We start from the raw sequence: 70,211 nt of genomic DNA on the forward strand, positions 1-70,211 counted from the left end.
TCTTACTGGAAGCCATATGGTCTATGAAAGTGTTTTGCAAATCATGTCTCATCAACTAAGAGGAGGTTTTCATATTTCATACTATAATTATTTCTCAGAGATTCACAAAGGCCCTGAGAAGTCCTGCAAAGAAACCTCTCTACTTCAGTTAAATCCTGCATTCCAAATTTATTTCATCACAGAACTCCTTTCCAAGCAATACCTTTCAAGCTTCTGAGGAACTGTTGTTTACAAATAGCTCCCTTTAGGAAACGATGGTCTCAGGGAAGAGTTATTGTGAAAATTGGTTAACTCCAGAATTGTCGCAAAGAATCTATTGTCTCTGTCACTACGTTCTGTGGAATTAAGCTGCGTAGAGCAAGGCTCTATTTGGCCTTTTCTGATCCCACTCTTGTGTTTAACAATAGCACCCTATGGGTTAATGCTATCACGATAAAAAGAAAGAAAAATCTGCATTATTAGTCTTCGTGAGCCTACTTATTACCTCTGTTCCCTGGGAAAGGACCACAGCTGGTCACAGTGGGAGAACGTCCTTGAAATTCTCTTGCTATCTTTTGCCTGTTACAGAGATGACATTTTTTTCTGCTGCTATTACTCTTCCTGTTAAACTCCAGGCCATCAGCTCTTCTGTAATGCTTTTTCCTTACATTGTACAGAACCACATCTGTTTACTGAAAGCAGTCCTTTCTGTGTTCTGGATTATGTACAAAGGCTACAGTTTATCAGAGTATAACTAAATAACTGGAAATGGAAATGGCCCACAAGTAGGAACAAACTTTATCAGGGAAAAAGTGTTCTAGTTATTAATATATAAGTTTTCCTTGTATTGCTATTTCTGATCGGTGTTTATTAGAGCATTTGAAAGGATAATGATGAAGTTCTTCCTCATGTACATCAAAATGATTTGTGAGCTCTGAAAAAATATATATAAAAAACTGGTCCCTATCTGGGACTTTCTGAATTGCAATCTCCAGGGAGCAGCTTAAGCATTTGCTTTTTTAAAAGCTCTGCAATTTATTCCCTGGCTTTTATGATGTGTCCTTTATTTTTTAATAAACCACTTTCCCATACAGCTTTGCCTATGTTCTTCTTCTGATTTTGATGTAAAATAATAAAGAATATTTTTAAAGAAAACAAATCAACTTCAAAATCACTTCCAAAATCCTAACACTTTTTTTTTCCCTTGTCTGGCTCTAGTTGCTGTTTATGTAGAGAAATTTTTGAATTCTGAATTTGTCACTTAGCATTTTGTTTAAAAATGTTTCCAGGCTTTCATATTGTGATAATAATTGTCATTTTAGGAATCATAATATTCCAACAAGTACTTATTTGTGTTGTAATTTAGCTAACCACTTCCTCACTACTGGACCTTTAAGCTGTTTATTTTTAGCTACTCTAGAGAAAATGGCAATGAAGAACTTGGCGTGTATGCACTTGGCTTTTCTTTTGAATCAGTTCCCTTGGGATAATTTTCTTGAAATCTGGTTATTGGGTCAAAGGATATGAATGTTTTTATGACTTTTGTTAATGATTACTAAGTTGCTTTCCAAAAGGTTGAAGAAATTCACAAAGTCATGCCCCAACTCCACAGCTTAATTGCTGAGGTTTTCAGGGAGTGGCAAGCAGTCCTCAAAGTCTGTTGGGTGTTCCCACGACAGGTAGAAGAAATTGTTCTGTTACCAGTCCTGTTAACTCACTTCTCCCTTCTCCAGCAGATTTTCTCAACCCAGGAATCAAACTGGGGTCTCCTACACTGAAGGTGGATTCTTTACTAACTGAGCTACCAGGGAGTGGGTAAACATATCTACAATTCTCTGCCTCTTCTCCCGCCCAGAGGTGGAGCCTACTGACACTTCCTTGAACCCTGGAACCTGGGCTGTCATGCTAACTTCTTTTGACCGATAGAATATAGCACAGTGATGCTGCCTAGGTCTGGATGTTGGTCTTAAGATGCCTGGCAGGCTCAGCTTTCATCCTCTCGGAACCCCAAGCCACTATATAGACAGGCTCAGCTTTGTTGCTGGAGAGTACATGGGAGGGAGAGAGAAATCCCTGGCCAGTTCAGCTGTCCCAGCCATAACAGTTGAGGCACCAGACAAATGTGAATCCATCTTGAATTCTCCAACCTCAGTCAAGTCACCCAGCCAACATCTGGAGGAAAAACAAACCTTCCTGATGAGCTGATGATCAAGGGTTGTTTTAAGCCATTTGTTTGGGGGTGAACTGAAGTAATACATTTTATTTTGGTGAATCGTCAAATGCAGAGGCATACCAGTGATACATTCAAGCTTCCTTAACCGTGTTTCAAGCAGAATGAAACTCGCTGACATTCACCACCTCTCATCCCACCTCTGTACTGACCTCTGTCACAGATGACCCCGCTGTGCCATCTTTATGTCTGTTTGCATCTGCTTTCTCTACCACATTGTGGGTATTCACCTTGGTAACCACAACACTTTTCAGTAGGCCTGGCACAAAATAGTTGTTAATGGGGACTTCCCTGGTGGTCTAGTGGTTGAGAATCCACCTTGCAAGATAGGGGGCCCAGGTTCAAGCCCTGGTCGGGGAACTAAAATCCCATATGCCATGGGGCAACTAAGCCTGGGCTCTGCAACCACCAAACCCTGGCACTCTGGACCCTGTGCACCACATCTAGAAAGCCCCCACACCACAACCAAAGCCCCCACATGACACAATGAAGATCATGAGTGCCACAACTGAGACCTGATGTAGCCAGATAAACACATATTAAAAAATAGTTGTTAGTACTTATTTGCTGAGTGAATCTTGATTTGCTCTTGATTGAGTGATAAAAGCACTTGAAATGCAGTAAGTTTTTTTATTCCTGGGCTCAGCACTGTGCCAAGTATTTTATGCTGAATATCTCATTTAGTTGTCACAACAATCCCATGAAGTAGGTCTTATTATTATCTTCATTTTGCAGATGAGGAGAGGCTAGGCAAAGTTACTTGAGGTAACAAGTGTACCTGTGCTGATCAAGGCAATGCTTTAGGCTTCAGCAGCAATAAGATGAACAAAGTCACTTCAGTACGGTCGCCAAAACCTACTGACATCTGGTTAGATGACTGTATCATAGTGGACAGCACTCTCTCTGAGAGGGCTGCCTTCCAACTGCAGGAATGTCACGGACGCTTGTGCAGGGCAAGTTCTGCACAAGGGTATCCAGTCCAAGGTCAGGTAGGGGCTAAAATCCAGGCTGTGCTCACCATGGCACCTGGCACAGAGCTGTCTATCTGGGGGAAGGGACACTTGTTGCTTAATCTGCAGTGTCACTGGATGGGCTAGTGGCAGTCCTGGGTAAAATGTGCTAGTCTACGGGAAACTGGAATGCCTGATCAAACAGAAGATAGAGATGACTAAGAAACTTGCCAGGTTTTAGAATGGATAGAGCAAGGAGACAGTTCCAGAGAAATAGCAGAGTATGCGGAGCCTAGGGGCAATGGAAAATCTGGGTGTGGTATCTGAGCTGCCCTAATATTCTGTGCTGTGCACCAACCTAGAGGCAGGTCATTTTGGCTAAATGTCTCATCCCCCGGGAAGTTCCTATCTCTCTGCCATTGTTTGAGACTTCCAGACCTTGCTGTTTCAGTCCATCCCGGCTGCAATGGTGCACAGTAAGTTATGCAAACTATTGAAAATATTTCATAAAGGTTATAAACCTTGCCAGAGAGGGCTCATTGAAATTTTTCTTAGAGAGTCCAAGCAATTCAATATCCATACAGCACCTAGCATGTGGGTCCTCATGGATCCTGACAGTTAAGCCCAAAGAAGTGCCTCTCATGGAATAAAATGAGATAGGGGACAGTCTCTGATTGCTGCTCTATATGCACAAGCTGAGCTAGAGCTGAAGGGCCGAAACTGGTTCGGAGTAGAACTTCATCCTGTCTGAAGTAGCTTGCAGAGTTCCTCAGGTTCCACTTCAACACTGGAAAAAACTGAGAAGAGTGGAGAGGACTCTGGGAAATGGCTCACCATAGCCCTGTCAGACACCCACCGGATAGGACTAGAATCAAGAGCTTCAAAATGTAGCTGGAAAATTCCCAAGAACGATGCAGCGGTGATGGTGTCTGAGTCTGGCTAGTGCTTATTGGTGGCCCTTTCATCATAGCCACTTGGATGAGGCCTCTGCCTTGTGAAGACCTGGCACATGGGTCCAGACAGGCGGAAGGGGACAACCCCCTTTTATCACCTGCTGAATGATATCACATTCTCTTGCACCACCTGGCATCTGTGGGTTCAAGAAAGAAGGGCACTACATCAGTTTCCTAAGGCTGCTGTAACAAAGCACCACCAACTGGGCAGCTTAAAAGAATGGAAATGTATTGTCTCACAGTCCAGGAGGGATTAAGTCCTAAATCAAGATGGTAGCAGGGCTCTGTTCCCTCTGAAGCCTGCAGGGAAATCCTTCTTTGGCTATTATCTGCTCCTGGTGGTTTGCGGGCAATCTTTGGCATTCGTTGGCTTACAGATGCATAAATCCAATCCACTGTCATCACAGGATATTCTCTGTTTCCCTGTCTTCACAAGGCCATCTTCTTATAAGGACACCAATCACATTGCATTAGGGGTCCAGTCTACTCCAGTACCAGCTCAGCTCAACTGATTACATCTGCAATGGCCCTATTTCCACATAAAGTCACATTTGGAGGTACTGGGGGTTAGGACTTCATCACTGGGGAGGGGAGGGGGTCACACTTCAATTCATAGCAGACACGTTCTTATATAAAACTGCCTTCTGGACTCCTAGATCTCCCTTGAGTATAGTGAACTGGTTAATCCATGGGTTCCGAGTCAGATTTGTCAAGTTAAAAATTCTGTCCTTCATACAGATGGCCAATAAACACATGAAAAAAATGCTCAACATCACTCATTATTAGAGAAATGCAAAGTAAAACTACAATGAGGTATCACCTCACTCTGGTCAGAATGGCCATCATCAAAGATCTACAAACAATAAATGCTGGTGAGGATGTGGAGGAAAGGGGACCCTCTTGCACTGTTGGTGGGAATGTAGATTAATACAGCCACTACATAAGACAGTCTGGAGATTCCTTAAAAAACTAGGAATAAAACTACCATATAACCCAAAATTCCCACTACCAGGCAATCCCACTACTACCCTGAGAAAATCATAATTCAAAAAGACACAGGTACCCTAAAGTTCACTGAAGCACTATTTATAATATCCAGGTCATGGAAGCAACCTAGATGTCCTTCAACAGATGAATGGATAATGAAGTTGTGGTGCATATATACAGTGAAATATCACTTAGCCATAAAAAAGAATGAATTGGAGCCAGTTCTAGTAAGGTAGATGAACCTAGATGCTGTTACATAGAATGAAGAAAGTCAGAAAAAGAAAAACACATATCATATATTAACACACATACATATAGAACCTAGAAAAATGGTACTGATGAGCCTATTTGCGGGACAGGGATATAGATGCAGATATAGAGAAGAGACTTGTGAACTTAACAAGGGAAGGACAGGGTGGGATGAATTGAGTGGGTTGCTCTGAAACAAATATATTACCATATGTAAAACAGATAGCTAGTGGAAAGTTGTTGTATAACACAGGAAGCTGAACCTGGTGCTCTGGGTCAACCTAGAGGAGGGAGAAGGGGTGGGGGGTGGGAGGAAGTTTCCAAGGAGAGAGGACACAGGTATATACTTCTGGTGGATTCACTGTTGTTGTATGGCAGAAACCAATACAACATTGTAAAGAAATGACCCTCCAGTTAAAAACAAAAAAAAAAACAAAAAAAAAACGGTCTCTGCTTCTGTGTGAACGAGGCTGGGGCAGGTTAGAAAAAGGTGCTGGGCATTAAATGCTCACTAAGTATCAGCCATCAGTGTTTTTACCCTCCAAATCTTTTCACTGACTTCTCTGGAAGGAAATAATTTATTTTTTCCTGCAGACACACACAGTCCAGGACAGAATCAAATACTCTGCAGCTACGGGAACAAGGAGCAGAATGGAGAGTCAGAGAGGTTAGTTTCACTTGTTCATTCAGTGAGACTGAAGGAGGAAAGCCACTCCTTCACTGTATTACCTGTAAAGGAGACGGTTCATATTTGTTAGCACTTGAAAAAGTTCTCTCTGTAGACGCTTCCAGTAGGAAAGGCAGGCATTTCTCAAATACATGCCCTTGACGTTGGATAGGCTGCTGGGAGAAAACAACTGACTGATGTTTAAAGAGAGCCTCAAAAGATGATGCTTTTGGTTTTTTGTTGTTTGTTTGGCAAAGCTGAGCTGAATGTGGGATCTTAGGTCCCCAACCAGAGACTGAACCCATGCCCCCTGCACTGGAAGTGCGGAGTCTTACACAAGTCTTAACCACTGGACTGCTTTTGATGAAAGCATGTTTGAGGATGTTTTGATGAAATTCCCCATGGTCAGGTATCAAGCCCTCACTCAGTTTGAGGACAGGCTCAGAAATTTCACAACAAAGACCCAGAACCGAAAGCTGAGTCAAACAAACATTCATAAAAATGTACGAGATGTAGAAAACCAGAGGGCCACTTTTATAATTTACAAAAATTATAAAATTTTGTAACAAAAATATTTTTTTGTGACAAAATATATTTTCGTGACAAAAATCTACCTGTTTGTTGGACCAGAACTTTCCATCAGTCCAACCACAGCTTCTCTGCTTAGACTTAATGGGCCCAAAAGGAAACGAATGATTCTCTGCCCCCATCTCGCTCGGTTGCACCCACGTCACACCCGCAACCCAGGCCAGAGGAAGCCTGGTTCCCTCTTCTTCACCGTCCATACCATGAGCCAGTCTTGTTGCTACTGCTTCTGAAATCTACCTTGAGCCCAAAGCGTCTCACTTCCAGTTGCCGGCCATGGCTCTTGCCTCAGGCCACATCTTTTTTCATCTGAACCTCTGTACCAGCCTCCCAACTGGTCTCACTTTTTCTGTGTCAGTCATCTTCTAGACCAGCAGTCCCCAACTTTTTTTGGCACCCAACGCTGTTTTCATGGAAGAGTGCTTTTCCACAAATCGGTGGGGGCAGGGGGGGCGGTCACGGTTCCAGGATGATTCAAGTGCATTACATTTATTGTTCACTCTTTCTTTTTTTTTATACACATTTTTTCCCATTTATTTTTATTAGTTGGAGGCTAATTACTTTACAACATTGCAGTGGTTTTTGTCATACATTGACATGAATCAGCCATGGATTTACATGTATTCCCCATCCCGGTCCCCCCTCCCACCTCCCTCTCCACCCGATCCCCTCTGGGTCTTCCCAGTGCACCAGGCCCGAGCACTTGTCTCATGCATCCAACCTGGGCTGGTGATCTGTTTCACCCTAGATAATATACATGTTTCGATGCTGTTCTCTCTGAACATCCCACCCTCGCCTTCTCCCACAGAGTCCACAAGTCTGTTCTATACATCTGAGTCTCTTTTTCTGTTTTGCATATAGGGTTATCGTTACCATCTTTCTAAATTCCATATATATGTGTTAGTATACTGTAGTGGTCTTTATCTTTCTGGCTTACTTCGCTCTGTATAATGGGCTCCAGTTTCATCCATCTCATTAGAACTGATTCAAATGAATTCTTTTTAATGGCTGAGTAATATTCCATGGTGTATATGTACCACAGCTTCCTCATCCATTCATCTGCTGATGGGCATCTGGGTTGCTTCCATGTCTCTGTCCTGGCTATTATAAACAGTGCTGCGATGAACATTGGGGATGTGCACTTTATTTCTAATCTAAGGCCACTGCTGATCTGACAGGAGGTACCTCTGTAGCTTGGAGGTTGGGGACCCCCTGCTCTAGGCTGTCCTTTCTGCAGCAGCTACAGCTCCCATTTCAAAGCAGAAATGATAGTGTCACTCTCTACTTCATCCTCTTTATGGCTTCCCATTCATTCACTAAACATTTTTACTGAGTGCCCGCTCTGGGCTCTACCCTCAACAATGCCTCCATTCATGAAAAGAAATAGTACGGAGATTGTGGTAAATGCCATGAAGAAAAATAAAGAAGGTGTGAAGAGACAGGGAATTGTGTGTATGTGTTTACAGCTATTAAACAGGGTCTCCAAGGAAGGTTTCACTGAGACCGAGTAGGAGGTGAAAGAGGTGAGAGTTGAATTCTTTAGAATATTCCAGTGGGAGGGAACAACTAGTACAAAGGCCCTGGGGTACAATAGAAGCATGCCCGGCAGCTGAACAGAGTAAACTAAAATCAAAGCTTTACTATGGTTTATAAACTGACCCAGTTCCCTCACCACCCCCCCCAAAAAAAAACCCTTCCCTTGACAGTCCTCCAAACTTTTCCAGCACTTTCCCCACCTCACTGCAGTCCATTCACACCAATCTAGTTCATCAGACACTGTTTCCTGCAACACAGGCAATGTAGCTGCCTCTGCAGGAATACTTCCCAATCCAACTCTTAAGTACAATTTGCTAGATCAGCTCCTTCTCATCAGGCAGGTTTCAGTTTAAATTTCACCTCAGGCCTTTTTGAACCACAAAAATTAAAATAGGTCTCTTCTTATTACTTCTTTCCTAATTGTTTCCCTCCTGTCCTTAATAACATCATACAATTGGAATTCATATTTACATATATATATGAATTTATACTTAAAACTCAATAGGCAAATGTTATCTCATCATCATTTAAATTTGCACTCGAAAACTAGGGAGGATTAAGCATGTTCATAAGTAATAGTTCTTAACATGAACTTTTTTCACTTCCGGTCCTCACCTCCCTGGCCAGCTGGAACCCGACTCTGTCCACCTGTACCTGGGGTTGCTGCTGCTAAGTCGCTTCAGTCGTGTCCGACTCTGTGCGACCCCATAGACGGCAGCCCACCAGGCTCCGCCGTCCCTGGGATTCTCCAGGCCAGAACACTGGAGTGGGTTGCCATTTCCTTCTCCAATGCATGAAAGCGAAAAGTGAAAGTGAAGTCGCTCAGTCGCGTCCGACTCTTAGCGACCCCAAGGACTGCAGCCTACCGGGGGCGCAACTTATTTTCCTGTTTCCTCTTGGCAAGAATTATTCCAAACCCCAACCGTCTTTAGAGCGAAGTGTGTCATTTCGACATCACGAAGTTGTGAAAACGGGCAAGAGTGACATTTGAGTTGTGACCGGCACTCCCACTATGCAGTTATCGTGCAACTATTAAATATCACCAAATCATGAGTACAATGCAATGATGAATCACACTGAATATATCTATTTAAGTGAAGGCTAGGGAAGCGCTGCCCATCAGCGGCCCCTCATCCTGTTCCAGGGGCCTCCCTATCCCGGAGCAGGCAGACGGTCTCACCAGCCCCGTAGACCGCCCGCGGCCGAGGCGGGCTAACGCGCGCAGAGCTCGGAGCTTCGCCGACGGAAACGCGCGAGAAGCGTCCCAGAGCATCCAGCGCGGCCTGTCTCCCGAGCCCCACCGAGACGACAGCTCATCTCGCGAGAGCACGGGCAGCGCCCGGCGGCGGCGGCGGCAGCGGCGGACGGCGGGCGGCGGCAGAGCGCTCTAGACCGCGCCCCCTCTGGCGCGGCCGGGAGCGGCGCGCACGCGCAGGGGCGGCGGGCTGGCGTGGGGGCACGAGGGCGGGGGGCGGGGCCTGCGTCGCGCCGCGGGCACGTCGCCGCGCGTCCTCGGTATTTAATGTGTCTGTGTTCCCCCGGCCCGGCCGAGCACGTGGGGGAGCGGCCGGAGCGTTCCGCTGAGGGGCCGCGCGCAGAGGCGGGGGCCGGGGGGGCGGCGGCGGCGCGAGGACTCTGCACGCCGACGGGGGCTGAGGGGCGGTAAGTGGGGGCCGCCGGTGAAACGGGCAGCACCTGCGGGGACCCCGGGGGCGGCGCCGTCGGGGCGGTGCTGAGGCGCCCGACGCAGAGCTCGCGCGGAGGCGCCCGGGCCGTCGCCGCCTGTCAGACAGGCCCTCTCCCTCCCGCCGCCCGCGCGTCCCGCCGGGCCCCGCCTGATGCCCCTCTGGTGGCCGGCCGCGGCCGCCCTCTGCAGCCTCGCGGGACCCTCCGCGCGCGTCCCCGTCCCCGGGGGGCGGGAAGCGCGGGCGCGGCGTTCCGTCCACCTCTCCGCGGCTTAACTTTCCCGGAGCTGCGGCTCACACCCTCCCGGGGCGCGGACGCCAGTGCGTCCCACCCAAGGTCGCCCGGCCTCGCGCGCGCTTCCCTTTCAAAGGTCGCGTGCGCCCGGCCTGCGCCCGGAGAGGCGGCTGCGGCGGGCAGGGCCAGGTGCTCACAAGGGCGCGGGAGTGTCCGAAGGCCCGCGGGCGCCCTTCCCCCCGCCCCCTCCGGGGTTGGAGCTGAGCTGGTCCCTAAAGAGAGCTCCCCCAACTTCTGGGCTCCCCCGTCGTGCCCCGGGTTGCGCCGCACCGAGGCCCGGCGGTGGCACACCCGAGCGGGCAGCCCAGCCCCTGGGAGCGGCACGCAGCGAACTCAGGGCTCGGGGGCTCGGTCTGCGGGACCGCGAGGCTGAGCTCGGAGATCGGCTGTGCTTGGAACCTTGCTATGGGAGAAGGGAGGTTTAGGGTCCCGGTATCGAGGGCTTGGTGTCTCTCTCGAAGACAAGCTCTCCCAGGCCCTTTACAGGGTGTCCGGGGAGGCGGAGGCCGTACTGCCCCGGGCGCCCGCTGACCTCGCACCCCGGGGCGCCTGGCTCCCGAACCGCGTGGCGCCCGCGCCCCGCTCGGCCCGGCGGGAGCACGCTGATTTCGGGGTTCCAGGTCCCAGTGTGCGTGGGCAGGCTTTGGTCTGGATGCCTAGGGGGCGAGCTTTCACCAGCTCTCCTGTTTTGTGCCACCGTGGGTACGGTCGCTCCTGTTTCCCTCCCCCGGAGGAGGCCCAGAGAAGGACAGGAGCTGTTGGTGGCAGGTGGTTGGTGCCCTGTCGACTGGTTGGGAAGACCAGGCGTTTCGCCGTCCCCCTTTCCCGCGGAGATGCCGAGGTTGGCGGGCGCCTTCTTGCCCCCTCGTCCTCCGCTAACACCAGCCCGGTGCACAGAACTACAGGTGTCAGAGGAGGCCTCTCAAGTCGTGTCGGGTGTATGGGCAGAGCCGTGGGGTCGAACTAGCTGTCTTTCCCCTGCGGAAGTACAGGCTGTCTGGTGTTTAAATGTATCTCCTGTAGGTTAATCTGGGTGGCTGGACATTCGGTACAGTCATATCTGTTGGTTGGTTTGCTCTCCAATACCCCCACTTCCTTTGTCGAAATGATTGATTAAGAAACCCCATTCACAAAAAGCTATCAATTCTGGGAACTAGTAACCTTACCTTGCTGCCTTATTCTTGGAACTAAGTCCTTCCCAAATAATTTTTTTAAAATTCGAATTAGAAGTTTGAGCTGTTAGCAGTGCCCAGCCCTTTTGCTCTTAAAGGTACAGAGCATCTTTGAAGAGAAGAGAGGGGAGCATGATGTGCCCGTCTGTCAAATTCCTCTGCTCTTGAAGTTCGAGGGATTCACCTGCTGATGATTTAAGACATTCTTAGCACTGGAGACAAGTGAAGTAGTCTCGGGGGAGCTTTTTTTGACTTGTGTTGAACCTTTCCTCTTTAACTTCTGAACTTGTTTCACGGGTTCCGGGTAGTAATTCCTGGGTGTGTGTTTAGATGAAGAATGGCCTTGGGCTGTAGTAGGTTCTCTGGATCCTACAGGTATGCAAATCACTGAAGCCTTGGTGCCTTTCTGAATTAAATAGGCTCTATTGTCCCACGTATTGTCAGGTGATGGCCCCTGAAGTTACAGATAACTGATCCCCTCCCAGCCTGTGAGTGGGACTGGTCTGCTGTCTAGCTCTTTGTTTGACTACCAGTTCTTCCTCCCCGCTGTTTCTAGGAAGTACAGGTACTTGGCCACTGCCGGGTGTCAGTGAGGCTGTCTGTTGGAAGTGGCTGCTCAGGTGCCAAGGAGATATGTCTCCAGTATAAGGTTGCTCAGCGTCAATATTTTAAAGTAATTTGTTCTACCTAGTAATGCAAATTATTCTTGGGCGTTGAGCCCAGGCCAGGTCAAAATCATCGTTTGTGGGTGTAGGCTAGTTTTAAGGTTTTCAGTCTTTCATCCTCAAGACAAATTGAGATATTTGTGGGGTGCAGCGCTGTGCCTGGCACATGTTGGGTACTCACACATTGTTTTTTACCCCCTTCTAAAGAGTCTCTGAGACTGACTTTGTTTCTCTTGAATCTGTTAAGTGACTTGAATATTAATAAAAGGACTCTATTCCCCAACCTCTCACCTGAAAACTTGGTTGGAAGAAGGAAAAATTGGCTTCCTACACATTGCCAGCCAGCTTCCTGGCTCAAGCCACGTGCCTGGTGAGCTGGTGCTTTCCAGCCCATTCTCCCCAAGTGCTTCCTTCCTAATCTCCCCTGCGAGTCTTGAATGAGGGGGCTTCTCTGCAGTGTGGACTGTTGTGCTCTGGTGGGGAAGTTTGGGTGTGAGTTAATACCTTCAGCCTGCCATGTAGGGTTTCTCTCCTCTGGGGAGGAGGCCGGTCCTTATGGGCCTCTTAGCCCATTGAAATCATCTCATGTTATTTGAGTTGCTAATCTGTATGGGATATGTTTTAATCCCAGATCTTCATTTCTAGGGCACATCGTTTCTTCTACATCCCTTTCTGGTGTAATGCCTCACACAGATTTCACCTTCAATTATTAACATCAAGTGCCGATTGTGTGTGGCATTTTCGCTGGCCTGCTGGCCCTCGTACCTAATTTTAAACTTGGGCAGTGCAGAACAAGAACAGTGCTTTGGGTAGGACAGAGTGGCTGAAGAAGTCACTTGTGGAGACAAGCTAAAATTTAGGGGACGCCTTTTCGTTGCTGGTGAGTTACAAGCAGACGCCTCCCTAATCCTTTAATCCTCACACTTCTGAGTATAGTTGAGGAGGGTGAGGGTGATGCTGGAGGTCATTCGGGATTGTTTCAGTGGCAAGTAAAAATACAAATTGAAGGATAGAGAAGCTGACTTAATTTGGGTTTGGACTTGCTCTCAGTCCTCTGGAGGGCTTTTGTGAGAAGAACACGGAGTCGTCAGGTCCATGGTTCTGCTCTTTCTGTTGCTTCCTAAGCAGATTATTGCAGTAAAAGGAGTGCGCGTTATCGTTCAGCATTCTGAGGACTGGCTTTCAGTCTTAAGGACCTTTCAGGGTGTCCTTTTCCTCCTCCTGTGTGGTGCTGCTAAGTGGTCCTTGTTCTGTCCAGTTCTTGCCATCTGAAATGTTTCTACAGCTCAGTTTGATAAGTTTGCAGAAGTTGATGCTACACTTTCTGTCCCCATCTGGCAGTACAGGCTGGCTGCCTCCGCTTAGCTGGTCCTCACTGAGGCCCATGCACTTAGGAACAGAGTAGAGCCCCAGGAAAGTTCTGGAAGTAAAGCTGTGGCATGCTGAGGGGACTTGTTTCATCCCTGAGGGTTTAGCTAACAGAAGTCTTGATTGGGGATGGCAGAGGGGGGTGGAGGTTGAGGTCTCTACAGCTTTCTAGGCTGAAACCTGGCTGGAGTTCCGGGCAGGTCTCAGTTTCTGCAGCTGGGGGAATAAAGTTAGTCAGCATAAATTGCATTCAGATTGTGCTTCTGGGAGCCCTGGAGTTAGTCTGCCCCTTACAACTGCTGGGGGGTGGAGTTGCCTGCAGGGTGGGGTATGTTTGGGCCAGGGATGCCAGGATAGTACAAGCCAAAGGTCAATCCACTGTTTTAAGTGCATTTGAAGTTCACTTAGTTCTCAGGTGCTACTGTATTAAATGTTTTTATTTTTACTATGTCTTTATTTTCCTGAATCCATCCTTAGGGCTGAGGGTGTAGAGCTGCCTTGTCCTATAGATAGCTACTCGTTGTGGGTAGCTAGTTAAATTTAAACTTTTTAAAGCATTAAGGAAATTTTAAGAATTAGGCTCCTTGGTGACATTAGTCACATTTCACATGCTCACATAGCTTCATGTGGCCCAAGGCTGCGGTACTGGACAGTGCAGATCAGGAATGTTTTCATCATCACCGAAAGCTCTGTTGGACAGCACTGGTCTTAGTTCTTTGCCCAACTCTAAAAGCTTCATTGTCTCTCCTTATAAAGCATCACGTGTTTGACCTTAGTCTTCTTTATTGCACAAACCCAACGTCTTTGGTGACAAGTTATGTATCAGCTCTCTCCATGGCATGTCCAGAAGTAAGTTCTGGTCTGCCAGTTTGGAGGGCAGTGATCAATTATGAAACGGTTTGAGAGAGGCGTGTAGCACGGGGTCTGGGGATGGGAGTGAGAAGCGAAGGGCCAGACACTAAGCCTTTGGAAAGCCATCTTGGCTTGAGAGAGTGTTGATCATCGTAAAGGTCCTCGCTGGTTCTCTAAGGCCTGTGCTCATTGGCCTTGGTCGTCGTGTCAGCAGACTTGCTGTTTGGTCCTTCCAGTCGCCGGGTGACTTCTGCAGGACCCCAGCATGGCCTTTCTAAGCCAGGTTGCGCGCACCTACAGACAAGTGTCATTTTCATTCTGTCCTTGCAGGCCGTCTCAGCGGCAGGAAGCCTGTCTTTACCGAAGGCTTTGGGGAGAGTTGGTTCTCAGTGGGCATCCCCAGGTGTTGGTGTGGGTCTGGCTCTGGGGAGCAGGCTTTATATCCATATGCCCCTCATCTAGTCTTGGGTGTGCTTAGTTTGAACCCTGCTAGACTGGCCTTTGGCATATAATATGAACTCTTTTCTTGGAGCCTGACAGTAGAAGATTTCTAAGACATTTATTGAGCATCTGCTGTATACGTGATAACTTAGGAGGGTTTTTGCACATGATATTCCCTTTTTATTCTCTCTCATCCCTATGAGGTTAAGAATTTCTAGTTTGTGTATGAGGAAGCCAAGGCCCTGCGAAAAGGAAGCTGATTCCGGGACACAGGGCTGGGCTGGGTCGGGCCCTTTGAGGTTCTTTCTTATTAACTGCCCTGTTACCCTTCCATCCTCATCCAGAAAGTGAAACCAGGCTTTTGAAACATAAAATTATTTATCCCGCAAACTGAGTCAGACTGTTAGATCATTCCAGCCTCATTCAGCCCTGGGAGGGAGGTATTTGTATCTCATTTCTTTCAGTGTTATTTTACGGGAAACGGGAGTTAAGGATCTTTAACGCCCTTATATTTCCAGTGTTTTTATCGTCGGAATTATGCAACCGTCCAGTGCCTTCGAGCTGCACAATAATGGCAGGGACTAAGAGCAGACAGCCTCCTAAGCGAGGTAGCCCTGCCTTAGGGCCAGGAAAACTGCTCTGAAGACTCTATGGCTTAGTTCAGTCACCTGGCTGAAAAGGCCACTGTGAAGCCACTCAGTCCTTGGCTAATAATAGTGTGGCCTGTCAGACCTCGCACAGGGTCACGGGACAGTCCCCTGGCCCTCAGCAGGCTGCAGCCCAGAGCAGCTTGGTCCCTGTTGGAGGCGGCGGCCCAGGCCGCCCTGCCGCCCCCATCACTTCCCTCCAGCCTTGGCTTGGGGGACAGGTTTCCACCCCCCTCCCCCGCCCTGTGGATTTCCACCCCACTCACCTCCCCCTTCCTGTCCCTCCAAAGAGAAAGGAGTGACTTGCCTGGAGCTGCATGGGCTGGGCCTGAGAATAACCTCCTCGCTTTGTCCTTTGAGTTTGGTGCGGCCTGCCCTGCCAAGCATGTGCTGTCATGCTATTTTTAGCAGGTGGTTCCTTTAGGAGGGCCAAGTGCATGCGGCTTCAGTGTGTGGGGCAGGTCCTAGTGCCAAAGCCGCCGCCTCTCTTAATCAGGGAGGGAGGAGAAGAAAGCCCCCCTGGAGACCGTCGTAGGGGCCGTGGGTGTGGGAGTGTCCACTCATGAGGTCCCCGGGGCTGCCACTCCTGTTGCGACCTGTGGCAGGGACCCAGCCCTGTCTCCTGGGCAGGCAGACATATGACCGAGGCAGCCTTCTGAGCGGATGCTTGTAGGTCAGGACTGCCGTCCTGGGGAAAGACGACCCTGCGGCTGGGTTCTGTTTCCATGGAACTCACCCAGCCTGAGGACCGGCCACTAAAGAACCGCAGCCTGGTAACCGGCGTCCTCTGGCTTAAGCCAAAGGAAAACCACGAGAGAAGGGAAACTCATGCCGTTCACGGGGAATTCTTCCTGGGGAGTCACTGAGGCCCAAAAGAGATGAAAAAGGGGGTTGACAAATACGTTTTGTTCCTCATCGCCCTCCTTTCTCCCCCTGCCCCTCCCGCGTTCCTTCTTTCCTGTAACTCGGAGCTGCCAGCTCCAGCCCCTCTCCCTGTTTCTGATTAAGGAAGCTTCAAGCCATATAAGGTCCTCTGTTGCCTATGGTTTATGTTGGCTGGAGAGCAAGATTGTTTTTGCAAAGTCTGATTGAAAGAAGTGGCCAGGACTTCTGGCTGCGTGTATGTGTGTGTGTGTGTGTCTGTCCGTCACTGCCCTCTGTCCCCAACCCCGCTCGGCGGAGGGGGCCTGGGCCCCCTTATTCTGACAGATTTGTTTGAAGGTGTGAAGGGCTGAGGGTAACAGTTAGCTGCAGTTCCCCAAGGCTAATGAGGGGTGTGCCCCCGGGGCTTCCTGGCAGATGAATTTGCTCAGGGAACCTCTTGTCTCACCCTGCGCGTCCCTGCTGTGCCACCAGCCACAGAGGCGCTCTGTCCTGGAGTGGATTCTGCAGTCAGCTTCTGTTTATTAAGAACCTGCAGTCCCTTGGCTCTTGGGGCACCCTCTCTGAAGGGAGTTGGGTGAGCCTGTTCCCCCAGGTGCTTCGCCTTTAGCTCAGCATTTGCCCAACGGTGCCAGGAACGGCTCCTCGGGCAGCAGCCCGCAGTCCCGTCCTGACCTCCGCCTCTGCCGGCTCTTGAGTCAGCCAGCCTTGTGACTGCCGCAGGACTCTGGCCTGGCTTCTCCCCGCTGGAACTTCTCCACCTCCTTTCCCGTCCTCTCAGGTCTTGGCAGAGCTGCTCCTTGCTGTTCACGCTGCTGCCACCTCTGCAGAGACCTTCACTGACTGTGCTGTCTGGAGCTCAAGCTCCCCCTCTCCCGGGCAGGCTCCATCCGGCTTTCCTCGGCCCAGGCTCCTCGTCTAAACTACACATTTTCTCAGCTCTCCCAGATGGTACCGTTCAGGATGCAGTTCAGTTCATTCGCTCAGTCGTGTCCGACTCTTTGTGATCCTGTGGACTGCAGCACGCCAGGCCTCCCTGTCCATCGCCAGCTCCCTGAGTCCAGCCAAACCCATGTCCATCGAGTCGATGATGCCATCCCGCCATCTCATCCTCTGTCGTCCCCTTCTCCTCCTGCCCCCAATCCCTCCCAGCATCAGGGTCTTTTCCAGTGGGTCAACTCTTCACATGAGGTGGCCAAAGTATTGGAGTTTCAGCTTCAGCATCAGTCCTTCCAGTGAACACCCAGGACTGATCTCCTTTAGGATGTACTGGTTGGACCTCCTTGCAGTCCAAGGGACTCTCAAGAGTCTTCTCCAACACCACAGTTCAAAAGTATCAATTTTTCGGCGTTCAGCTTTTTTTATAATCCAACTCTCACATCCATACATGACCACTGGAAAAACCATAGCTTTGACTAGATGGATCTTTGTTGGCAAAGTAATGTCTCTGTCTAAGTTTGTAATAACTTTCCTTCCAGGGAGTAACCGTCTTTTAATTTCATGGCTGCAGTCACCATCTGCAGTGATTTTGGAGCCCAAAAAAACAAAGTCATCTCTTTGCCATGAAGTGATGGGACCGGATGCCATGATCTTAGTTTCCTGAATGTTGAGCTTTAAGCCAACTTTTCCACTCTCCTCTTTCACTTTCATCAAGAGGCTCTTTAGTTCCTCTTCACTTTCTGCTATAAGGGTGGTGTCATCTGCATATCTGAGGTTATTGATATTTCTCCTGCAATCTTGATTCCAGCTTGTGCTTCCTCCAGCCCAGCGTTTCTCCTGATGTGCTCTGCATATGAGTTACATAAGCAGGGTGACAATCAGGTTGCACAGGAGCATAGTTAATCCACTGCATGAGGGGATGCCCAGGGCTCGGCGCTCTGAACTTGTTGAGAGGCTTCAGGTTTCTTACATGGGTTCCCCATCTCTGCAGTGTTGTCTTGTTACTTGAAATGTGACTCCCTACCCCCCCATCTTTGCTTCCTGAGGGCTCTCCAATCTGCGGTGGAACCTGGCTCCCTGTGGGTATTTAATCTTTATTAAACTGCTGGCTCTGAGGGGTTCTGCTGCCTGAGGCTAGCTTGACCTCAGTAAGCATGTTCTCTTTCTGATTGTTGCTGTGTGTCAGAGGGGTGGTTGGGGGTTTCTTGAAGCAAGATTGCTATCAGTTATTATTTGAAAATAAAGCAGTATAAGTTTGTACATAGATGGATTAGCGCTAATACGTATTAATCATATAGGTAAAAGTTGTTTGGTAATAGAATATCCGTTGTAGTTAATACTTAGGAATGTATTAATTTTTTATCATAGGGTTGCTTGTAGAAAGATTTGACTTGACTCTGCCAAGGCTTGAAAGAATAGCCCTTTGCCCAGAGTGTTTGCCCACCTGTCCTGACCCCTTCTGGAGGGGGCTGGCCTCCCTCCCGAGTACTTCTGGGTCTCCTGGGGGTCGGGTCCAGACCTCCGCATATCCAAACCCTCGCATGTTCACGGCCCTGTAGGCTCTGTCCTCGGGTTCTGCATCCATGGGTAAGGAGGGCGGGCTGTGTTTCTAAGTAGTGGACTACTTTCTTTCTTTTTTCCCGTCCTTCCTTTTAAAAAGTATTGTCTGTTTTGTTTTTCTACTCTGGAAGATAAGGACTTGGCCGATTCCTGCCCATTCCCCCTCCCTCGCCGTCTCAGTAGAGGGGCAGCTCAGCATTTGGTCACGTTACAGGGTTGTGGTATTTATACTGCCACGGTTGCAGAGTTCTTGGTTCTCCGAGTTTCCCCTCTGGTCTTCCCGCTTCCTCCTCCTGCCCTCCTTGGTTTCCTGTGTTTCTTTAGCTTGGTGTTCTCTGACTCTCTCTCCAGCCTCTGGCTCTCCCCAGGCCTTGGCCGCTGCAGTCCGCTGGTGGGAGCCCCTCATGCTCACCGCGTGCTCAGCATCCCGGGGCCCCTGCGTCCTGGAGCCTCCTGCTCCCCTTCGCTTGTGTTGCTTCCTTCCCCTCCTTTCTTCTTTCACTCCCTGGTCTTGCCTTGGACGTGTGCGAAGGTGGGCAGCCAGCCAGAAGCAAGCCACTCTGAGCACAAGGACAGGTCCGTTTGAAGGCATGGGTTGGGGCTGTGTGGCCGAAGGTGAAGGGTTGGTGGAAAGACGGCAGAGAAGGCCAGGCCCTCAGATCCCTTCTATCAGCACCACGCCCGCAAAAGACCGGCTTTACTCTCCGAGTAGTTGAAATGAGAGGGGATCCAGATTTGGGTACCAGGTTGTGGCAAGAGTGAAAGTCTGCGTGCTAAACGCGCACCCCCGCCCCGCCTGACTGTCCCAGTGCTGCCGTTCATGCTCGCGTCTTCTCTTACCCGGGACAGTCAGATCTGGGACATCTGGTGGCCAGATCCCTCCCCCCCAATCAGGACACTTGATTGACTCTTGGGCTGAACTTGTCAGCTGGTCAGTGGCAGGACCAGGCCAACTGAGGAAGACGTCACTGGGGGCTTTTCCCCCAGAGAAATGGAAGGGCTTGAAAGAGGGCCATGTTTCTGTCTGGTTCATGTCTGTGCCCCGATGAACTGTGTGCCTTGTTGGCACCAATGAATTTTGTGTTGAGTAGAAACTACCTTATGCGTTTATGTCATTTCTGAGTTAGTCCTGTTGCACTGTCTGCCATTTGGGAAGTCAGTGTCTAACTACCCCTTCGTGCCTTCTGCCTCTCCTCAGCGTCTTTTCTGATTCCTCTTGAAGGCATGTGCCGTCCTTAATAGCTTTCAGCTGAGCTTGCTGTTCAGGCGCACCTTCGTGTCTTTGGGGCAGTCTTGTGTTCTGTGGTCATGGGTGGGAACTCCATGTGCCTGGGAGCACTTCCCTGGCACCTGATCTGTCACCGTCCTCAGAGACCTGTCAGAATTCACTGGTAAAGCAAGAAGGTTGCCAGGAGCCGGGGATGAGGGGCAAGATGGATGTGATATTGTCGTTCAGGGGATGCAGTGGGAAGGTTTTTGTTGGAGATGTTGTTTTTATCACCTGAAGCTGAACGAGGCTAGATGTTTGTGGGTTTAGTCAGAGGAGTGGGGGTATTTGGGGCATTCCTTGTCTCCTTGTGTGAGTTTCTGGTTTCTGATGTTTTCCAAACTGGAAGTTTAATTTTGACCTGAGCTGGAGGAGGAGGAGGTCTTGATTTGAGACCATGTCCAGATGGGATATTTTGCTTCTGGCTTCTTACCTGGAGCTCTGGTACCAGACCCCAAGTTTCTGCTTCAGCAGGAGAAGGCTTCCCTGAGCCGATCGCCTCACCCAGACATTACTGGGAGAAGCCTCCAGTCTCCTGGAGGGCAGCCGGGAAGGCCGCAGGTCCCGCCAGGGTGGGCAGCGTGGCAGGGCTGGCCGTGCTGGCTGCCCTGCTGCTGCGCTGGGCCATCACAATGGAGGGTGTGGAGACAGCCCTCTCTGTGAGCTAGTGTGGAATCTCTAGGGTGCTTACATGAGTCACAGCCCAGCCAGGCCCCCTAAGGATGAAGGTAACAACCCTGTGAGCACGGGCTGGGCGAGACCAACCGCCTGAGGATGGCCGCGGCACTCTGATCCCGGGGCCTCAGTCATGCTGCTGAGGGTCTGCGGCCCAGCGCACCACCGTCCCGCACCCTCAGGGCAGCGCCACACTCTGCCCGGCGAGGTAGGCTCTGGCCGTCGTGCCGTTTGTCCACTCTCATGTCTCCTCCAGGTCTCTGAGGACGCCCTCTGGCTCTGCGTTTGTGCTCCGTGTGCTAGGTAGCCACTCACTGCACGTACCTTTAAGTTAACATTAAATTTAAGGTTCCATTCCTCTGTTACCCTGGTCCTGTTGCCAGTGCCCAGGAGCCCCTTGTGACTAAGTGGCCTCTAGTCCTAGCCTGCGGTCGCCCCTCGGGGATGGCCCAGGCCTTTGCGTCTGGCGACCTGCTCTGCTTTGGCTGAGTCTCAGCTGCCACAGCTTCTTTCTGCCCTCATCACGGCAGAGGTCACACTCCTTTGTCCTCCCCCACCAGCCTTTGACTCCAGCTCCCAACTCTCTCCTCCTCTCTGCTGCCCCCTCCACCCCCCAGGGCATCTTGGTTTAGAAGCTCAGTTTCTGTCTTCAGCCCCATTACAACCTAAGGAGACCCTGGCCTTCTTCGAGACAGCCTCCTGGGGTCAGTTCTCTTTGCCACTTCTGAAGGTGGGCTCAGCTTGGTGCAGTTCTGTGTGTGAGAGACACCCAGAGTCTTCCATTGGCATTGTCAGCTTCTGGTGACAGGAAGCTTTTATTTGCATGGTTTAAATGTATGTGCATAACCTCAGCCTGATGGGGAATTGGGTAAATGCATCCTGTACAAATCCAGAGACACCCTGGTAGTCCTATGCAAAGACCTTTGTGTGTGTGACCTTCCTCCGGGTTGGAGGGTGGTGAGGGGGGCGGGCCGGTGGGGGTGATGTTGGCCTAGCCAGCAGCCTGCTGTTTTCTGAAGGCGGTGGCAGCAAGTGCTGGGCTCTAGGTTCTGGGTCACGTAGCCATTTCCTGTCCTTGGAAGGCCCCTCTTAAGAGGAGAAGCTCCTTAGCAAGAGTTTGATGTGCTGGACACTCTAGAGATGGGGTGTCTTGCACCCCTTGTTGGTGAACACCCCAGGATCATCTTCAGCAAAAGTGAACACATCATGCTCGAGCATTGGAAGAAACGTTCTGATTTCCACTTGGAGAGTGTATGCAAGTCCATTCAGAACACAGGAGTGGACCCAGGCCCAAGCCCACACTGGCCTTGTGAGTCTCTTGGTGTTCCCTTGGCTCTTGAGTTACGATCAGTTCCCCCACCCCACCCCATCATGAGTCACATGCCACTCTTTTTCTAACAGTAACTGCAGCCAAACTGACTTAGTTACTGGGACCAACACTTGTTTTCTTGTTTAACAAAGCTCCTGGAAATTTGCCTTCTTATTTAGCAGAAGGCTCTAGACTGCAGTGACTGGACTGGTCGTCAGGCTTGGGGGTGAGACTAGTATTTCCCTAGGGGTAAGCTCTTCTGTGGAGAAGGAAATGGCAAACCACTCCAATATCCTTGCCTAGAGAATCCTGTGGACGGAGGAGCCTGGTGGGCTGCTGTCCATAGGGTCACACAGGGTCAGACACGACTTAACACGCATGCATGCATTGGAGAGGGAAATGGCAACCCACTCCGGTATTCTTGCCTGGAGAATCCCAGGGACAGAGGAGCCTGGTGGGCTGCTGTCTGTGGAGTCGCGCGGGGTCGGCCACAACTGAAGCAACTTAGCAGCAGCAGCAAGCTCTTCTGAGAAGCTGCAGGTGCCTCTGGGAGAAGGAAGAACTCTCTTTAGGTCCTGGGGAGTCCAGGTGAATGCTGCAGCCTTGGAGGGCTGTGGCACGTGCCAGCCTTGGGCTCTGTGTGACCACTGGGAAGCCAGCCAGCCTGCATCTATTCCCCAGCAAATGGACCTGCTAAAAATAAACAGGCAGCTATTCAGTTCCTCCAGATTCAAAATAGCCAGGCCGTCCTCCCCACCAGTGCTAAGGTCCTTGCTGCATTTTTCTGCCAGGCTGTTCCCAGCAGGAGGCCGTGTCCTTGGCCTCCCAGTAGGAGGCCCTCGGGGAGGAACCTGCCTTCCCCGTGAGTGTGAGGCCGTCAGACCTGTGGTGCTAAATGCCACTCGCATCTTCAGAGGTTCAGGTTAGAACACAAGTCACACATGCACAGGACCAGGGTCAAGAGAAGAGCCGAGGAAGTGAGGGGGCAGTTGCTGACTGGTGGGAAGCGGGGCTACCTGTGAGGTGCCCTGAGTGCCCGCGTGCCTTTGGGTGGGTGGCTGCTCCTCCCAGGGGCTCCTGGCCCTGGTCCTGGTGCCCTTGCTGCTCTGCGCTCCCCTCCTGCCTGGGGGTCTGCCCACTCTTAGTTCAGGAGCAGGGCAGTTCTGTGGGAGGCGGGCAGCGCAGGGCCAGCCGCTGCTGCTCCTCTGCTGAGTGCCCGGGTGAGTGGTGGGCGCTGGGGGTCTACTGGGATGTCCTGGGTCCTGTGGGGTGGGTGACATTGCTTCACGGCAGCAGCGTTACCCGCCTTCTCTGAGGCCCTTTTGGGTATTTGTCCAGCTTGGCAATGTAGAAAGTGTCTCCTGAGCTGTCATTAACTGAGTGGCCTGTTGGGCGGGGTGGGACTCTGGTGGTGACTCTCGCTGGGAGCTTGAGCCTCAGCGTGGACCCAGCTGGGCTGAGGGGTGAGGTGGGCAGGTGGCATGTGTCGTGGCCCCAGTCTGCACTGGGATGGGAGCAGATCGGGGAGGCAGCAGGGGAGGCCTGGCACGGGCTGGGTTGCGGTGTGCGTGTCCTGGGTGCAGGACCAAAGCTCGGCGGGGCTCTGTGTCTGTGACCCCGCCTTTTGGTGGCACAGATCTGATCTGGGAGTGGGGCGGGGCCTGCGGGAGAGCAGACCCCTGCCATCAGCTTTAGTTCCAGAGGGTGGGGGCAGGTTCTCCCAGCTGTTTGTGTCTGGGATAGCAGCTCCCCACTTAGACCCTAATTTTTAAGACTGTAGAAATTGGGCCCCTGGAATGTTGAGTGAGGAGACCGCCCGCTCTGGGTTGTTAAGACATGGGCTTCTTTCTCTCCCTCCCTGTCCCATCCCATTTTGTCCCTCACCTGAGAGTAGGGGTGACTAGAGTGCGACGGGACTCAGCTGTCAACTCTGGGGTTGCCGCATTAATGAAGTAGTGGAGTATGAATTTGCTGATGAGGAGAAAACCTGGTTCATGCCCCAGCTCCAGAACCCCACTGCCTGTGGCATGTGATCTGATAACAGGCCAGGGACGTGCCGCCTTATCTTGAGTGCCCCCTTCCCCCCAACCTCTTTTCTTTCTCAAATTTCATTTTTTAAATTTTTTATGTGAAAGACATTGAACACAAAGCAAGTCTCCTTAATCTCTCACCTTTTTTGGGGTTTGCGCAGGTTGTTACGGAACAGTGATTCCCCAACTTGACTGCACATTGAAATCACCTGGGTTGATTAAAAAACAAAAAACCTGACGCCCAGGTCTCACCCTGAGATTCTGATTGAATTGATCTGGGTGCCACCTTGGGGTTTTAAAGCTTCCCAGACGATACTAACAGGCAGCCAAGTTGGAGAATCCCTGTTAAAGAAGTTTAAAATTCTCTTCCTGAAAGAAAGAAGACTTTCTCTATTTACAGATAAGGATAAATAAATAGGCAAGTCTGGGAAGATTTGCAGGATGCAAGATCAGTGTGCAAACCTCCCCCTCTTCCACAACTGAGAGGCCTGATGTGGATCTTTCCCAGTTTTTCCTTGGGATTATGCGAACGTAATCACAAATGCACAGTGGTCTACACCTAATGTTTTCTGTATCACGGCAATTTTCCCATGTCAATACATGAGATCAGCTTCCTTCTCCAAAACTGGTATGTCCATAGGTTCTGCAATATATTTAGCAGTCATTCCTCTGAGTTATGCTTCAAATGATACCCCAGTGAACATTCTTTTTTTAAAAAACTTTTATATTGGAGTATAGCTGATGAACAAGCAATGTTGTGATAGTTTCAGTTGAACAACTGTGAAGAGTCTCTGCCATTCATATACATGTATCCATTCTCTCCCAAATGTGCCTCCCATCCAGGCTGCCATATAACATTGAGCAGAATTCCATGTACTATACAGTAGGTCCTTGTTGGTTATCCATTTAAAATAGAGCAGTGTGTGTATGTCTGTCCCAAACTCCCTAACTATCCCTTCCTCCCACCCTTCCCTCCCAACAACCCTGAGTTCCCAGTGAACATTCTTAATACATATAGACGTCTGCCTGATGTTTTTTTAAAGGAAAAGATTCTGGGTGTGGGACTCGAGCATCATAGGATAGGATCATTAAGTTTTAAGAGAACAAACTTCTTTCCTTGTTCTGTACAATGCCTTGTTTGCACACACCCTTGGGTTTTGGATTTAATGTAGAGTAGACCCAAGTTCAGCCCCTTGAGTTATTTTAACCTTTAGGATGGTAATATGTATTCCAAACTAGGTAGTTGAGGATTAAGCAATGCAAGGGAAAGCATCTCATAAGGTTGTGTTTGAATCTGAAGCTCCAAGGTAGCATCGTTGAAGCTTTCTGCCTGAAGGGATTAATACAGTCTTCTGAGCCCCGGCCATTGCTTAGCTTTGCTTTTGTATTTTCCAGTACCATTGCTTCATCTTTGAATATTAGCAAGAAGGTTTCTCTTTACAGAGAAGGGAGTTTCTGGAAATGACCCCTCCCCAACCCCTTCACTTTGGAGAACACTCTACTGGAGCCCTTCACCAGCTGCCATGTGCTGGCAAATCCTTTGCTGGTTCTGTTAAATGGCAGCATGTGATTCAGTGGGCCTGGGGTGGGTAGCAGTTCTCAGATGATGCTCAGTGCTTCTGATCCATAGACTACACTTTGAGAAGCAAAGTTTCCAGGACTTTTTTGCAGTGGTTGAACTTTCTTTTGCCTTGGCTGAGCATTAAAGCCACCTAGGGAACAAGAGTATGCTCTAGTATTTCCAGAGTGCAGTGATGTGAGTAAATTCAACTAGTTGTTTAGTCACTGAGTTGTGTCTGTCTCTTTGTAACCCCATGGACTGTAGCCCGCCAGGCTCCTTTGTCCTTGGGATTTCCCACTCGAGAATACTGGAGTGGGTTGCCATTTCCTTCTCTAGGTGATCTTCCTGTCCCAAGGATTGTGAACCCACGTCTCCTGCATTTCAGGTGGATTCTTAACTGCTGAGTCACAGGGGAAGCCCAAATTAAACTTGTCCAAATTTAACAATTAAAGAATTGTTAAAGCATTCATTTATATCCACAACAAAGCACAAACCACATTAAGGAATAATTCACCATAATAATGGAGGATTTTTCGTTTTGAGGATTCTTGTCATTTTTGCAGACAAAAGAAATTTTGCTGGTAGGGAGGCAATGCATGCACGTGTGTATTCTAGAATACGTTCATCACATACCTCTCATGAGAGCTAACCCTGCTTTACCAGCACTTCATGTATGTGTCATCTGATCTTATACCAGCCATTCCTTACAAAGTGTGTCCCCATCTTACAGGTGGAGAAAGCTGTTTCCTGTCTCTTGTCTACTGCCTTCTCCTGGGCTCTTATTCCTCTTTGCCTGGATCTGACGGACTAGGTATTCAGCTTCCTTTCATTCAGCATGCTCCTGTAATAAGCTGGAAGCACAGTTTGGGAGTGTGTGTTCCTTGCAAACCAAACCTGGTTCTCTGTTGACTGCAGAACAAAGCGCAGCCTCTGCAGTGGGTGCAGGAGCCTCACTGAACCTGGTCAACAGCCTGACTCTCAAAGACCCTCCACAACCCTGTGTGTGTTGCTGGTCCCTCCCCTTGGGGCCCCCATCCCTTGGAAGATCTCACTCATCCTTTGTTCTGAGTTAATTGTGGTGTAACTACTGTCTCCTTGACTGATGATTTGGGGGATGCTTGCTAGGGATGTGTCCACATGGATTTCCATGGGTATTTAAAAGTGCTCCAGTACCACCTGAATGGATAAGTGTTCTGGGAGTTTAGAGAATGAAGACACTAAACACAGCTAGTCCCTTGCGGGGGAACCTAGGGAGAACTGGGCATCAAAAAGTGATGGAGGAAGGGATTTGGTTTCAGGAGCCGGTTCAGTGTGTTTCAGGGGAGTGTGCCTGAATGAGGGAGCAGAAGGCCGGGGGCACTGCCCCCCCCCCCCCCCCCCCCCCCGTGAGTCACCGGCCGGGGTGTGCCCAGAGGGCAGGCCGCGCCTTCCAGGGCCAGGGGGCGCGCGGCCGGCCTTACTGGACGGTGAGTCCCATTAGGAGCCCTCGCCAGCTCTCACGGCTGCCCCTCGCTCTCCTCTTCCCGCAGGTGTAATTACTCCACGCCTCCAGGATGACGATCCAGTTCCGTTCACTCTTCCCCCTGGCCCTGCCTGGAGTGCTGGCGCTCCTCGGCTGGTGGTGGTTTTTCGCCCGTAAAAAAGAGCCCCTCGACAGCCACGAGAGAGCGGCGGAGGCGGGCGCGGTGGTGCTGCGAGCCGGCCCTGCCGTCCAGGAGGCGCTACCCGCGGAAGACGCTCGGCCCGGAGCAGCCAGCCCGCCGCCGGAGAGGGAGCTGTGCGGCGGCGGCAGGCCCTCGCTGGAGCCGCCGGCCCTGCTGCGAGCACACCCAGTCTGCCGGAGGTCCGAGTCCTCGGGCAGCCTTCCCAACCCCACCGACACAAGACTACGCCCGGGAGTGCGCAAGGAGGTGGAGCTCGCCCTCGCGGGCGACGAAGCCAAGGCTGTCCCTCTGGAGTGTCCCCTGCCAGCCCCCAAGGGCCTTCCCTTCCCCCACGAGGCGGTCGAGGTGTGTAAGCTAGAGGCCGTGCTGGGCCGGCCGGTGGGACGGGTCCACCAGGGCCAGCCTGCAGCCCCCGCCGAGAAGCCCGGCCCCGGAGAGAAGGCCCGGGAGACGGGGGGCGCCGAAGGCACCGGGGATGCGCTGCTGGGAGATAACGTGCTGGAGGAAGGGCTGGTGGCCTGGGAGCCGGGCCCCGAGTTAGAGTTACAGAGTGGCCGGGCGGCCGGAGCGGGAGAGAAGGGCCCGGGCCGCCCGCTGGACGAGGACGTGGCGGAGGTGGCGCCCGAGGAGACGCTGGCGCCCGGAGGCCGGGCGACCGGAGCCTGGGATGGAGTCTTTCCCCGGGAGCAGGGCTGGGAGGAGACCTGGGACAGAAGCGAGAAGATCGAGCAGGCTGCCTTCCAGATCATCTCCAAAGTGATCCTGGAGGCCACCGAGGAGGTGCTGGCCACCACCGTGGGCAGGATCGCGGGCCGGGTGTATCAGGCCTCAGCCGCCCATCCCCAAGGGCCGAAGGAGGAGAGCTGTGCCCCCACCAGCCAGAAAGCCCCCCTGGGCCTGGAGGCCTCGGAGCCCATCCTGGCTGCCGCGGAGGTGGCCGCGGCTCTGGGGGACACGGCCCTCTCCTCCGCAGAGCCACCAATGGCAGACCAGCCAGCACCAAAGACCTACGTGAGCTGCCTGAGCAGCCCTCTGTCCAGCCCCACCAAGGACAGGAAGCCAAAGAACTCTGCACACCACATCTCCCTGGCCCCCTGCCCGCAGCCGGCCACCCCCCTGGGCGAGTTGCTGGACGAGGCAGGTGGCCCCGGGGAAGAGGCCACCCGTGTCCCCTGCATGTCTGACAGCTGCCAGTCTGTCCCCTCCGGGGCCGCCTCCAGGCAGCGCTCAGATTCTGCCAGCACCTCGGGGCTTGAAGACTGTTGTACGGAGACCTCCTCCAGCCCCAGGGGCGAGGCTGCCACCCCACCGCTGCCCGAAAGTACTGTGCCTGTCAGCAACGGGGTGCTGAAGGGGGAGCTGTCGGACTTGGGGCCTGAGGACGGATGGACCGTGGATGCGGAAGCCGACCATTCGGGAGGTAGGCGGGCCTGGGGTGTCTCCGAGAGGAGCGGGGTGTCTCCCCTCATTCAGCCGGGAAAGGCGGCTGGTCTGCTCTGCTGCTTCTGTAGTCAGATGCTCTTCTACACTGTGTCCCAGCGGCTTGCAGAAGAGAGCTGGTGGGCAACTGAGAAGTGAATGCTGCCCTGAACCCCAAAGCCATGGGAGCTGTAACTTGGTTCCGCAGCCAGGGACCCTCCCCAGCCCTTCTGAAGGAACCAGCTCAAAGTTGGGTTCACCCAGTAACTTAAGTGTACTGATCTGTCTTTACATACTAGCTTCCTAATAGCTTTTTTAAAGACGGAGAGGCCCCTTTAGCTTTAATCCCCTTGAGTACCAAGAATGGGTGAGCTTTTTCAGTGGTTTATTTACTTTTAATAATGTGCTTGTTCCCATGTCTTCACCTGCTTTCCTTCTCCAGAAGCTCTTTCGGGGTAAGTGCCCAGAGAGTGGCCACAGCCTCGAACCTTGCGGGAGGCTCGCGCCTTCCGCCTGTTGCTGTCACCTATTCCTTCAAGAGAGCCTCAGCCATTTCTTTCTGTGCAGCTGCAGTTCCGCCCCCGGGAAAGGGGCACTTTGGTAATGAAGTGTCCAATGGGTTTTTCGAGTGCTGACCCCAGCGTAGACAGTTCAGGCCGCTAACTTACAGGTCAGCAGCTCCTGACCCTGGTTTTGCAGCTTCCCTGGGGTATTCCCACTTATCTCATGGAAGGAGGCCGCGGGTTCCTCTGTGGGTCTCCAGCTTGCTTGTCCTGGAGGTGTTCCCTGTCATTTCAGCCCCAGGAAGGTTGGGGCTCTTGCTGGGGAATTTTACTGCTCTCAGCAGCATCTGGTGTGCACCACGTGTTGTCACCTGTAAGATGCTATTATCGATTAAGACACTGCTGTTTTGTGTGTACCTGTGATAGAAAAAAAGTGCTACCAATCATGAGTATAGAAAAGTCAGAGGCCATAAGATGCACCCAACTTCAGGGATGTTAAATTATTTTTTATCATTTTAAAGCATCTTAAAATGGACGGAAATCCTTTGGAAATAAAGGAGCCCCTCAGCCTCAGCATGCAGACCCCAGTTTGGCAGTGGTGGCTGCTGGGATGAGCCCAGGCCGCAAAGGAGGGGTGGTGGGCGGGGGGCTGGGGGATGGCAGCTGGGGGCTGGTGGGAGCCGCACACAGCATCCTCTGAGGAAGTCAGGGCTCCGATTGGCCCAGGGACCCCTGGCTGAGGGGAGCCTGTGGAGTCGCGGTGTGGTCTGAGCCCCCTGTAAGTGTCAGGGTGGAGGCCCATCCTGCTTGGTCCTGGGGGCAGCTGGGGGCCGGGTACGAGCCGAGCCCACATGGGCCAGGTCCGCCAAGCAGACTTCTTTCCAGAAGGGCGGTTTTCCCCGCGTGAAACCCGTCTGAGTCCCTAGCGTCGAGGGAGGCGCCTCATCGTAGCTGGGAGGAGGCCCTGCCTCCTCTGTCCAGGCAGGGCCGGGTTCGTTCGGTAGGAGATTACGTCCAGGGCTTAGAGAAACCATGTGGAAAATAACCTAGTTAGTAGCATCTCAGGAGTGATCTATTTTTGGCAGTCGAGCCTTCCATATTTCAGCCAGAGCCACTTCTCTGAAGCCGTCTGACCCCTGTGTCTTGGTTGTGGGCCCCCTGGCAGACCCTGAGTGGGGGTGTCCTCTCGGGACTGAAGACCCACCAGGAGCCCTGAGAGTCTTCAGCGGTGCGCGAGTCAGGCCTCAGCAGAGGGAAGGAGGGGGCCTCCTCCCGGCGCCCCCTCTTCCCAGGCTCAGCTGAAGGCCTGAGCGCCCCAGCCTGGGGCCTTGGGGACCAGGGCCCTTCGTGGGAGGGGCCGCTTAGCTGAGTGTGGCCCAGCTGCGACCAGTTGGGCTCCGCCGAGACCCACACCAGGCACAGGCTGCTTAGGCCTTGGGGGCCAGCTGGCCTGCCCCTCCCCGCCCGTGGACTCCGCTTGCGGAGCCGACGTGTTTCTTCCCAGTCTACCCCTTGTCTCTGCTCCAGCAGCTGTGCTAGGCGCGGCTGCCAGTTCAGCAAGTGGGACTGTAAGTGACAGGCTAAAATTAGGTGTATCTACACCCCCAGTCCGCCTTTCATTGGGGCTGTTCCGAGCCTTCCAGACTGCGAGCTGACAGTCACCTGCCAAGCCTGAGGAGGGGGCGAGGGGCGGGGGCCTCCCGGGAGTGCGAGTTTGGAAGTTGTCCGTTATTAACTGCTCTGGGCCCGTGTCTGTGCGCGCTGCTTCCTCCCCTGCAGGTTCAGACGGGAACAGCATGGACTCGGTGGACAGCTGCTGTGGGCTCAGGAAGACTGACAGTTTCCAGAATGCGCAGGCAGGCTCCAACCCCAAGAAGGTCGACCTGATCATCTGGGAGATCGAGGTGCCAAAGGTAAGGGCTGCGAGCACTAAGTGACCCCGGGCCCAGGGTCAACGGGCTTGGGAGAGGGGGCCAAGCGGGGGGACCTAAAGGAGGAGAAGCCCCTAGGGCGCTAGAGGCTGAAGGGGTGGGAAGTCTGGAGAGCTCCCGTAGAGCGGAATCCCTCCAGCTGACCTCGGGGGCAGCGTCCTCACACTCCCCGGCCCCTGCCCTCCTCAAGGCTCTTCTTGGCCTGCAGGGCTCAGATCCGCTTGGAGATGCTAGCAAAGCAGGCTGAGGGCAGGGGCTGGCTAGGAGTCCCCTCAGCATGCTCTCCTCCCGCTCTCCAACGCAGACTGTATCTTATAATTCAGCACAGCATAAATCCGTGTTTTAGAGAGCTTGAGGAATATAGCAGTGTAGGAAGAAAATAAAAATCAGCTTAATCCTACCCCTGAGAGTGACTAGGAAGACTTTTATTTCCTTCTCATCTTACACCCTGTGGTTTTTAAACAAAACTAAGATTATGTTGCTTTAATTAATGCTTTTAAATATTTAACAACTTAATTTTCCTGTGTTATTCTTTGAAAACGGAATTTTAACTGCATGATTCATTGTGTGAATGTCAGTTTACTTCACCAGTTCCCCAATTCCAGGGTGCTTAAGTGATTTCTAGCTTCTTGCTTTTCTAACTTACATCTTATTAGCTTGATCTTGATGTTTGTCTCAGGGACTCAGAAATAATTGGCCAAATGCATTCTCCTGGGCTCTTAGCCTCCTGTTGAGGTGGAGGCTTGGCCTGGTGTGACCTCAAGGTCAGGCGGGCCGCTCTGACCTGCGTGGCTGGCTCCCTTGGTTATGTCTTCCCCCAGTGACCTTGAGGGCAGAGCTGCCCTTTTCTCTCTGCTTCAGAGGTTGCAAAGGGCACACCCAGGCAGCTCTGGGTGCAGAGTGACCGTGTCCCTGGCAGCTCCACTATTGGGGATTGCTTCAGGGTTTGTCTTATATTGGGCTGAGTTTGGCTCCTCTGGCCCGCAGGGGACGTGTGCTCTGGAGTTGGCAGCAGGAGCCCAAGGGTTCTTTCTTAGACCTTTGTTTTCTTTTCTTTTTTTTTTTCCCATTTATTTTTATTAGTTGGAGGCTAATTACTTTACAATATTGTAGTGGTTTTTCAAACTGAGCCCATTCTTTGGACCTGAGCAGACTTGGAGAGGCAGAGGACTCAAAAATCCAACCTTGTGCTTAGACACATCCCAGTGGTTAGGAGGAGAAAATGTTGCCTTTGCAGCCTCTGAATGTGAGCCCCATTGTTGGGGAGGAAATGGAAACGGCCACGTCCTGGAGCCGTTGCCTGGTGCAGCTGCTTAGCAGCTGTGTGCAAGGAAAAGGCGCTCAACTGAGTCCGACTCTGTGCGACCTCATGGACTGTATCTCCATGGACTATACAGTCCATGGGATTCTCCAGGCCAGAATACTGGAGTGGGTAGCCTTTCCCGTCTCCGGGGGATCTTCCCAACCCAGGGATTGAACCCAGGGCTCCCACTTTGCAGGCGGATTCTTTACCAGCTGAGCCGCAAGGAAAGCCCAAGAATACTGGAGTGGGTAGACTATCCCTTCTCCAAGGGATCTTCCCAACCCAGGAATCAAACCAAGGCCTCCTGCATGGCAGGCAGATTCTTTACCAGCTGAGCTATCAGGGAAGCCAGTAGCTGTGAGAGCCTGGCCAAATTAACTTAACCTCTCTGGGTTTGTCCTGTCAACTGTAAAATGGTGATAAACAGATGCTGTTTGTTTCCTGCATTTACGGAGTAACAGTAAGTGCTCAGAACAGTGCCTGGTGAGTGAGTGCCGAGAATACGTGTGAGCCTGACCTGGTGTGAAGCAGAGGTGGGTCTTGGGGATGCTCGGGTTTGGCTTGTTAACCCTCTCACCCCCCTCTCTCTCCCGAAGCACCTGGTTGGTCGGCTGATTGGCAAGCAGGGACGCTACGTGAGTTTTCTCAAGCAGACATCTGGTGCCAAGATCTACATCTCCACCCTGCCTTACACCCAGAACATCCAGGTCTGCCACATCGAAGGTCAGTGGCAGCCGCTGCCTGGGTTTTATGATAGTTTTCTTACCTGGAACGTAAGTGACTTGAAGCATTTGAGTCCCACTTGCTCCCTTTTGGAATCTTAAGTCTCTGAATAGGAAGCCCTGCTTCTCACCTGGGGTGAAGGGAGTGGGCGAGTCTTCCGGTACTTGAAGGAGACTCGGGATCCCCCAGGTCTTCTGGCAGGAAAGGGGTGGGCACGCGGGGACTGGCCCGGGGTCCTGGGCTGGTGGTGGACGAAGGCCGGGCCTCCCCGTCTGAGCTCCTGCTGCATTAGTGCAGTCATAGACAGTAGAGGCCCAGTGTGAAAGGGCCACGGGCTGCAGCTTCAGACGCCGCTCACCTTAAGTGAGGCTTGCGCCTGAGCTCTGGGGAGAGTGCGGTGCGGGTGGGCGTGAGTTCAGCTTGCTCTGTCTCAGCCCGTGACTGTGGTCTGCCCTACATGCAGGCTCTCAGCAGCACGTGGACAAGGCACTGAGCTTGATCGGCAAGAAGTTCAAAGAACTGAACCTCACCAACATTTATGCCCCCCCGCTGCCTTCGCTGGCGCTGCCTTCTCTTCCAATGACTTCCTGGGTGAGCATGCCCCTTCCTCCCGGCCAGCCCCAGAAGGAAGCTCCCGAGGCCGTGGGCAAGGAAGGCCCGGGGCACACTGAGGCCTTTGCCTGTCACCTCCGGCCAGCGGTCAGCTCTGCTTTTAGTTCTCTGGGTTGGGCTGGGGGCCAGGGTGCTGTAGGAAGCCAGAGGCCTCTCAGTCCTTGCTTGGAAGGACCACTCTCCCTGCCTCTGCCACCTGGGCAGTCTGTTCTCAAGGCAGTTGCCTAGAAAGGACTGCTCTCTGCTGACTGGCTGTGTGCAGGCTGACTCGGGACGCCTTAGAGCTGTGCCTTGTCCTGATCAACTCCGGACCTGGTTCGGGGACCCCGCCCCCTCCCCCCCCTGCTATGGAGTCAGGTCTAGCGGTGGCCCTGGTGAAGGAGGCTCTTCCCCTTCCACCCTCACAAGGGACACCTGGGTCATAAAGGGAAAGAACCCCCACTCCACCTCCGCCCCTGGGAGCCCTAGCAGAGGAGGAGCTGGCATTTTGGGGCCTGTGTGCTGGGGCTGTGGGGTCTCTGGGGCCTGTCACCCCATCCTGCTGTGTGCCTTCAGCTCTATGAGCCTCGTCTCACTGGGAGCAGAACTGTAGGTTTCTAAAGGCTGAGAACACTGCATTTCACACGTAGGGTGGGTGTGCGCTCCAAGAAAATGTTTAGGATGCTGGCCTTTTCATTCTGTGTCTTCCTCCCTCCCCGTACCCTTGTGCTTTGAGGGAAGGGGTAGATGTCCTCTGCCTTCTTGTGGATATCCGGGAGTGGGCTGACCGCCATCCACGCTTCACTTCTGAATCATCGGGATTTCCCGTGAGGCGTGGCCCCAGACCCACTCTCTCTTTTTCAAGTGGTTGAGCAGTTGGTGAGGCCTCCTCTCCTTGTGCTGTGAGTGGCTGGTGGGGCTGGAGCCATGGCTATCAGCCTGCAGGGCCGGGGGGTCGGCGTGGAGCTCTCACCCGAAGCTCTTTCTGTGGCCGCCTGGCTGGGAGGTGGAATGGATGCCCTTCTGTGTCCACAGCGCCCCGTTGTTGCCTTAGCTTAGAGAGACGCCAGCGGTCACGCTGGCGCTCCTGGGGTCAGCTGCCATTGCAGGGAGCTGGCAGGGTGGCCCTCAGGCTGGACTGTCCCTTCCTCTTGTTCTCAGTGGCCGCCCCGTTCCTGTTTGTCTTCCCTGGGTCTTACAGAGTCTTGAGACGAGGTGGCCTGGGCAGAAGCTGTGCCCAGGCCCGTGGGCGGCCAGATACTCCATCCACCGCGGATGCCTGGGAGCCTCCTTGCCCAGCTGAACCGAGGCCACCTCTCGTGGTTACTTGGGGCATTGCAGGGCCAGGGCCACAGGGGAGCCAAACACTTCGAACAGCTTGAGAGTTTTCCTTGGACCTGTGCTGTCTAGGAGCCGTGTTGCTTTGGTTTGCTGTGCCTTTTTCGAAGATGTGCCATTTGGGGTCTTGCCCTGGGGCCTCAGAGTTTATCCCAAGTGTGGGAAGGGTTGCTGAATGCACATGCCCCCCCCCCTCTGCAGCTCATGCTCCCGGATGGCATCACTGTGGAGGTAATCGTGGTCAACCAGGTCAACGCCGGGCACCTCTTTGTGCAGCAGCACACACACCCTACCTTCCATGCGCTGCGTAGCCTGGACCAGCAGATGTACCTCTGCTACTCTCAGCCTGGGATCCCCACCTTGCCCACCCCGGTGGAGAGTAAGTGCTGCCCTCGAGGTCCGAGGGGCGCCGGGCTCTGGCCAGGCTCGGGGAGAAGTTTTGAGGGTCTCCTCTTGTTCTGCCCATGGTTTTAACCAGCAGGAGGCTGTTGGCATGGGGTGCGCTGGGCTCCCATTTCCTAGCTAGCTCAAGCTGGTGTTTCCGTAGGCTGACGGAAAGAAGGGGTCAGAATACAGAGTTGGCACGGCGGTTCAGATCCCAGCTCTGCTGCCCGCCTGTTGAGGGTGGGGGATGCCCATGTGGTCTGGGAATTGGGGTGGCTACCGTGTGTGTCAGACAGGCACAGTGCCTGCTGCAGATGCCAGGCCCGAAGATGGTCCCAGTTTCCGGTGACGGTGGGTTGGGGCATCTCCAGTTAACAAGTGAGGAAACGAAGACTCTGAAGTCAGTGACTTGCCCAGGTGGCCCCTGCTCCGGAGCTCTTTTACCTTCGTCACCCTCGTTAGCAGAGATCTGATGTCTCTAACCTACCATGTCAGGGAGTCCTAACCTGAAGCCCCCAGTGGGCTTTAAGACATAAGGAAAACTTTTGAAATTTGGGGGGCATTTTATATTAAGGTTTTCATTTTGGAGGAATATTGTCAGGTTCTCTGGTGTTGCTTCAACCCAGAAGTGAAGACAGAACTGGAGGCCAGGAGGTGACTGGACTGTACTGGGGCCTGCCCTTAAGGGTCAGGACACAGTGTGGCCAGCCGTGTCACGGGCCCCCGCCCCTGCTGCCCCAGGCTGGGGTTAGTGGCACTCAGGGCCACTTGCTTTGGCCTGGTTGGCGGCCCCAAGTGTTACTGCTCTCAGCACCATCCTGAAGCAAAGGCCAGAAGAAGTGGGGTTTGGGCTTGGGAGCCCTCGGTCTGGTTTGCAGTGGGCCACAGCAGGCCCCGGCAGCCAGCCAGAGGTCTGCTGCACTTGAGGCTCTGGATTCTTTCTGGGACATTCCCTTTAGAGTATAAGGCAGATGCTGGTCCATTCCCTGAATTCTGGAATTTACCTGGCTTATTTCAGGTATTCTGTGTCCACCTCTGGCCTCATTAAGTCTCAGAGAAAGGTGTGGGTGGGTGCTTTCTGGTCTGGGGGGTCTTGGGGGCAGCAGAGATGCACGGCTGGCAGGCCCTACCCTTGGTCCATGCTGGGCCCGGGGAGGGTCTGTGGCCGCCCCGCCCCGACTCTGGGCACACGCTTTCGTCTGCCCGCAGTAACGGTCATCTGCGCTGCCCCCGGCGCGGATGGGGCCTGGTGGCGAGCCCAGGTGGTGGCCGCCTACGAGGACACCAATGAGGTCGAGATTCGCTACGTCGACTACGGCGGCTACAAGAGGGTGAAAGTCGACGTGCTGCGCCAGATCCGGTGAGTCAAGTCGGCCGTGATGTCTGCAGAGCCGGCACCTGGGGCGTGGGTGGGTTCTTCCTGCTGCTGCCCACTCTGTTTGGGAGAGGATGATGCAAATGAACCCCATGCCCGCCTCGGCCAGACAGAGTGGAGAGCCCCGTCTGGTGGAAGAAGCCCGGGTGTCATTCGGCACAAGGGGGCAGCTTCGCTTCTGGTGCGCGATGCAAGCAGCGCCTCGGAGGCCGGGCCTGTGCAGGGGACCTGGGAGCGGTGTGGTGCCTGGCGTGTGTGCCGCTGTGTGGCCTCCCTGGGTTTCGGGGTCACGGCGCTGAGCAGGAGAGGCACATCGGCCTGGGGTGAGCAGCGTGGCGTCCAGGCTGAGCTCGGGCCTGGCCTGTCTTTCAGGTCTGACTTTGTGACCCTGCCGTTCCAGGGGGCAGAGGTGCTTCTGGACAGCGTGATGCCTCTGTCAGGTAACAGGTGGGGCCTGGGCCTGGGCTGGAGCGAGCCGGTCTTCTCTGTGGGACCCTATCCTCACCTTTCAGGCTTAAGCAGCACAGCTCGTGGCCACTTTGTTTCCAATGGACTGGTCTGGTGGAGGCCCGAGAACGTGCATTTCTAACAAGTTCTCCCGTGGTGCTGGTCCCTGGACCAACCCCCAGACCCCCACTTTCAGGCCCACTGCTCTAGCCTCCACCCAGGCCTGCATCTTTGAGAGGCTTCCTAGAGACACGTCTCTGTTCTTAGATACTCCCAGACCTTAGCCCTGTCCTCCCTGCCTCTCACCCTGGGTGTGTCCTTGTTCCGGACGTGTATGATCTAACAATGCTGTCTGCGCGCCCCGCCCACTTGGAATCACTGCCCAAAGTGGACTGTGTGGCCAACTTCCTGGGTCTGAATGGCACCTGCCTCACTGTGGCAGCGGGTTGACCTTCAAACTGACCCGTGTTTCGCATGTTCTCACCTGTAACGTGTTCCTGATTCCATGAGATAGCAGTCCGTTCAGCCCCCAAATCAGTGTTGGTGGTGGCAGTGCTTCCACTGGAGGCAAAGTCTCTGTCCCTGTGCCCTTCCGGCCCCCGGGGGTGGCATGCAGCAGGCACCCCAAACGTTCCCAGGGAGGCCTGGGGCTCTGCACCCAGCTCAGGTGTGGCTCTGTCCTGTGAGGTCTGTAAGTCCGTGGCAGTGTGTGAAGTCTGCTAGAAAACACCCGCGAGTTTTGTCATGCGTGCCCCGCCTCGATGAGAGCCGAACGCTGCTCTTCCCTCTCCTCAGACGATGACCACTTCTCGCCTGAGGCGGACGCGGCTATGAGCGAGATGACGGGGAACACAGCGCTGCTGGCTCAGGTGTGTGGGGCGGGCGGGCCTGTCCCGGGAGCCCCCGCCCGGCGCCTCCATTCTCTCTCAGCTCCCGGCTGCATGGGAGCGGACCTTGCGCGCCTGCTGCCCGTGGCCCACGCCCTGGGTTGGCCAGCAGTCTTGGAGAGGCGCTCGGGGTAGCTTACAAACACTATGGGGGGCTTTGTTCTCTCAGGTGACGAGTTACAGCCCGACTGGCCTGCCTTTGATTCAGCTGTGGAGCGTGGTTGGAGATGAAGTAAGTTCTGGCCTCCTCTCCCCCGTCACACGCAGAGACGCTCGGCGGCCACAGTCGGGGTGGGGATGCTGCTGTCATCCAGGGGTGGCGGCCAGAGGTGCAGCTGGCGACCCCCACAGAGCTGTGGCGGCCCCGGTAGCAGGACGTCCCTGGGCTCTCTCGGACTTGTCCCTTGGGTTTTCCCCTTCGGCTCCTGGTACTGGAGCGTGGAGAGCCTGCTCACCTGCTGGCAGAGCCTGTCCGTGAAGCCCTGGCGGGCCCCGCCCAGTCACTCAGGCACCAGTGGTGGGGCCGGGGCTGGGGGGGGCGGGGAAACTGCGCTGGCCCGGTGCCACGGCCGCGCTCTCCAGGGCCTCTCTCTCCTAGGTGGTGTTGATAAACCGGTCGCTGGTGGAGCGAGGACTTGCTCAGTGGGTGGACAGCTACTACTCGAGCCTCTGACCCACCCCACACCGCCTCTGGAGTCTGTTTTGCACTGTTGAAATTGGGCTTGGCACTCAAGGCAGAGACTTTACAGCAGAATTACAAAGATTTGTCCTCCCCAGAGAGTCCTTTTGTTCCGTACTGTGGTCATGTTGAGCTGTTTCCGTCTCTGAGACGAGAGAATTGTGGGTTCTTTTCAAAGCCATCAGATGGCGAGTAACCAACCTGTCGGCTTAAGCTGGTTCCAAGCTGTTTATGAAACAAAAAAAAAAAATGAAAACTGTCTCAACTAGGTTGTCCGGCCCTCCCTTCCCCATTCCTTTCCTCCCTTCTTCCTGCCTCCATCCTATTTCCTCCCAAACCCAAACCCCTGTAAGCAGACAGGCCAAGGGATGTGTTGCTTGCTTTTGGGGAAGGGATTCTTTTACCTTCGAGTCTTTCTTCAGAGAGCAAGACATGAACTGACTGATGGGCATCAATCACTTATAGCTTACGAATGAATTTATGATTTAACCATTTTTTATGAACTCCATCTAGGTCTCTAAGAAGACAGACTTTTTAATGCATCTGTAAATACAAAGCAATCGTACCTCTGGCCTCAGTCAGTGATAGAGGAGGGGGGATCTTATCTTGCCAAGCCTGGTTGTAATTTGTAACCATTTTCTATTTGTGCAAACTCTGTAAATATGTTTAAAAAAATGTAATTATTTTGTACAAGATACACTGGAGAACAAAGGGAACTCGCAGTGTTTCCACATCCCAAACATCATCTGTGGCGGCTGCTTGTCCCAGCTCCCATCGCCTCCTTCATAGCCGGACAGGGTGAGCGTATGGTATAGGGTGTGACCCGGGGATTTTTTTTTTTTTTTTTCTGTACAAATTTGTTTAAAAAAAAAAAAAAAAAAAAAAAAAAAAACTCATTGGATTACCTTGCAGTGGTGTGTGTTGATTCTTTTTTAGACTTGACTTCATGCAGCATTGTGCAATTTGAGTAACTTAAACATACAAACATATAAATCTCAAATTTTATACACTGTAGCTTCTGTCTTTTCCCATGGTGAACACAGTTGGGGAGTCGTGGGGTGGTTGTGAGTGTGACGGGCTCTAGGGTACCACTTAAACTAGGAGACTCATGGCTCTTTGAAGACAATTTAGTCAACAATTTCCATCTGGCTTTTTCCTCCCCTTTGCTCCACAAGGTGGCGGCCAGCCTTCCCCTGGCTTCCTCCTGTGATAGTCTCAGACAGCCAGGCTTGAGGAGAGAGCACTGGTTGCCCAAATTCTTTGTGCATTGTTAATAAACCTGTGAAGTGATTTAAGAGCAGAACCAGGCCTTCATCTAAAGGCCTCTCAAAGGTCAGCTCAGGGCCATGAGCCCCGGCCTCTGGGCCTGCCCACCCCTCCAGGGTTTCTGGAGAGCTAAGAGAGCCCCAGGGCCCTTCACACAGAAGGTCTTCTCCCCAGAGCTGCAGCCTCTCTCCCTGGCTTTGGGCACCGAGTGGATAAAATGCAGGCTTCAGTTTCCACGATCAGATAATGGTTGTGGTACTGGTGGTGTCCGGCTCATTGTGACCCCATGGACTGCAGCATACCAGGCTTCCCTGTCTTCACTCTTTGCTGGAGTTTGCTCAGACTTGTGTCCGTTGAGTTGGTGATACCATCCAACCATCTCATCAGCCCTGTTGGCCCCTTCTCCTGCCCTCAGTCTTTCCCAGCATCAGGGTTTTCCCCGTGAGTCAGCTTTTTGCATCAGATGGCCAAGGTATTGGAGCTTCAGCATCAGTCCTTCCAGTGAATATTCAGGGTTGATTTCCTTTAGGATGGACTGGTTCGATATCCTTGCCATCCAAGGGACTCTCAAGAGTCTTCTCCAGCACCACAGTTCAGAAACATCAATTCTTTGGCAGTCAGCCTTCTTTATGGTCCAGCACTTGTGTCTGTACACAACTACTGGAAAAACCATAGCTTTGACGATATGCACACTTGTTGGCAAAGTGATGTCTCTGCTTTTTAATACTCTGTCTAGGTTTGTTATAGCTTTTCTTCCAAGCAGCAAGCGTCTTCTAATTTCAAGGCTGCAGTCACCATCCTCAGTGATTTTGGAGCCCAAGAAAAATTCTGCCACTGTTTGGTATCAGCCTCATAAGGCAATGAAATGGAAATATCCCTGCTGGAATGGAGCTTGGCCCTCAGCAAGCTCAGTCCGCCAACAGCCCTCAGTCCCAGCCATAAGTGGGTTGTGACTTTGGTCAAGTTGGGTTATAGCTTTTTCTCTACAGCTTGCATTGCTGGAGCGGGAAGTGGTGTGTGGCAGCCTTTAGGCTGATCTGAAGAGGGCTCTCCCTGCTGGGGGTGCAGGCGTGGCTTCTCTCTGGGGAGCAGTGTAGGGTTTGTGACGGCCGGAGCCCTTGATTCTGTGCAGAGCAGGGGCCAGGGGAGGTGACGGAGCAGAGGCCAAACTGGAGTGGCCCAGCCAAGACGGCTTCCTTGGGGAAGGCTCTGGGGCTGAGAAGTGATGGGATCAGGACCGAGGGCCCAGGTTCACAGGGGAGGCTGTGCCTGGTGTCTCAGGGCTGGAGTATTGGAGAAACGTAAGTTACCGAGGAGCCTGTACGCTTTGGATAAACGCTGTTCAGATTGCCATGGGCCTTGGATTAATTTCCAGAGTTCTGAAAAAGTTAATTTTGACCATTTTGCTGGTACTCGTGTTGCCTTTACCGAGGAGTGGATTTCCAGGTTTCGGGGAGGTCCTTACTCTTCCAGGCCAGATGGCGTCCCTCTGGTTGGTGGTGTGTGCTTGGAATTACCCGGGGCCAGCTTAAGTGTAAACTTGAACTCTTAAATGGGAGAAGCTGGGGCTGGAGAGGACAGGGATGATCTCTTCGGGTGTGGGGGAGAGTGGATGGCTGAGCACAGGAGCCGGAGAGCTAGCCTGTTCTCACTGCAGCTGCTTGTGTGGGCTATAGCCCCTCTGGTCCTCGAGGCACTGCTGTGGAGAAAGGAGTGGGCCTCGTAGGCTGTCGGTGTCAGAGTTCTGGGGTTACTGCTGCACCACTGTAGCTTCAGGTCAGGGTTGAGCTGGAGTTATGAACTTACTGTTAGATGCCATGCTACTTTACAGTGATCCTTGGTCCTCAAAAGGCTCAGTGGTAAAAAATCTGCCTGCCAGTGCAGGAGACACAGGTTCCATCCCTGTCTTGGAAAGATTCCCTGGAGAGAAAAAATGGCAACCCACTCCTGTATTCTTACCTGGAGAATCCCATGGACAGAGGAGCCTGGTGGGCTATAATCCATGGGGTTGCAAAAAAGCTGGACATGACTTTGCGACTAAACAACACTTGGTCCTCTTGACAACCTCTGGGGTGAGCCAGGGCCTGACCACAGAGATAGATGGTGGGGACTGCGCTTTGCGGGTGGAGCGGATTGAGGCTGAAAGCCAGGTTCTCAACCCCAACTCCTCTGTGGCAGTATGAGAAGGATCGTTTGTCCCCCTGTGTCCCCAGACACCACAGTGGCTCACTGACCAGCCTCTAGGAGAGAGAACTGAGAATTGGAAAAACACAGACGGGAGAGATCCATCATTTTACCACTTAGAAAAATTAAAATTTATGTAAACAAACCCAGGAGAAACTCATGGCACCTAGGCCAGACAGGAAACATTTAAAGTCTGATCTAAAAGGAAAACAGTCTCCATGGGCGTCGAAGAATGTGGACAGAAAATTGAAAACCCAGACCCGTCTCTAGACCGGCTCTGTCCAGCGACATGGAGTGTGAGACACGTGTATAGTTTGAAAGTTCCTAGGAGTCTCAGTTGAAAGAGCAAATGAAATCAGTAAGTTATTTAACCTATTTCCACGTGTAGTGGGTGTTAGAAACGCTGAGGTATTTAGGTGTTTTTGTATTAGGCCTTTGGGATCCCATGTGTGTGTGCGCTCACAGCAGCTCAGATGCTCCGCAGTCACGGGGGCTGGAGGCTGCTGGTCTGGGCCGCTCGGGGCTGGGCTGTTGCCTTCATTACTCTCACTCCAGTACTGGCGGCCTCATGGGTAAACTCTTACTCAGAAATTCTGGGTTCTTTGGCGCATTTATGTCTGCAGATAAACTCTAGAATGATTTTTCTGGGGGGGAGAGGATTGTGGAAAATGTTCTGCCACACCTGAAAATAATGCATTATTGTTGATTTGGTATAACTTTATGTAATTATTAAATTCAGCTTGTAAATTAAACCTGTTTTCCTTTTTTGCTGTCTGCCCCACCCCCCCAGTTTCTTTCTTTTTCGCCTGTACTACCCATTTCTAAGAGAAGTACATTAAAGGATTTTTTATGTATTGGCATTGTGTTTTCCTGTCTTTCCTCGACTGCTTTCCTTTTTGGTGAAATCTGGAAAGTCAGCAGGTGAATTTCACTTGTTGATTGTGATCCCTGTTGTAATATTATTTGGTGTTTAGTTCATTTTCCTGTTGCTTTCTAATTGGCTCTTTTTTTTTGCTTTCATCATTATTTGCTTGGTCAAAAATCTTCCCTGTAGTAAATTGAGTATTCAACTTCTTGATTCTGTGCTATCAGTGAGTTTAAGTTACCCACTTTTCTCCCTGAACAGGGAGAAACTCAGCAGAATGTCAGACTTCTGCCCTTCCTACAAGTATGTGCATGCACGCGTGCACACACACACACACACACGTTCTGTGTCCCCTGAGTTGTGTTGAAATCATCTAGAATACAGTTCAGAATTATAAACTTCTCACATATGCCTCTATCTCAAGAATGTTTTAATGGTGACATTGAACTTCAGCCATGGTAGCAAAGATTTTTGCCCAACTCACTGTTCTGAGCTTTATTGCTCATCTGTTTCTTTTTTAAAAATTTTATTACCAAAAGTTAAAAATTTGTTACCAGTTGAAGGATGATTACAACATTGTGTTGTTCTGCCCCATGCCAGCACGGATCAGCCACGAGTGTACACGTGTCCCCTCCCTCTTGAGTGTCCCCTTCAGCCCTCTAGGTTGTCGCAGCCCCCGTTTCAGTTCCCTGAGTCACAGAGCAAGTTCCCACTGCTGTCGTACACATTAGTGTGTGTTTCCAGCTGCGCGTTCCGCTCGTCCCACGTTTTACCCTCCCCCCGCATCGCAGCCCTGCAAGTAGGTCATCAGTACTGTCTTTCTAGATTCCATATATATGGGTTAATGTACAGTATTTGGTTTTCACTTTCTGACTTCACTGTATAATAGGCTGTAGGTTCATCCACCTCATTAGTACAGACACATGGGCACCTTATCTTTGACAAAGGAGGCAAGAATATGCAATGGGGAGGAGGCGAGGGTGGGATGTTTCAAGAGAACAGCATCGAAACATGTATATTATCTAGGGTGAAACAGATCACCAGCCCAGGTTGGATGCATGAGACAAGTGCTCGGGCCTGGTGCACTGGGAAGACCCAGAGGGATCGGGTGGAGAGGGAGGTGGGAGGGGGGACCGGGATGGGGAATACATGTAAATCCATGGCTAATTCATTTCAATTTATGACAAAAACCACTGCAATGATGTAAAGTAATTAGCCTCCAACTAATAAAAATAAATGGAAAAAAAAAATAAAAAAAGAATATGCAATGGGGCAAAGATAGTCTCTTCATTAAGTGGTCCTGGGAAAACTGGACAGATACCTGTAAAAGACTGAAATCAGAACACTTCCTAACACCACACACAAAGAGAAAAGGGATTGAAGACCTAAATGTAGGATCAGAAATAATCAAACTTAGAGGAAAACATAGGCAGAACGCTATTTCTTACATACCTGTTCCTGAGTTATTTTGGTTCAGTTTTGAAGTTATTTTGGGTTGTGCTGGCGCTTCGCTGGGGTGACTGAGCTCTCCAGTTACAGAGTGGGGCTCGCCTGTTTTGCAATAACGCCCAGGCTCCCGGGTGCGCGGGCCTCAGCAGTTGCACCACAGCTGCTGGTGCCCAGGCTCGTGGGGTCCTCCCAGACCAGGGATGGAACATGTGTGCCCTGCGCTGGGCCGCCGGGGAAGTGCTTTTGATTCACCTCGTTTTGTTGTATTTCTTCTGACTTTTCTGTGTTTTCAGAACACGTATGAACCGTTGGTCATCTAGAACCTGGTCTTTTTGACCTGAGGTCAGGCTTAGCATGTCTGCTGGAGCAGACACCTGCCAAAAAACTGCCCTCCCTCCCCCTCCGCGCAGTAGGATCACACATTCTAACACCAGGCACCGTTAGTGAAGGGCCCTTGGTCCCAAGGCTGAAGCTTCAGGAGGCAGCGTGTGCCCTGCTGGCCCAGCATCCGCTGAGTTCCGGGTGGAGACTAGACTGTGTGCCCAGGTCCCCACTGGAAGACGGTGCGGAATGGAGCTGCAGTCACCCAGAGAGGGGGTGTGGGGTATCCCAAGCAGGCCTGTCGTGAGTCATGAGGTCTGGGGGCTACATGTGGCTTATCCTGATCAATGGTGTCGTTCTGGGCCCCCGACTTTCCTCTGAGGACCCCGAGTTCTGGCCATGGCCTTGGGGACAAGTTCCTTATTCCCCAGCCCCCATCTGTGGACCACTGAATTAGGTGAGTACAGAGGTGTCTGCCAGGTTTGACTTTATGCTGATCTCTGAGGGCCTTCCTGGCGATTCCTCTTAGGAGGCTAACTTATTTTGTATTTTTACAAAGCACATTATCTAGGACAGATCTTGGCTGTTTGTTGCTAGCAATAGGCCCAGCTAACAGGGTGGGGACAGATGGCCCCCTCCTATCTCGACCTGGGACGGCTGTCTCGTCTTGACCGGCCCCTGGCTCGGTGATGGACAAAAGCTCTGCCTGCCTGCTCCCACTGACCTCTCCTCTCCATTGAGCACCTGCTGTATACCAAGCATCCTGCTCTGCTGTGCTGTGCTTTGTCTCAGTTGTGTCTGACTCTTTGCGAGCCTTCCAGGCTCCTCTGCCCTTGGGGATTCTCTAGGCAAGAATACTAGAGTGGGTTGCCATGCCCTCCTCCGGGGGTTCTTCCCACCCAGGGATTGAAGCCAGGTCTCCCACATTGTGGGCAGGTTCTTTACCTACTGAATCACCAGGGAAGCCCAAGAATACTGGAGTGGGTAGCCTATCCCTTCTCCAGGGGATCTTCCCCACCCAGGAATCAAACTGGGGTCTCCTGAGTTGCAGGCGGATTCTTTACCAGCTGAGCTGCCAGATAAGCCCAAGCATCCTGCAGGGAGGCTGCGAAGATGGGAAACATCCTGGCCCTTTGGAGGCATCTCTACCTGGGGAGGTGGGCTTGGTGAGTCCGCTCAGCTGGTGCTTCGCCTGGAGCCGCCCTCCTGCATTTCCTGTGGGATCCTGGCAACTGCTGGTGAGGTGGGCACTGGGGGCTGAGAATCAGCAGAGCTGGACTGGATCCCAGGCCTTCCGGACTCCAGGCTGAGCTTTTCTCTGCATGTGGTGCCTCAGCTTCCCTTTATGAGGCCAACTTGCCTGTCCCCAGCAGGAGGCAGCCTCCAGCGGGCTCCACTGAAGGAAGAGGAGGCTGAGGGAGGTGGGGAGCGGGCGGGTGGGGGAGAAGCCAGGCATTCTGCTGAGATGGGGCTTGGCCTGCGGGACTGGCTCCCTGGCACGTGGAACAGAGCTGGTAGAAGTGAGAGCGGATGAGGGCTCACGATAGGCAGTCTGCAAGTACGTCCTGTGTGCACGTCTTGTCTCTTTGTATTTTGTTCTTTAATAGGTGATGAACATAACACAACACGTGATCCCAAAGAAAAACGAAGAGAAGAGGGCATGGCCACCTCCTCTTCTGTCCCCCAGACGCACGTTTCCTCTTCTGGGGGACTGTTACGAGGTTCCCCTGTTCCTGCTAGGCACACGTGGGTGATAGTGTGATGCAAACCACGGCCACGAAGCAGGCCTGAGTCTGTAAGCGGTGTTATTTGCACACAGCAGCAGCTGTGTGTATATACTGTCTGGGGTTGAGTGTTGCTGCAGCCATGCAGTTGAGCACCTTGGATAGAGGCCACCCTGCAAAGCCCCAAATACCCAGTCCTTTATAGAAAAAGTTGGCTGACCACCCCCCACTGTAAACATTTGTGCGCTGTTCCCCTCCTCCCCCAAATTTAAAGTCAGTATGTCCTGCTTCTTTCAACCAGAAATTCCTTTGTTGGGAATTCCAGAACTTCAGGTTCCTTGGGCTGGTGTCTTGGCGGCGGCCCCTTGCTGGAGGTCTTATTCCTGAGCAGGTGCGCAGGCCGGAGCCTGGGGTGGAGCAGGAAAGCCCTTGTGGGGGCAGCAAAGAGTGGGCCCCAAGCCCAGTGGGCTGGCAGCAGCTGAAGGGACTCCCAGGCCCCCCACTGACCCACGTCTTCATCTTAGCAAGACTCCTGGTGATTTGTGTGTATCGCAGGGTCTGAGAAACACTGATCCAGGGGTTGTCAGTCATGTCCAACCTTGGCTGTGTACTTGGAATCGCCTCAAAAACCACCGATGCCTGGGACCCATTCTCAGAGGTGCAGATTTTTTGAAATTATTTATCTGGCTTCACTGGTTCTTAGTTGCGTCACGTGGAATCTTTCCATGCAGCGCACGGAGACTCTCCCGTTGCGGCTTGCGGGTTAGTTGCTCTGCAACGTATGAGATCTTTGTTCCCCGACCAGGGATCGAACCCTCATGCCCTGCATTGCAAGGTGGATTCTCAACCACTGGACCACCAGGGCAGTCCCCAGAGATGCAGATCTAACTGAGCTCAACCCTGGGCATCAATTTTATATATGTATATGTAAAATCTTTTCTGGTGGCTCAGCTGGTAAAGAATCTGCCTGCAATGCAGGAGACACACGTTTGATCCCTGCGTCAGCAAGATTCCCTGGAAACGGGAATGGCAACCCACTCCAGTATTCTTGCCTGGGACATCCCTTGGACAAAAGAGCCTGGCGGGCCACAGTCCATGGGGTCGCAAAGAGCTGGACATGACTGAGTGACTAACACTTTCACTACTTTCACTTGTCATATAAATATATGTAATATACAAACACACATGTATAAATGATTACCTTTGGAGTATTTGTGTGTAGCGTGCACAGATCTTGAGTAGAGAACGTACACACCTAGGGTGGCCATCATCCAGTGAAGGAAGAGGAACGTTTCCGGGTTCCTCTCATGACGTTTTCTAGTCGGGACCCCCCTGCCAAGTAATCCCCACTCCTGTGTCACCCTTGTTCCACCTGTTGTGGGGGCTTCACATGGACGGGATCACCCAGGAGGTGCGTGAGCTCACGGTGCTGTGTGACAGTGATGTGTCTCGGTGGTGTCTTGCTGAGCGAACTCCTCCTCGTGAACCTGCCACAGCTCTCTGATCCAGCCTCTGGCCGATTGGCATTTCAGTTTTCATGTTCAGGCTGTAATGAATTAAAGTGCTGTGATTCCTTCTTGTGTTTTTAGTCACTACCTGTATCCATTTCTCTTGAGCCCGCACCTGGGAGGGGGCTTGCTGGGCCGTGGGGAGGACAAGGTTTAACTTCAGTAGTTACTTGTGTGCTGGGACTTTAAAATGCTCAGCGGGTGACTCTGATGTCCTGCTGTTGATTTCTTCCAGCTGCTGTTCTGTCAGTTTCCCTAGTCACCTTTCAATAAATTCCACATCCATCTCTGTTTCTTGCCACCAGGAAGCCCTGTCTACCAGACACTGGACTGTTCCCACCCCACCCCTGAATCCCCTTCAAGGTTTAAATCTCTCCCCATCCCTATTGACGGGATTCTATCCAGCCTCACTCGGGTATCTCCCCTGCCAGCAGCTTAGCTCAGACTCTTGACCCAGTTCTTCCTCCTGGGCCCCCTAGGCATGGACACAGTAGCAATCGACCACAGGGACGTGGTATCTGTCGATTCCCAGCACCCTCCCTGTCTTGAGAGCCCTAACACTGTGTTGACAAGAGGGTGAGCAGGCATAAAGCCTATAAAGCACTTGGGACAGGCCCTGGTGGACAATAAATGATGCCCAAATGCAGATAACAGAACATTTCCATCCTCACTCCAAGTTTTGATGGACAGTATGGGGTCGAGAGCCTCACTGTCCAATGGGGCAGCCTCTGACCACAGGCAAAGAGCTCTTGAAAAGTGACTTGTCCAAACTGAGTGGTGTGTTGTAAAATATATACTTTATGAGAAAAATGATTACCTCTTGAAATAATATTCTGGATATAGTGGGTTAAAGAAAATACACACCCTGGATGTTTTTTTCTTAAAGAAATAACTTTTTTTTTTTTTGGTTTTTCTGTTTAAGTTGGATAATTGTTTGATTTATTCTTTCTAAACATTTTTCGTTTCTTTATTTTTGGCTGCACTGGGTCTTTGCTGCTGCGTGCGGGCTCTCTCTCGTCTTGGCGAGAGGGGCCTTCTTGCGGTGGCTTCTGTTGTGATGGACCACCGGCTCCAGGGTGCGCAGGCTTGGTAGTCGTGGCGACTGGGTTTCGTTGCACTGCAGCGTGTACAATCTTCCCAGACCAGGGATCGAACCTGCATTCCCTGCACCTCAAGGCAGCTTCTTAACCACTGGACCACCAGGGAAGGCCTGGTGTTTTTAATTTTTTAATTAATTGCTTTTTCTTTTTGTCTTTTCTTTCTTCCTTTTTTTCTTTGTGTTATTAAATGGCTGATGGGCACGTGAAGATGGCTCACGTGGATCACAGGTTCCTGTTGGACCGCGCTGGGGAGAAGCATGTTGTTACAGGAGGTCACTTTTTCATACAGTGTTTCTCAAATCAGGGGCTCATGTCTTTTGCTTCAGTGTTTTTCTGGAGTGACTCTTAAAAATGCAATGTGTGGGGCCTTAACCAGAAACTCTTGTTAAGAGTAAGACTGCGAATCTGCATTTTCAGCAACCTCCTCAGCTAACTCCTACACTCTTAAATATGAGATCTACTTCTCCCAGAACTTGGGGTATTCAATATTCCTCTTTAACAGGTATGCTCCCATCCTTCAGATTGTGAAAAGATGGAACTCTTATTTCCTACTTTGACTTGGCTGCCAGGAAGTGCTGAGGACTGTTTTGGGTTAAATTAAATCAGTAATTAATTCCTGTGTAACCTGGGTGGCTGTTTAGCTGTCTGCCAGTATGTTAAAATTGTCATGCTTTAGGTTGGAAGCATCTGGGGGACAAGCACCAAAGTTTGTATTGTTGAGCTTCCGGCTTCAAAAGACTTGTCTTCCCGTTGTATCTCTGCCTGTGGTTGTTCAGAGGATGGAAAGAATCATTTAACTTCAATAAGAAGTTTACCTTTTAAAAAAAGGGAAGAAAGAAAGAAAGAAGAGTTAACCAGGGAAATAAACTCCACGGAAGTCATGAATTTCTGGAGTCATTTACAAGGGTCTGCAATTCACCCGGCACAGATTGCGGCCACTGTGGTCGTAGACCACTAGATGGCACCATAGCACAAGTTTCTGGAAGGGTTAGTTCCTTCCTACTTGCTCTACCAACTGATTGTCTCTGAACAGTGCTTCTTCAAGTAAAGTCTCAATCTCAGAATTTACTAGAAATGCAGATTCTCAGGCTCTACCCCAGATCCACTGAGTCATAATCTACTTTAACGTACCATCCAGGGAGCTCTGCTGCGAGCTAAAGATTGAGAATCACTGTCCTAAGAATCTACCCTGGGGTTCAGTCAATTCAGTTGCTCGGTCGTGTCCGACTCTTTGTCACCCCATGAATCGCAGCACGCCGGGCCTCCCTGTCCATCACAAACTCCCAGAGTTTACTCAAACTCAGGTCCATTGAGTCGGTGATGCCATCCAGCCATCTCATCCTCTGTTGTCCCCTTCTCCTCCTGCCCTCAATCTTTCCCAGCATCAGGGTCTTTTCAAATGAGTCAGTTCTCTGCATCAGGTGGCCAAAGTATTGGAGGTTCAACTTCAGCATCAGTCCTTACAATGAATATTCAGGACTGATTTCCTTTAGGATGGACTGGTTGGACCTCCTTGCAGTCCAAGGGACTCTCAAGAGTCTTCTCCAACACCACAGTTCCAAAGCATCAATTCTTCGATGCTCAGCTTTCTTTATGGTCCAACTCTCACATCCATACGTGACTACTGAAAAAACCATAGCTTTGACTAGATGGACCTTTGTTGGCAAAATAACGTCTCTGTTTTTTAATATGCTGTCTAGGTTGGTCATAACTTTTCTTCCAAGGAGCAAGTGTCTTTTAATTTCACGGCTGCAGTCACCATCTGCAGTACTTTTGGACCCCCCCCCCCCCCCCCGCAATAAAGTCTGTCACTGTTTCCACTATTTCCCCATCTATTTGCCATGAAGTGATTGGACCAGATGCCATGATCTTAGTTTTCTGAATGTTGAGTTTTAAGCAAAATTTTTCACTCTCCTCTTTCACTTTCATCAAGAGGCTCTTTAGTTCTTCTTCACTTTCTGCCATAAGGGTGGTGTCATCTGCGTATCTAGGGTTATTGATATTTCTCCCAGCAATCTTGATTCCAGCTTGTGCTTCATCCAGCCTGGCATTTTGCATGATGTACTCTTCATATAAGTTAAATAAGCAGGTTGTATATTGATACAGCCTTGATGTACTCCTTCCCTGATTTGGAACCAGTCTGTTGTTCCATGTCCAGTTCTAACTGTTGCTTCTTGACCTGCATACAGATTTCTCAGGAGACAGGTCAGGTGGTCTGGTATTCCCATCTCTTTAAGAATTTTCCACACTTTGTTGTGATCCACATAAAGGCTTTGGCATAGTCGATAAAGCAGAAATTTTTCTGGAATTTTCTTGCTTTTTCAATGATCCAGTGGATGTTGGCAATTTGATCTCTGGTTCCTCTGCCTTTACTAAATCCAGCTTGAACGTCTGGAAGTTCACAGTTCAGGTGCTGTTGAAGCCTAGCTTGAATTTTGAGCATTACTTTGCTAGCATGTGAGATGACTGCAATTGTGCAGTAGTTTGAGCATTCTTTGGCATTGCTTTTCTTTGGGATTGGAATGAAAACAGATCTTTTTCAGTCCTATGGCCGCTGCTGAGTTTTCCAAATTTGCTGGCATATTGAGTGCAGCACTTTCACAGCATCATCTTTCAGGATTTGAAATAGTTCAACTAATTCCATTCCCTCCACTAGCTTTGTTCGTAGTGATGCTTCCTAAGGCTCACTTGACTTCACATTCCAGGATGTCTGGCTTTAGGTAGGTCGTCGTTATCTGGGACATGAAGATCTTTTTTGTATAGTTCTGTGTATTCTTGCCACCTCTTCTTAATATTTTCTGCTTCTGTTAGGTCCATATATTTTCTGTCCATTATTATGCCCATCTTTGCATGAAATGTTCCCTTGGTATCTCTAATTTTATTGAAGAGATCTCTAGTCTTTCCCATTTTATTGTTTTTCTCTATTTCTTTGCATTGATCACTGAGGAAGGCTTTCTTATCTCTCCTTGCTATTCTTTGGAACTCTGCATTCAAATGGGTATATCTTTCCTCTCTCCTTTGCCTTTTGCATCTTTTCTTTTCTCAGCTATTTGTAAGGCCTCATCAGACAACCATTTTGCCTTTTTGCGTTTCTTTTTCTTGGGGATGGTCCTGATCACTGCCTCCTGTAGTGTCACAAACCTCCGTCCATAGTTTTTATTAGGCACTCTGTCTATCAGATCTAATCCCTTGAATCTATTTGTCGCTTCTGTTGTATATTTGCAAGGGATTTGACTTAGGTCATACATGAATGGTCTAGTGGTTTTCCCTACTTTCTTCAATTTAAGTCTGAATTTGGCAATAAGGAGTTCATGATCTGAGTGACAGTCAGCTCCCAGTCATGCTGAAGAAGCTGAAGTTGAATGATTCTATGAAGACCTACAAGACCTTCTAGAACTAACACCCAAACAAGATGTCCTTTTCATCATAGGGGACTGGAATGCAAAAGTAGGAAGTCAAGAGACACCTGGAATAACAGGCATATTTGGCCTTGGAGTACAAAATGAAGCAGGTCAGAGGCTAACAGAGTTTTGCCAAGAGAATGCACTGGTCATAGCAAACACTCTCTTCCAACAACACAAGAGAAGACTACACACTAGCGAAGTTATGCTCAAAATTCTCCAAGCCAGGCTTCAACAGTACGTGACCTTTGGGGTAGCTTGGGTGAATGAAGGTGAGTGGAAGTGGATAGAGGCCTTGCTGGAGAAGGGTGAGGTGGGATGGGAGAGAGGGGAGGCTGGGGAGGGAGACAGTGAAGGTCGCTGGTGCAGGGACAAGTCCACACTGTCCATATTTGGACAGGGCTGGTCCAAATAGGGGAACAGTTAAGGAAAAGGGAGTGGGGGGTGATTTTATATCTTCTCTTTAGGTTAGGCATGTCAAATGGTGTCAGCTGGATGGGGGTAGAAAGGGAGAGTCACTAGGGAACCCCCACCTTATCTGAAGGGTCCTGAATCAGGAAAAGAAACACAGAGGCTGGTCAGCCCCGGTCTCCACTATGGATGGCTATTTGTTCCTGCCCATTCTGAAATTTCACCAAAGCAACCACTGTTAATGAACAGATTTTAATCTTGGAACCCTCCCGAGATGATCCACGAAGATAGATGCTCAGAAATCAAAAAGAACCTTGAGACTGGGGGGAAATATCACTAGTGTATTAAAATCATGTTTCTATCAAGCCTATCTGTATCCTAAGGGGAGGCCAGTGCCAGAATTAATTCATATCTTCTTTTATTTTTCGAACACAGACAAAAATTCCTCTTGCAGGTGGTTCCTGCTCTTTCAAAGGAGCAATGCATCGTGCAAATAATTTTTTTTCAGCTGTGACGTGTACAGTTTAGTTTGATTTATTTTTGATGTCAGAAACAAAATGGAAAGTTGGTGCTTTAAAAACGAGCGTGGCTGGCTGAATAAATAAATAATATGCTCTTGGCCAGAACCTGCCAGTGCCTCCTTAATTGCCCATTGATTCTTTAATTCTCTGCACTTTAACATCTGCGGAAATTAAGAGGCCACAGAGCATGGAGATGTCTTTTGTTAAACAAATGAAGGAAGCTGGGTTTTAGAAGGTGTAGTTCTTCCTGGGCTCTGACCTGGCATTTAAAGGCGGGAGGAGGGAAGCCAGGAGCCCTCGGCAGTTTCTCCCGGAGCAGGCGGGCCTTGCTCGTGTTTCCAGCCATGAATATTTATGGTCTGTTCTCAGTCCTGAGAACATATAGAACACGGAACAACTTAGCCCCGGGACATCGTGGGTCCTTCCTGGGGTTTCCTGGGTGTCGGGAGGAGGCCTGGCGAGGTCTCCCTCTGCAAGGTCAGGGACTGATATTCAGACCCTCGTCCACTAACCTGAGTGGACGGGCCACACGTCCTGGGGAGCCCCTCCCTTTCTCGCAGGAAGGGAAACCTCCCCGGAAGATTTCTTTATCCTCATTTCCAGGCTGGATGGGGGCACCAACCATTCTCACCAGCCTCGGGAGAGACCCCTGGTGTGTCCCCAAAAGACTTCCAGAACCCCGTGGCCTCCGGAGCATCTGAGCCCACCACCACCCTTAACCTGCATCGGTCGTTCCAAGCTTTGGAAAGTTCGCGCGTTCCCTCTCCTCCGTGCCTCTGCTAAGACCGTCTCCACTGCTCGTTGTCTCTAATACGTGAGGTGAGGTTCTCACTTCCAGGAAAGTGCTTCTGAGTTCTTACCACCCCCGGACTCCCAGCCTCCTACCCAGATGTGGAATGGTGGCCTTCCCACCCCCGCTGGGCCATCCAGGCACTTGGAACACCCTTCTGCTGAGACATTGCCTGCTACTATTTGTGAGCCCCTAGGAAGCAGGGCCAGAGAAGGCAATGGCACCCCACTCCAGTATAAGTCTTGCCTGGGAAATCCCATGAACGGAGGAGCCTGGTAGGCTGCAGTCCATGGGGTCTCGAAGAGTCGGACACGACTGAGCGACTTCACTTTCACTTTTCACTTTCACGCATTGGAGAAGGAAATGGCAACCCGCTCCAGTGTTCTTGCCTGGAGAATCCCGGGGACGGGGGAGCCTGGTGGGCTGCCGTCTATGGGGTCGTACAGAGTCGGACACGACTGAAGCGACTCGGCGGCAATAGCAACAGCAGGGAGCAGGGCATGTCTTCTATTTCTGCAACTGGCCTATGAAACAGGCCCCAGAACGTCATTGGCACTCAAAAATGTTTGGTTGAATGAATAAATGATGAAGTGCATCAGCCCTCAAGTGGATACTATAGAAACTCAGTTAACAGAGGATGGAACCCTCAAAAGGGAATTCCATGACTGTATCCTTGTTTTTTTGGCTGAGACTGGCTAAAAGCTGTGTGATCTTGGGGAAGTTACTCAACCTCCCTGGGCCTCAGTTTGCTCATTGTTGAATTAGGGTCAATAATAGCAGCGCCTTCTCAAATTTTGGGAGTTTAACGTAAAGTTTCTGGCATCTAGGGTGCACTTGATATTTGTTTATTATTTATACCCTTCAGCTGCTAAATGGTGAACAGGCAGCATCAGCTGAGTGATTCTCTGGAGAAGTCTCTCGGAAGACAACACCATTGTCATCTGCTTCTGTGGGTTCTTCCAGGGTGGGGTCCACCCCCTTTCCCTGGATCCAGGGGACCCATCGTTTCCTCCGCACTAAAGACCCAGCTCCAAGTCCCCTCGCCACTCTCCCCTTGGACCACTGTGGGGTGCCTCCTGGGCCATAATTATGGCTCCAGGGGGACCCCGCTGTCAAAAAGCCTGCTGCCCAGGCCCCTGCTTCCAGATGCACTTTCCTTCTCAGCTGGGAACCCACCCCCCCATCCGGGCACAGGTCCTCAGCTGGCTTCCTGCAGAAGCCTCCCCTTTCTCAGTCCCAATTCCCCTTTCCATCAGCATCTCCATTACATTCGAATTCTCGCCCTTCCACTTATCAAGTCAGCATCGCACCTGCCTGTCTCCACCACTGTCAACATCGCTGCCTGTGCGCCGCCTGCAGCCCCGGCCCGCCACTCCCCCCTCTCCGGCAATTACGATTCCCTCCCCAGCTCACGTCGGAAGTCTTTGTTCTTCTCCCTGAACGTTCAAGTTAATTTCTACCGACTGTTTATTCAGCCTTTGTACTGGCGGGCTCGCTACTTACTCAGGAAGCGAAACCCCTGGAGGGAGAGAGTGGGGACGCCGCACGGCACTTTAGGACAGGAAGGAAAGACACTTCAGAGAGAGGGGGTGAGGCAGGCGCTCAGGGCCCCTGGACGCGGGTGAGGGGCGGGAGATGGGCCCAGGCTCTGCTTTTCGGGTTAGCATCCCGGTGGCTGGTGAGGGTGTAAGCATGTGTGCGTATGCATATGGATGCACACGCACGTGCGGTTACAAACCTGTGTATATGTGTAGGAGGCTGCAAAGCATAGCTGTCCATGGCCACAAGTGCCTCTGGGTTGGTCTTTTGTTCCGCCCAGCATTTGGGGAGTTTGGAAAGGGGTTCTGGGCAGGCAGCCTCGCCCTGCTCTGGAGCAGAGATGAGGTGGTCCAACGGGGAGGGGCACAGAGGCGAGTGGGGAGGGCTGGGCAGGGTGGCCCAAGGAAGAGGAGGCCCTTTTAAGCTGCCTGCTGGGAGGTGCTACTGAGACGCCGCAGCCTTCATGGAAGACCGGGGAGCAGCAGCTTTGTATCTGAGGTTTCTTGGAGGGTATCCGTGTGCGCAGAGAAGACGTGTCTCATTTATGAGCTGGTCGTGTCTCATTTATGAGCTGGTGCGGGGGTGCGGATTCAGCCACTGCCAGGGCTGGAAGCCTAGAACTTCCAACAGCTGGGAATTTTGAGAAATCTTGGTGAGAGCTTTGGCCTGTGCGATGAGGTTGAATCAATGTCACCCCTTAGGGAGCCTGGGATGCTCTATATAAACACATGTGTATACATCAGAATACGTTCATAATATAGAAAAGGAATAAATGCAGAATTTTATATAACACGTGTGCATGCATGCATGCTAAGTCACTCGGTTGTGTCCGACTCTGCTGCCCCATGGACTGTAGCCCTCCAGGCTCCTCTGTCCATGGAATTCTCCAGGCATGCCCTCCTCCAGGGGATCTTCCCAACCCGGGGATCGAACCCACATCTCTCATGTCTCCTGCATTGGCAGGTGGGTTCTTGGTACACTAGCGCCATCCGGGAGGCCCTATATAACATACGGTATGTATAAATTAAGACTTCCCTGGTGGCTAAGTTGGCAAAGAATCTGTCTGCAATTCAGGAGACCTGGGTTCAATCCCTGGGTCAGTAAGAGTCCCCTGGAGCAGGGAATGGCAACCCACTCCAGTATCCTTGCCTGGGAAATCCCACCAACAGAAGATACTGGCAGGCTACAGTCCATGAGGCTGCAAAGATTCGGACATGACTTAGTGACTAAACCACCACTGCCATGTATAAATTATAGACAATATGTTAAATATAAATGTATAGACTCATATATGATAAAATATAAAATACATAAAAATCAAATATATTTGTATAATACAAATACATCAAAGTATATATATTGTAGTATATAATCATGTATATAATTATACATGAGATACAGAATGTGTAATCATGTTTTAAATATGTATAAATGTACGTATATACATAAAATATAGATAAAACCTTGGACCATAAAATAAAGTCACACCTTTTGTTTTTCCCCTTCTATTTCTAACTTTTATTTGGAATATTTACTCTGTTTACATTTTCCAACTTTGAGTATAATTGATGCATAATTGGTATACAATAAGTTGCACATATTTAAAGCACACAACCGGATAAATGTTGACACGTACACACCTGTGAAGCCATTGCCAGCCAAGATAATGAACAAACCCATCACTCCCCAAATTTGCTCCAGTCCCTGTGTGTTCCCTCGGCTCATTCCCCACCTCCCTCCCATCCCCAGGCAATCAGCAGCCTGCTTTATGTCACAGCAGATCAGCTTGGGTTTCCTGGGGCTTTGTATAAACAGAATCCTACAGTGTGTGCTCATTTCTGCCTGGCTTCTTTCACTCGGCCTCCTTTGTAGAGACCGTGTTGGTGCCAGCGTCAGGGACTCCTTCCTTTTTATCGCTGAGATCCACTGAACGGACAGACCACGCTTTGTTTATTCAGTCATGGGCAGAAGGACACTTGGGTTTAATATTCACGTGAAAATATCTCTACCTGCCCCCCCCCACCCCGCCATGCAATAAATTGTAGGAAGTTCCTCTTGTTTCCCAAGTTTCTCTTTATTTCTCAAAAGCCTGAAGAGGTGCAGAGTTCATCTCTCCAAGGTAAGTTCAGGGCCTGCCGCCAGCACCAGGACACCTGCTCTTGGGAGGTGCCCCGCGTCACCCCACGCCCATCAGCTCCTCCCGGGGGCAGGCTGGCCGTGGGAGGCTGCCTAACACCACTCCTTGTGTCTGCGGCGCCTCAGGCTCAGGGAGCTGGGTCAGGAGAGGTGCCAGCAGCTGCCCTGGCATGGTACCCAGGTCAGTTCTACTCTCCCTGTTCTCTTCATGCAGGGACACATCTGAGACTCCCCACTGAGTGTCGGGGTGTATTCTGGGCTGTACGTGGGAGTCACACATGGTTACACTCATACTCAGCCCCTGCTGAGTGTGGCCCTAGAGCCTAGAGCCTCAGTCTGGCCCAAGAGTCTCTGACTGTTGTTTCTGGAAGGCTCCAGGCAGCCCTTCACGTTCCATCCAGTCTCCTAAGTGGTTCTCCGCCCCCACCCTCCCTGCAGCCTCACCAGCTCTGTTGTCGTTCCTCAAGCACACGGGCATGTTCCTGCCTCAGGGCCTTTGCACTTGCTGTTCCCTCTGCTAGAACATTCTCCTCCTGCCATCTGCTCCTCCTTTACCTAAACTTTCACCCCCATAGCTTTTCATATCCCCTTTCCCACCTTTTTTCCCTCTAGGCATCACCATCTAACACTTCATATAGTTGACTTCTCTCTCTTGTTTATCATTGTCTCCTCCACTAGATTTTAAGCTCTGTGAGGGCAATAATTTGTCTACCTGATCTGTCAGTAGCCCTATTTCTTAGACTGCCAGGCACATAACAGGTGTTTAAATATTTGTCAGAAGAATGAACAAATAGGTGGACGCCTGGCTCATGTCCATTCTATTGGAGAAGAGTATCCCAGTCCCTTCAGGACGAATAGCCTGAAGAGGCAATTTCAACCTAAAAAGAGTATGAAGCTTCCACACTGAGAGCTGAGGACTTGGCTCTTTTTAGCAAGTCCTGGTAGAGACAACACTGCCAGAACTGTGCCCCCTGGGGCTGTCAGGGTTGAATCAACTCCATGGGTCAGCTCCTCCAGGTGTCTGCAAACTGTTTAAAACAACAGTGAAATCTGAATAAAATCCAGCATTCACTTAATAGTAACCCACCCAGGTTGGTTTCTTATTTCTGACAAATATGCGCTGAAATGCATGATGGCAAATATTAGGAGAAAATGAAATTAATTGGATGCACATATTCAGGAACTCTTGGGACTATAAGTCCTCTGTGAATATAAAATTAGCAAAAGAAAAAGGTTATTTTAAAATTTTTTATTGCATTAGTAAATGTGAGTGAGTGTTAGTTGCTCAGTCGTGTCCAACTCTTTGCAACCCCATGGACTGTATTCTGCCAAACTCCTCTGTCCACAGGATTATTCAGGCAAGAATACTGGAGTGGGTTGCCATGCCTTTCTCCAGGGGATCTTCCTGACCCAGGGATTAAAACTGGGTCTCCTGCATTGCAGGCAGATTCTTTACCATCTGAACCACCAGGGAAGCATTAGTAAATTAAATTCATCAAAAAATACAAATTTGAAATTATGGGCGACCATTATCTTCTACAAAGGGAACTTAATGCTATGTGTTGCTTTGGTTACACAGCATTGGGAAAAAACCTTGAAATCAACTGTGGAGCAGTTGAAAATGGCAACAGATTTAACAGCTGCTGCCCTGCGGTCTCGGGATGTGCTGGGCTGAAAGAAGGAAGGTGGGGAGCTCACTCTGAGGTCTGTGGAACCAACGGTCTGCGAGGGGTTAATATTTTTTACAAAGCACATTGGGGTGTGCGTGTTGTTTCTACAGTTTCAAAAGAGTTTAAAATCTCTTTGAAAGGTGACATTTGCATCTAAATTTGCAGAGCCCTCCTGAAGCCTCTCCAGGGCTTTGCCAAGCACACTTTGAAAACCGCAGGTCTAATCTCAAGTTCCCATTTTACAGAAGAAACTGCAGCCTGGAGAGAAAGGATGAAGGTCTCACAAGTCCAGGGCCAGTCCAGGCTTTCCTTTTTCCAGCCATGAGGTTTACTTCTGTGGATGGATGTAACCGGATTATTCTTTCTAACTGCTGGATGGAAAGTCTTTGAATGCTTCAACTTACTTTTTCCTCTTGATGTCACTGACTCTATTTCCATTTTTTCAAAGCTGCAGTGAAACGTCTTCAGCATATTTCCTTATTCACATGTCTAGAGCTCCTTGGTATATGTTAGTTGCTCAGCTGTGTCCGACTCTTTGCAATCCCATGGACTGTAGCCCGCCAGGTTCCTCTGTCCAGGGAATTCTCTAGGCAAGAATACCAGAATGGGTTGCTATTTCCTCCTCCAGGGGATCTTCCCAACCCAGGGATGAAACCCGAGTCTCCTGCATTGCAGGCAGATTCTTCACTAGCTGAGCCACCAGAGATAGAGCTTCTTTCTGTAGGACACAGTTTCTAAATTGCAGGATATGCATACCCTCAACTTCACCAGAAAACGCCAGATCATTCTCTAAGTGTTAATAAGAATCACACCTCGGGACTTCCCTGGCCGTCCAGTGGCTGAGACTCTATGCTTCCAGTGTAGAGGGTGTGGGTTCAGTCCCTGATCAGAGAACTAGGATCCCATATGCTATAGAACCAAAAACAAAACAAAACAAAGCAAAACAAAACAAAACAAAACTCTATGCTTGTTGTGATAGTTGCACAAGTTTGTAAATACACCCAAAATCATAGAATTGTGCAAATAAAGCAAGTGAACTGTATGGCATGCAAATTATAACTCAATACAAATTTAAGAAGAAAAGAATCACATGCCTCCAGAGCAGAGCACACCCACTGTGACTCCCCACCCCACCTGTATTGGAGTTTTCGGGAAAGAAGGGAGCGGAACCCCCCACCCCTCTAGTGTGATACTCTTCCCTCTGGAAACCTTGATGGTCCTGGGACTGAGTTCTTGCCCTAAGATGGGTGGCCTTGGGTGAGTCACTTCCCAGCCCCCCAAACCAAGCCTGACTCTCATCTGTGATGTGGGGACGAAGGCCAAGCTCAGAGGCTCCTAATCTGTTTTCATTCAAAATTAACAGTTCACCACCTTCCCCATAAAAACAGACATACTTACGGATTTCCATGATTGAGAAAATACATCATCCTAGGCTACTCTGAGCTCATGAATGATTTACAATGAATTTGTATTTCATTAAACACTGCAACGTGCATTATATTTTGAAATGGTCATAAATGTATCTGTGATTAACTTATTTCTTCATCACTGTGTTTTATACGCATCTGCACCCCTGCACCAGCGTCCTCAGCCACCTCTCCATCCGTGGTTGGAAACTACTGGACTAGAGACGTCAGTGACGGGGAAGGTGGCCTCGTTTCTTCAGAAAGGACCTGAATCCTGCGTTTGCTGTCTACCACGTCGCCTAGCTTCCTGGGGCCCTAGTTTATTCTCACGTGTGCGTGCATGCACAGGGCACTATTCTGAGCACACGTTCTGTACTAAATTACACGCTGAAAGCAGTCCCTGACCCCCTGCTCTCTAAATGCTAGTTCTTATTATTATTGCAATTAATCCTCCCAACAACCCTACAAGGGAGTTACCATTCATTCATTTATTTGGAGATTTATATCTCATGTATTTGTTTAGATATTTATTGAACGTGTCCGTGATCCAGGCTTCGATTAGGCACTGGAGATACATCAGGGAACAAAAACAGTCGCCAATCTCTGCCTTGATGGCGCATACCATTATTCCAATTTTACACTTAAGGAGGCTGGAGCTCAAGGAGGTTAAATGCCTTTTCTGAGTAAGAAAGAAGGTAAAATCCCTTCACTTTCACCCAGGAACTGCTTCTTCTCACACCGAGTCCATCCGTGTGATGCCTGCAGTAGCTGTTCTGGTCTCTCATGGCCCTGCTTATGGCCCTTGGACGAGGCAGAGGACAGGAGCTCAGGTCCGTGGGGTTTTGGACCTGGGGTCAGAGAAACACAGAGTCAGCCCCTGAGGCAATGAGAGGAGAACTTGGGGGTGTTTTCTTGCATGTGGAGCATGTCACTCTGGAGGGATCCGGAAGCATGTCATGGAGAGGAGCAGGAGAGACAGACAGACAGACACGCTGGTGTCATCTCTCCAGACTCAGCCACTCCTGAGATCTGGCCACATTCCTCTCTGGATTCCTGGAGACCCTAGTAGTTTTAGACCAAAATCTCCCTTTTGGCTTCAATTTGCACCCAAAGCGCTCCTAGTTAGCAGAATGGGAGCGGCCAGGGCTTGGTGAGCAGGTGCTCCAAGCCTCTGTGAGCACCTGCCACACCCCAGCCTTGCCTTTGGCATCTGGAGCTGAGAGTGTCCTGTTCTTAGATAACTTTGCAATAGATTCTCTACCTCCGGAGCATGTGGCTGCCACCTAACCCTTAATAAATCAGACGAGCGCTTTCTGCATGGACAAGAGCCTCAGCCATACATCATTTTTGTTTTCCTCTTGGGGAGAACAGCCACGCTACAGCAATAACCTGCCACGTATATGTCTCAAAGCCCTATTTATATAGCCATATGGATAAATATATATAAATAGGACTGTGGAATAATAGATTAAGGGATCTGCTCATCCATAGAAGACTTATGGGGCTTTCAGGACCTAATGGCGGCCTGATTCAGTAAGAAAAATGGGTCTTCAGCAGGATGTGGCCAAGAATTAGATGAGCCCGTAACCTGATGGAGAGCCCGCCCAGGAGATGGGGAGGAGGGGAGGACCGGATGAGGACACAGAAGCTCTGTGGGAGGGGCTGGGCCGCGCAGGACTGTAGAGAGTCACGAGTCCCGAGCTGCCTGCCCAGCTCAGCCCCGAGTTTGCTCCGTGACCTTGGGCAGGTAGCTTGCCTTCTCTGAGCCTTGGTTCCTCCTGTGGACTCACTGCCCTTCCAGCAGTTCTCAGCCTTTGCGGCACTAGAGGCCGGTTTCCTGGAAGACAGTTTTTCCACAGATCGCTGAGGGGGTGAGGAGTGGTTTGGGGATGACTCAAGCACATCACTTTTACTGTGCACTTTATTTCTATTACTATGACATCAGCTCCACCTCAGACCATCTGGCATTAGATCCCAGAGGTTGGCAAGCCCTGATCTAAGTCCTGTTTTCCCCACTCTGACATTTAAAATGCCTCTGAGCTGCAAGGTTGCTGCCCTCGGAGGTTGAGACGATCTCGGGGAGCTGGAGGTGTTCTCCCAGGCCTTGAACCATCACTGGTGCGTCCTCTGAAGCTGTATTTCTCAGAAGAGACCTGCACCCACAAGACCAGATGCCCTGGGGCCACCTAGACGGCAGTAACAACAGCTGACACTTTTATTTGTTGTTTAGCCGCTAAGTCAGGTCCGATTCTTTTGCAACCCTTCGGACTGTAGCCCACCAAGCTCCTCTGTCCGTGGACCAGGCAAGAATACTCAAGAGGGTTGGCATTTCCTTCTCCAGGGGCTCATCCTGACCCAGGGATTGAACCCGCGACTCTTGCATTGGCAGGATTCTTCACCGCACAGCCACCCGGGAAGCCCGACACTGCTACTACGGCCTCATTATTCTGCAAGACGATGCCTGGGTGCTCTATACTTGTGCTCAGCAGCAAATGTTTATCAAGTGCTTACTATGCCAGGCACTGTTCCGTACACCGTACATACATTACCATCCTCACAAGAACCCGGGAGACAGGTGTCATTATCTCCTCCATTTAGAGATGAGGAAGCAGAATACAGGCAGCTCGTGACTGGTCCCAGCTCCAGCAACTGGGAAGTGATGGTGTGAAGACAGCCCCTGGAGCCTGACTCCAGCATCTGCGTTCCCAGTCTCTGCTGTGTGTCCCTCCTACAAGCGGAGAAGCAGAGGCTCCAAGAGGTTAATGAACGTGTGAACGGCCGGGCTCCTTGGAGTGCTCAGACCCATCAGTTTCGTGGGAGAGATTACAGAGAAAAACTATGACTCCCCGCTCCTCGTCTTTCTTTCAGTTTTTCCAAGTCAGTCATTTTTTTTTAAAAACAACAGTCTATTTACAGAAGCTACATATAGGACCCAAGATAACCATGTGTCCTCCATGCTTCAGCGAACCTCCAAATCAGAGATGGGCTGGATAACGTGTACCTGGAGCTAGTGGCTTTTTCAGGATTTCAGGCTTTTTTTTTTTTTTTTTTTTTCCCTGTTCCCTCTGCGGGTTGAAGCCAGGCTTTTGTGACTTGATGAGGACACATTTCTCCTGGGGTGTAATAACGCAGCCAGAGTTAGACCTAACGCCAAAGAGAGAACATTTGCTATTTTGGAAGAGTTAATCCTAAAGCTTCTTTCTTTGGCTCCTGCCTTTAGAAAAGGCATTTCTAAGGCAGGTCCAGGCAAGACTGCACCCACAATAATCCGCCCTCAACCATCTTAAGGCTAATCAGGAAACTTTACTGAGCACTTGTAATGTGCCAGGCCGGGTGCTGGCGGTGGATTTAACTCTCCTGACGCCTTCTCCAGGGTTGTTTTCACCGTTACCCTCACGTTGCGGCCGAGGAGCTGAGGCACAGAGGTTTACAGCTCAGATGAGACGCCTCAGGCAGCAAGAGGCTGAGCTGGGACTAGAGCCCAGACTGGCACCCCAGGCCACCCTCCTGCCCTGCAGGGCCCCCCCGTCTCCAGGCTGTGTCCTGGAAGCCCACAGACCTCTCCCGCCGCCTTTGCCTGTCCTTGGCCTGCATCCAGGACAGACCGCCCAGAGGTTCCCAGGAGCCCCTTCTTTAAGCTGTGGTTTATTACCCGATGAAGATATGTCAAAAAGGCTCGTAAACATTGTAGTGTATTTCAAATGTAAACATGTTTAAAGTTAAGCCCATTAGCACGAAAAATAATATAAAGCAATTTAAAAGTGCTTTTCCAAGACAGTTACTGGATTTATTTGTTCACAGCTCACACAGACAGTAGAATCTGGTAAAGGAAAAAAGTATTCTTTCATTTTTATTGGAATATAACACATACAGCAAAGTGTCTGTGAAGTACACTAATCTGACAGATACTGCTTGATGGCGTGCACACACACACACACGCGCGCGCACGCACACACGCGCGTGGATATGTTTCCCCAGTGACTCATCAGTCAAGAATCAGCCTGAAAAGCAGAAGACACAGGAGACGCCGGTTCAATCCCTGGGTCAGGAAGGGCATGGCTACCCACTCCAGTCTTCTTGCCTGGAGTATCCCATGGACAGAGGGACTTGGTGGGGAGCAGTCCATGGGGCTCACAAAAGAGTCAGACACGACTGAAGTGACGGCGTGAGCACGACACATCGCTGTCACCCTACCAGATCAGGATATTTACAGCACCCAGAGGGGCCTCTGTGCCCCTTTGCAGGCGTTAACCCCCAAGAGATAACCACCATGATGACTTCTATCACCTTTGGCTGGGTTTGCCTATTCTTGAATTTCATATAAATTGAGCAATGCAATGTACATTCTCCAGTCTGACTTCTTTCACTGAACATAATGTATGCGATCATCCATGTCTTTGTGTGAGGCAGTGGTTTATTCTTATTGTTAGCATTCCAATTGTATGAAAGTGCACAATTTATCCATCCATTCACTTGTTGATGGGCATCTGGGTTATTTCCATTTTGGAACTATTACAAATAAACTATTATGAGCACTTACTATACATTGAATGTCTGTTTCCCCCAAAGATTCTATGCTAAAACTGAATCCCCAACATCGTGATGTTTGGACATGGGGCCTTTGGAAGGTGATTATGTTGTGGGATTAGTGACCTTATAAAAGAGACCCCAGAGGCCCCTTGCCCCTTCCACCCTGTGAGGGCAGAGCAAAAAGATGGCTGATCACAAACCAGGAGACAGGTCCTTACCAGGCACCTTGTCTGCAGAACGTGAGGAATAAATTTCTGTTATTTCCTCAGGGTGTATGCTCAAAAGCAGGATCGCTGGGTCATACGGTAGCTTTATCCCTGGTGTTTTAAGGAATCTCTATAGTGTTCTCCGTAGAGGTTATATCGATTTATATTCCCACCAACAGTGCAGTAGGGTTTCCTTTTCTCCGTATCCTCTCCACCATTCATTGTTTGAAGTTTTTGTGGGATTTTTTTGATGATAGCCATTCTGATTGGTGTGAGCTCATATCTCACTGTAGTTTTGATTCGCATTTCTCTAATAATGAGCAATGAAAGAATGGAGACACAGAAGTAGAGAAGTAGAGAATGGCACAGCAGGGGAAGAAGAAGGTGGGAAGGATTGGGAAAGTGGCTCTGACACTACAACATGTGAAAGAGCTGGCTAGTGGGAAGCAGCTCTGTGACGTCGGAGCCCAGCCTGGCGTCCTGTGATGACCTAGAGGGCTGGGAGGGGAGGGAAGAAGGAGGCTCAAGAGGGAGGGAATATATATGGATATAATTACGACTGATTCACTTTGTTATACGGCAGAAACCAACACATCATTGTTAAGCAATTATCTTCCAATTAGAAAAAAATTCTGTTGTTCATGAGCCTCCTAGTCTGTGGCGTGTGTTACAGAGGCCTGACAGACTAAGACGATGTTCTTGCCCGCCTTTTTGCTGGCTCTCTGCATTCGTTTCGCTTGGGCAGGGTATGTGTGTGTTCAGTGGTACGTGTATGGCCCTATCATTCTAGCAGCAGCACACGAGGATGGAAGAGATGTTTAGAGATGGAGGGCGGATGTCATGTCCTTGGTCGTTTCAGTGTCAGGATTTGAACTGAATATTTTGGAGAGATGTCCAAGTTTAGACAGCACTTCCTTGAGGCCTGGTCCTCAAGGAGCCCCACTGGGTCCCTGTCTGGTAAGAAAACTCCATGGAGGCAGTGCTTTGTTTTAGGAATTGCCTGTGTTATGATTCTCCTGGGAAACAGAGTTGAACGGATGTTGCTCTATATTTGTTATAGGACTCAGCTCCCATGAAGCACCACTGTCTGCTCTCTGCTGACGGGAGGCGGAGGGAAGCAGGTGGTGTAATTCAGTCTGAGCCCGAAGGCCTGAGACCCAGGAACACTGATGTCTCATTGCGGGAGAAGACGGATGTCCTGACTTAGGCAGAGAGAGCATGTCCACTCTTTCTCTGCCTTTTTGCCCCACTAGAGCCCTCAATGGATTGGAGGATGCCCACCTCCACTGGGGAGAGGGATCTTCTTTACTCTTGTCTACTGATTCAAATGCTAATCTTTTCCAAGATACATCCAGACATAATGTGGTTTTTAAAAATATTTATTTACTTACTTACTTATGATTGTATAGTGGAGGTGAAAAATAGATTCAAGGGATTAGATCTGGTAGACAGAGTGCGTGAAGAACTGTGGACCGAGGTTTGTAACACTGTACATGAGTGAGTGACCAAAACCAACCCCAAGAAAAAGAAATGCAAGAAGGCAAAGTAGTTGTCTGTGGAGGCCTTACAGATAGCTGAGAAAAGCTGAAAAGTGGGAGGCAAAAGAGAAAGGGAAAGATACACCCAACTGAATGCAGAGTTCTGGAGAAGAGCAAGGAGAGGCAAGAAAGCCTTCTTAAGTGATCAGTGCAAAGAAATAGAGGAAAACAGCAGATAAAGGAAAGACTAGAGATCTCTTTAAGAAAGTGGGAGATACCAAGGGACCTTTTCATGTAAAGACGGGCACAATAAAGGACAGAAATCACAAGGACCTAACAGACGCAGAAGAGATTAAGAAGAGGTGGCAAGAATACACAGAAGAACTGTACAAAAGGGGTCTTAATAACCGAGATAACCACGATGATGTGGTTACTCACCCAAAGCCAGACATCCTGGAATGTGAAGTCAAGTGGGCCTTAGGAAGCATCACTACAAACAAGGCTAGTAGAAGTGATGGAATTCCAGCTGAGCTATTTCAAGTCCTAAAAGATGATGCTGTGAAAGTGCTGCACTCGATATGTCAGCAAATTTGGAAAACTCAGCAGTGGCTACAGGTCTGGAAAAGGTCAGTTCATTCCAATCCTAAAGAAAGGCAATGCCAAAGAATGCTCAAACTACCATACAAGTGTGCTCTTCTCACATGCTAGCACAGTCATGCTCAAAATCCTTCAAGCTAGGTTTCAACAGTCCATGAACCAAGGACTTCCAGAGGTATAAGCTGAGTTTGGCTATCTGATGCAAAGAACTGACTCATTGGAAAAGACCCCGATGCTGGGAAATATTGAAGGCAGGAGGAGAAGGGGACAACAGAGATGAGATGGTTGGATGGCATTACCAACTCAATGGACATGAGCTTGAGTAAACTCTGGGAGTTGGTGATGGACAGGGAGGCCTGGTGTGCTGCAGTCCATGGGGTTGCAAAGAGTCAGACATGACTGAGCAGCTGAACTGAACTGACTGAAGCTGAGTTTTAGAAAAGGCAGAGAAATCAGAGAACAAATTGCCAACATCTGTTGGACCATAGAAAAAGCAAGGGAATTCCAAAAATATCTACTTCTGCTTTATTGACTATGCTGAAGTCTTTGTGTGGATCATAACAACAGTGGAAAATTCTTAAAGAGATGGGAATACTAGACCACCTTTCCTGTCTCCTGAGAAACCTGTATGCAGGTCAAGAAGCATCAGTTGGAAACTTACGTTGAACAAATTACTGGTTCAAAATTGGGAAAGGAGTACGTCAAGGCTGTGTATTGTCACCTTGCTTATTTAACTAACATGCAAAGTACCTCATGTTGAAAGCCAGGCTGGATGAAGCACAAGCTGGAATCAAGATTACCAGGAGAAATATCAACAACCTCAGATATGCAGATGATACCACTTTAATGATAAAAAGCAAAGAGGAACTAAAGAGCCTCTTGATGAGGGTGAATGAGGAGAGTGAAAAAGCTGGCTTAAAAATCAGCACTAAAAAAAACTAATATCATGGCATCCAGGACCACTACTCCATGGCAAATAGATAAGGAAAAAGTGGAAACAGTGACAGACTTTATTTTCTTGGGCTCCAAAATCACTCTAGATGGTGACTGCAGCCATGAAATTAGAAGAAAAGCTATGACCAAGCTAGACAGCGTATTAAAAAGCAGAGACATCACTCTGCCAACAAAGGTCCATATAGTCAAAGCTATGGTTTTTCCAGTAGTCATGTACAGATGTGAGTGTTGGTCCATAAATAAGGCAGAGTGCCAAAGAATTGATGCTTTGGAATTGTGCTAGAGAAGACTCTTGAGAGTCCCTTGGACAGCAAGGAGGTCAAACCAGTCCATCCTAAAGGAAATCAATCCTGAATAGTCTTTGGAAGGACTGATGCTGAAGCTGAACCTCTGATACTTTAACCACCTGACGCAAAGAGCCAACTCATTGGGAAAAGACCCTGATGTTGGGAAAGATTGAAGGCAGGAGGAGAAGGGGGTGACAGAGGATGAGATGGTTGGATGGCCTCATCGATCCAATGAACATGAGTCTGAGCAAACTCTGGGAGATAGAGAAGGACAGGGAAGCCTGGCGTGCTGCAGTCCATTGGGTTGCAAAGAGTTGGACACGACTGACCGACTGATCAATGACAACAACAACTTTGCTCCTTTGTCTGTGTAGGGTTTTAGCTGCGGCGTGTGGAATCCTCCTTGTGTTTTGTGGGATCTTTCGTTGCCGTGCACAGACTCTCCAGTTGTGGCTCTCGGGTTCCAGAGTGTGGGGGCTCAGTATCTGTGATGCATGGGCTTAGTTGCTCTGTGGCATGTGGGATCCTCTTGAATCAAGGATTGAACTTGTATCTGCTGCATTGCAAGGAGGATTCTTAACCACCAGATCACCAGGGAGGTCCCCAGACAGTTACCTGGGCCTCCCTCGTCCCGGGCAAAAAGAGTCATAAAATTAACCATCACACTGCTGTACTTCAGACTTTCCTCATCCTCCAGCCACCCAAATGATGGGGGTAAGGGAGGTGTTCTTCCAGTTACTGAGGTCAGGAAAGGCCTACAAACCCCAGAAGGAGACCGCCAGAGGGGAAGGAGGGAGCAGGAGCAATCCCACTTTGCCATTTCTCCACGTGGGATCAGGCAAAGCCACATGGGATCCAACTCAGGGTCCTTGATTCCTCCCAGCGGACGTCTGAGGGGCAGATCCCACGTGCTAGGTGAGTGTGCTACCTGATGTGGCCACTCTAACTACCTTGCACCTTTGCGCTAATTAGCTATTACCCTGCGTCAGGCACCTCGTTAATTTTCATTATCACCCATCTTCACGACTCCTCCAGGCACAAAAAGAGAAAAAGGCACAGCAGAAAGACGAGAACCTTGTGCGGGGTCACAGAGTGAGGGAGTGCCATCACAGGGCCTGCGCCGGAGCCCCGCTCCCTCCC

At 50.7% G+C, this 70,211-nt stretch overlaps 1 protein-coding gene across 5 annotated transcripts; it reads left to right on the top strand.

Moving 5' to 3' along the window:
* The first annotated feature begins 9,627 nt into the window (after positions 1–9,627).
* Positions 9,628–43,038, top strand: AKAP1 (A-kinase anchoring protein 1). 5 transcript variants are annotated; one of them, XM_070478490.1, is made up of 12 exons: positions 9,628–9,798; positions 26,215–26,295; positions 27,014–28,568; positions 30,850–30,983; positions 32,901–33,027; positions 33,491–33,618; positions 35,158–35,335; positions 36,550–36,700; positions 37,088–37,155; positions 37,958–38,031; positions 38,219–38,281; positions 38,648–43,038. In XM_070478490.1, exons 3-12 carry the CDS (start codon positions 27,038–27,040, stop codon positions 38,720–38,722), a joined length of 2,529 nt encoding a protein of 842 aa, XP_070334591.1. In that variant the 5' UTR covers positions 9,628–9,798; positions 26,215–26,295; positions 27,014–27,037; the 3' UTR covers positions 38,723–43,038. The 5 variants fall into 5 exon arrangements, with proteins under 5 accessions (XP_070334591.1, XP_070334592.1, XP_020744590.2 ...); XM_020888929.2 differs by lacking the exon at positions 9,628–9,798 and adding an exon at positions 17,891–20,792; XM_020888930.2 differs by lacking the exon at positions 9,628–9,798 and adding an exon at positions 21,600–21,893.
* Positions 43,039–70,211: the final 27,173 nt, after the last annotated feature.

The sequence above is a fragment of the Odocoileus virginianus genome, chromosome 17 (assembly GCF_023699985.2).
Source record: "Odocoileus virginianus isolate 20LAN1187 ecotype Illinois chromosome 17, Ovbor_1.2, whole genome shotgun sequence".
NCBI lineage: Eukaryota > Metazoa > Chordata > Mammalia > Artiodactyla > Cervidae > Odocoileus > Odocoileus virginianus.

Excerpts from the sequence above, each read along its gene's own strand:
- AKAP1 (XM_070478490.1), top strand. The coding sequence starts at position 27,038 with ATGACGATCCAGTTCCGTTCACTCTTCCCCCTGGCCCTGCCTGGAGTG. Across the intron at positions 28,569-30,849 it reads GGAAGCCGACCATTCGGGAG|GTTCAGACGGGAACAGCATG; the intron begins GTAGGCGGGCCT and ends CCTCCCCTGCAG. Across the intron at positions 37,156-37,957 it reads CAGCGTGATGCCTCTGTCAG|ACGATGACCACTTCTCGCCT; the intron begins GTAACAGGTGGG and ends CCCTCTCCTCAG.